The 63,971-nt window shown below is 33.3% G+C and overlaps 6 protein-coding genes and 1 long non-coding RNA gene across 9 annotated transcripts; 5 read left to right on the forward strand and 2 right to left on the reverse strand.

Moving 5' to 3' along the window:
- The first annotated feature begins 13,998 nt into the window (after positions 1–13,998).
- Positions 13,999–16,917, forward strand: LOC21389918 (expansin-A1). Its single transcript, XM_010095299.2, has 3 exons — positions 13,999–14,375; positions 15,150–15,462; positions 16,413–16,917. Exons 1-3 carry the CDS (start codon positions 14,225–14,227, stop codon positions 16,717–16,719), a joined length of 771 nt encoding a protein of 256 aa, XP_010093601.2. The 5' UTR covers positions 13,999–14,224; the 3' UTR covers positions 16,720–16,917.
- Positions 16,918–24,597: 7,680 nt separating this feature from the next.
- LOC21389919 (chlorophyll a-b binding protein P4, chloroplastic) lies at positions 24,598–26,091 on the forward strand. The gene is made up of 3 exons (XM_010095300.2): positions 24,598–24,890; positions 25,255–25,670; positions 25,767–26,091. The coding sequence occupies exons 1-3, from the start codon at positions 24,691–24,693 to the stop codon at positions 25,901–25,903; spliced, it is 753 nt and encodes a 250-aa protein (XP_010093602.1). The 5' UTR covers positions 24,598–24,690; the 3' UTR covers positions 25,904–26,091.
- Positions 26,092–26,216: 125 nt separating this feature from the next.
- LOC21389920 (agamous-like MADS-box protein AGL65) lies at positions 26,217–31,675 on the reverse strand. Of its 2 annotated transcripts, XM_024163806.1 has the most exons (13): positions 31,524–31,675; positions 31,358–31,362; positions 30,838–31,023; positions 29,344–29,403; positions 29,225–29,243; positions 29,042–29,106; positions 28,935–28,950; positions 28,652–28,713; positions 27,940–28,036; positions 27,608–27,655; positions 27,385–27,512; positions 26,706–27,096; positions 26,217–26,519 (listed from the first exon to the last, which is right to left on the reverse strand). In XM_024163806.1, the coding sequence occupies exons 3-13, from the start codon at positions 31,020–31,022 to the stop codon at positions 26,508–26,510; spliced, it is 1,083 nt and encodes a 360-aa protein (XP_024019574.1). In that variant the 5' UTR covers position 31,023; positions 31,358–31,362; positions 31,524–31,675; the 3' UTR covers positions 26,217–26,507. The 2 variants fall into 2 exon arrangements, with proteins under 2 accessions (XP_024019574.1, XP_024019573.1); XM_024163805.1 differs by lacking the exon at positions 31,358–31,362.
- Positions 31,676–43,495: 11,820 nt separating this feature from the next.
- On the forward strand, positions 43,496–45,109 carry LOC21389921 (NAC transcription factor 29). The gene is made up of 3 exons (XM_010095302.1): positions 43,496–43,667; positions 44,478–44,737; positions 44,852–45,109. The coding sequence occupies exons 1-3, from the start codon at positions 43,496–43,498 to the stop codon at positions 45,107–45,109; spliced, it is 690 nt and encodes a 229-aa protein (XP_010093604.1).
- Positions 45,110–46,299: 1,190 nt separating this feature from the next.
- On the reverse strand, positions 46,300–49,202 carry LOC21389922. Of its 2 annotated transcripts, none has more exons than XM_010095303.2 (4): positions 48,760–49,202; positions 48,172–48,410; positions 47,675–47,823; positions 46,300–46,833 (listed from the first exon to the last, which is right to left on the reverse strand). In XM_010095303.2, exons 1-4 carry the CDS (start codon positions 48,927–48,929, stop codon positions 46,603–46,605), a joined length of 789 nt encoding a protein of 262 aa, XP_010093605.1. In that variant the 5' UTR covers positions 48,930–49,202; the 3' UTR covers positions 46,300–46,602. The 2 variants fall into 2 exon arrangements, with proteins under 2 accessions (XP_010093605.1, XP_024019577.1); XM_024163809.1 differs by having other exon boundaries at positions 48,172–48,517; positions 48,760–48,790.
- Positions 49,203–56,441: 7,239 nt separating this feature from the next.
- Positions 56,442–58,121, forward strand: LOC112091062 (60S ribosomal protein L30-like). Its single transcript, XM_024163808.1, has 3 exons — positions 56,442–56,610; positions 57,280–57,528; positions 57,889–58,121. Exons 2-3 carry the CDS (start codon positions 57,330–57,332, stop codon positions 57,957–57,959), a joined length of 270 nt encoding a protein of 89 aa, XP_024019576.1. The 5' UTR covers positions 56,442–56,610; positions 57,280–57,329; the 3' UTR covers positions 57,960–58,121.
- Positions 58,122–62,605: 4,484 nt separating this feature from the next.
- Positions 62,606–63,952, forward strand: LOC112091063. The gene is made up of 4 exons (XR_002901981.1): positions 62,606–62,909; positions 63,009–63,031; positions 63,358–63,391; positions 63,665–63,952. It is a non-coding gene; the product is annotated as an uncharacterized LOC112091063 (long non-coding RNA).
- Positions 63,953–63,971: the final 19 nt, after the last annotated feature.

Raw genomic sequence — 63,971 nt, forward strand, 5'->3', positions numbered from 1 at the left:
ATGCAGCGGAATCTAATTACACGAGGTGATATTATTATTAGAGCCCAACTTTTACATTAGGCTCCCGCAATAATAAAATTTAAAATAATAGTAATAGTGAGAAAATTACTCAACTTACCTTTAAAAGTACATAGATCTAAATTTTTATCTCCACCTCTTGATTAATACCCTTTTAGTTAATATAGTATTGATTAAAATGATATTAATCCAGAGTAATAAAGGGTAGAAATCAATACTCATACAATTATTTATCTCATTTTTCTTAAAAAAATTTTAAATATAACAAAACGACTACATTAAAATAATGAATATATTATTATATAGTACAAAATGTGACATGAAAATGACTGTCATTTTTGTTATATGTTAATATTCTGAAAAAAACTGTTACATTTTAACTAGGTTATGAAATTTTGTCATCTACTCAAATCTCCCTATTAAAAACGATGACCTTAAAAGCCACTACATACAAAGCCCATGTGACAGAACTAGTATTATATGTTTCCCTCAAGGAAAGGCCGAAAGCAATATGATCTAATTCCTTTTAAAAACGGATGACAAGTCGATTTAAAATATGGTTTTGCATCAGAGGTAGGTAAAAATGCACCACTGGCAAATGGGAAAAGCATTCGACAAAATTAAATTGAAAGAAAATAATATTAATATAAAATTAATGAGATTTATCAACAAAGTAAAAAAAGTAGAAAATGATAGCATGCATTAGAGAGATTCAAATAATTTAACTATGCGCAGCGATATCCAACAAAATTCACGATTGAACTTTTGACAAGGATGAATTGATTCCATTTTAAGTACATGATGATGATGATGATGATGATGATCTTCATGGAGTTTCAATTGGTGAAGTACTTTTATTTCGACGGTCCAATATGTTTGGGCCATTTTTTGCGCATATGGGTCAGTTAAAGGCCCAATATGTGAGCCAGCAGTCAGCCTGACTTTGTGCAAATATTCTTCAAACTAAAATTGAGAGCCCATTAATATTGTGAAGAAGGGCTTCCTAGGACACTTGACTCGAGCTCATACCATGGGGCTTTAATAAAGGGAAATGCCACAAGTTTTAAGAAGCTTGGATTGAGTATACCAGGACATAAACTATTGTAGAGATTGTTACGGACACATCATCACAAAATATAGGAAAATAGTAAAAAATAGGTCAATATGAAAAATTTAAGAAAGTATATAGGTTAATTTTTAGTTATAAAAATTAATAGACCATAACTTGTCAAGTTATGGTTCATAACTAGATAAATTATAGACAAACTTGTCAAGTTATGGTTCATAGTCAGACAAGTTATGGACAATAACTTGACAAGTTATGGTTCATAATCAGACAAGTTATGGACGAAAATGGTAATTTAGCCTATTTATTAACTTATGTAAATTATTGACCTATTAATTTTAATTCATCTCAAGTCTTAGTCTATTTTTCTCTTTCTCCCCAAAATATATTTGGAATGCCAAATATGGTACCGACCACGATACTAGTATCCAGCCGAGATACCAATCAGTATCCAGCCATTATACTGGTATTTTGCCTGAGATGCAAACCAGTAACTACCAATATTGGCGGCAATCCAGCCATATAATCGCCGAAATACTTGCAATTCAGAGAAAAAGACAAAAATCCTTCTTCCATATGGATACTGACCAAAAACCTCCGTTTTAAGAAGCAGTACAGCCACTGTCGTCGCCAGAATATAGAAAAAAAAAAAAAAACACAAAAATCTCCGAATCACAAGAATTACAAAAAAGAACGTCACAGAACCAAAAACTCATAAAAAAAATCAGAGAAAGTGGGATGTCGATCAAGCGAGGAAATCTGTCGGTGTTCTGGAGAATTGCAGAGGACATCTCCGATGAACATCCAGCGTAGTAGACCTCCACATATGCAGTCCTCCCCGCGCGGAAGTGATCATATCTCCTCGGCACGATGGCTACAACGGGAGATCTCCTCCGTGCGACCATGACTGGGAGAGATCTTTACGTGCGGAGTTCCCAAGGGATCTCCTCGGTGCCACGACTGCCATCGAAGGTCGCTTCGCTAGTTTCGCGACGATCGTCTGTGTTCATCTCCTGCTGAAGTCTGTGAGGATCTTTTCTACGATTGGCGTTGGCGTCGGTGTCTTCAAGGATCTCTTCTCCGTTCACTTAAAATAAAATTATTGTGAACTCACCTCCTATAAATTTAAATTTTTGAGCAAAAGATCTTAAATTTAAACTCTTATAATTATATTTTTATTGACATTTAAATTATTATTATGTATTAAATTTTTAACATATTTTAAATTTAAATATTTACATATTAAGTTTTTTAATTAATTTATTCATACAATTATTCATTATTCAATTCACATATAAATAAAGTGTTAAATTATAAATTTATTGTTGATCTGCTTCGTAATAATTTAAATATTTAAGATGAATTAATAAACTAATAAAGATCTCTTCTCCATTCGCGGAGAATCTTCTCCGGCTACGAAGGAACTCGGTGGTCACAGAGGAGCAGAGAAGAACCTTGATGCCTTTGTTCTTTGTGCGACGACAGTGGCGGCAGCGGCAGATTCAGAGGACGCACAGGACAACGACATCGGGGGATGGCGGCAAGGCAAGAAAGAGAGAGACAGAAGAAAAGGATGTGTGGCTGAAAGAACAAGGGGGAGGAGAGGGAGAAAGAGAAAAGAAAGAAACTCTAGACGTCAAAGGGTTAAAAAGTCCACACAATAAAAGCACCCGGGTAATTTTTCAGATAATTTAAGCTGTTACAGGCAAAAGTCGATCTATCCATGTTTTTTCTGCTGTATTGCCTAAATATCTCCGCAGCGTTTAAAAAAAGTGGCACGCCATAAAAAAGTTATATCACCAGATTTATGTTATAACTTCTTTCTTATTCGGATTTATTGATGTTTTTATTGACTTTTGATTAGCTCATTTATGTAGTATAAATCTGAAACTCCAATATTTGTTGCATAAATCTGATAGTTTTTCTTATCGCATTCCTCATATTTTCTATAAAATTGAAGTTTCAATGCACTGTAGCATATAATAATCGTCACCTTTGCAAACAACATTTTTAAAATGGCATTATTTGCAGAGTTACTACTCACTACAAGAAAACTTGGATTTAGCTACAAAGCACATTTGCAGCTATATGTTTACATTTTGTAGTTAAATAAATTAGCTACAAAGATTTTGTTCGTAGTTACGTCATAGTTACATCGTCCAACCTAAAAGTGCCTAGCTACAAAAATTGTGATTTTATAGCTAAATATACTACCATTATTTTGTAGCTAAATGTGGTACTTTTAGCTACAAATCTTTTTGTCACTAGACTAAAAGCTCTGTAGCTAATTTGAGAAATGTAGCTAAAAGCTTGCCTTTTAGCTACAAATCAACATTTTGTCACTAACTTTAACTTGGACTTAGAATTAGTGACGAAATGTTAATTTTGTAGCTGAATAGTTAAAAAATAAAAATAAAAATAAAAAATGAATGAATTGCATTATTTATCATGCCAAATCTCAATATCCAATACGAATCACAATCAATCTAATACTAACATATTCCAAGTATATGTAATTAGGGTTTACATCAATAAATGTTCACACACGCTTCTACATATCATATCAATTATCACACGTCTCTTTGAATCTGTGCTTCAAGCTCTTCAACCTTTATTTGTTGTATCCAATACTGTCCCAAAAGCCAAAAATTTACTATTGTAGCTCCCACAACTAAGCTTGGATAATAAATAAAGACAACAAATAAGAAAATAGCCAAAAATACTAGTTTTATATTACTTGATTCAAAATCCTTAAACAAGTCACTAGCATTGAAGAAAGGGGTGTAACCAAAAGAACAAGAATATTCAACTTCTCAACAACTTCTCAAAGATGTCTTGAAACCAAAAATAAAGTTCTTGTGACTTCTAGATAAAGAAGTCTAACCGATCAATCTCTCCCCTGTCTGTGATCTCTTTTATTGGCTTGTAACTTGTCCCACCTCTCTGTTTAAGATAGCCATGGAAACTGTTTCTAAGAGAGATTGATTCCTTTAAATGTCTCTCTGACTGTGGTCTGTTTTAAAGAGTTGCACCGTATTCAAAAGGACAAATAGTAAATTGTACCATAAAAGCTAGTGTTCTAAAGCCATGACAAGTTATATAAGCTATTACTATATAGTTGATATTGCCAAAGCTAGCTTCCCAACATACGCACAAAATATGCAGAAATGGGTAAAACTTCTACCTCCACGCAAGCATGAGAATCATGGTTCCTGGATTTTTTTTTTTAAATATTCAAAACATTTTTTTTTTTTAAATTTTTGAAAAGAGAAGAAAAGAGAAGACCAAAGTCTACTAAGGAAGGAAATCATATGCTTTTTTTTCAATAAAACATGGTTAAAGGCCAAAAAGAGTAATGCTGCTTTAGAAATTCCCATATAGAAGTAATCAGAATAAAGATCAATCAGAATTCCAAAACTTATATCCTCTATAGTGTTACATACGATTAGCAGAAAATTATAAAGGGTTTGTTCATTTGTATTTTTTTGAGTTAGAATGATTTGAATTCAGATTTTAATTTGACTTAATGTGTATTTGAGTATGGTTTCTCAAATTTGAGTTTGTGTTTTGATGTGCACATTTTGAGTTATTGTTTGAATTGAAAATCTATTTAAGTTTGTGTTTGAGTGAGTCAAAACTTGAATTTGTATTTGAATAGTATTTTAATAAAAACTCAATAGTGACAGAAAATTTTAATAGGGTATATAAGTGAGATTTTATTCGTTTTTTCATTGTGAATGCATAAAAAAAAATATCTCAATTGGAATTAAAATAAAAAAATTTATGAGATTTTATAGTTTTAAAGTTTTGAAAGTTATAAAACGTACCTGATAACGTTCAATTCAACCAATAATCATTGAGCATTTCATCCATGCACTTTCATTTAATCTGATATCTGTCAATTCAGTTAGAAACTTGTATCAGCTTGTTTAAAGGTACAAAACAATACAAGGTGTAATACTGGTCAGTTTGACTACAGTTTGAGCACCAGAATGTAGATCTATTAATAGCATACTATTCCTAAATTGCTAACGATCACATCATACATAGTTGCGTGTATCAAAATTACCTCAGGAAAGTTGGCAAGTTTCGCTGGGTTTGGCCTGCCCATAACAAAAGTAAAAGCTTTTTTCCCCCACTGTTGTTATCAGCTTTTTCATCTGATTAATCATGTGAAGACAAAATCAATCATGCCTTTTCTCCCTCTACTGTTTCGGCAACATCACCACTTGCAATCCGCTGAGCAAGTCCCTCGGCTATTGCTGTTTTTCCAACACCAGCCTTATTTTATAGTAGAGAATATAAAAGGAATAAAAAAAAGGGAGATAAAAAAGAATATACACGGATTTGTGTGTGTTAAAAATGTTGTAATGAGTTGGAGACAAAATTAAGTGTTGATGTGAAAGTTTACACTACTTTGTTATAAATGTTTCACCATTTTAATATTATGGACTGGAGATGCTTTTACAACTCCTCGACTCTTTGTCATTACTTCTATAACGACCATGCTATCACTCATATGTATGTGAATTAATAATTAATGAAATCTAAGAAAAAATAAATAACATATAAAATTCATCATACTACGAAGTTTATGTACTTATTAACATTCTATATACAATGTACTTGCATTAATTTTTGAATTTTATGTACATGTGTATAATATTAATTATATACATGTTAACTTTTGAAATTCTACATGTAAACATATTAATTTGGACTACATCTACTATTTCTTTTTTTATTTATAACTCATACATCTTATCTTGGCTAAAAGAATAATACATATACTAAGATGGCACAATTTATTAAAATATAAAACTCTTCTCAAATTAATAAATATTTACTTATTGATAAATTAATAATCTATATAAAATAATATATTTTTTTAGTTTGAGTGATATTATTTTACAGAAATTTTACTGCATACTTATTAACCATTACACCAAAAGCAACAGATGGCATATATATTCTGGACATGGATCATCACACCAAAGCAATAGATGGGTTACTCAAAAAATCATCTGAGCGAAAATAACAAAAATTTCTAAAGAAAAATTTAATAGTGTACCTTTTCAAGGCTTTTCACGTTAGTCATTTCTATTCTTTTAAAAAAAAAAGTAGGGCATAAATTTTTAAAAAGTAATAATTTTTTTAAATGGAGTGCGCAATAAATATTTTTTAAAAATATCATTGTCCTTAATCAAGACTAATTTTATTAATAAGTAATTAAGTAATAGGCGTGTGAAGAGTATAATAGAAGTGTTAATAGACGCAATCTTTTAAGGTTTTGAGCCCATTTGGTTCATGGATTAAAATCATGTAATTAGAACCATTTTTTATTTACGTGTGTTTTTTATAAGAGAAAATATTGTAGCGAACTATGAATTATGATTCGAATCAGAGAACGAATCCTTCAACTAAACGAGCTCATGTTTAAAATAAAGAGTACATTTAAAGGAGAGAAACTATAGGAGAAAAATAGTAAAAGGGGGGAAAAAAAAAACTTCATCGGTAAAATTCGAATAGAGAGCCATTGGACTCCGCCCCGGATGGGGGAGGCATACCTAAATAATCCTAAGGAAGCAAGGCATCTTGCTTTCTAGGGCCGGCAATATGGGTCACGACATGACGACACGACTCGAAAACGACACGAATTTTGCGGGTTAGGGTTGAGAAAAAAGAGGTTCGGGTCAGAATTGGGTCGACCTGAAATTGACACGAAAAATACAGCTCAATTTCGGGTTGGACCCGCCTAACCCAAACACGACACGAAACTCGTAAAAAACTAAAAAATACATATATTTTTCATTTCATATTTTAAATTTTATTATGAACTTGTGATAATTATACTCAAAATCTTATACTATTATTTGCTTAATTTCAATGGATGTTATTGTAATTTAGTGTGTTATGAATTTTAAGTTATTTCTAATATGTAAAAAACTAAATAAAAGTATACAATTTTCGTGTCAATTTCGGGTTCACGGGACAATTTCGTGTCACGGGTCATTTTCGGATCGTGTCGTGTCAGCTCGTAAAGTGGTCGTGTCGTGTTCGTGTTGCGGTTTTTAAAAAATTTCGTGTCACGGGTCGTGTTCGGGTTGACTGAAAATTTTAAAAAAACGATCAAAACACGATACGTGACACGAATTGCCACCCCTATTGCTTTCGTAGTCTATCTCTCACGAAGTGAATTACATATATACCCTTTGGGTATGTAAGGTTGAAATTATCATTGGAAATCGAGTTCTTGCCTGAAAAGGCGAACAATCTTAGCACGTTAATGCTAAGAATGATGTTTAACACTGTTTATAATGCTAAGAGAATTGGACAATATAAAGGAAGGAGAAGACAGAAACTCAATTAAGGAACATAAAAAGGAAAGAGCCAGTTTTTCTTTCATTTTGGTATAAAATAAAGAAAAATGATAGAAATTGTCTATAAATTTATTTTACTATAGTACCCATATCCAAACTTGAGGTGTAATATTTAAAGGTAAAATAATCATTTCATACCCATATTGGTTGTGCTACATTTCCTTCTCAATTTTTCTTAAAAGTTGAAAAGATTAAAAAATAGTGGACTCCATAAATTTTCTATTTCTTTACTTTCTAATTTCTTCTCTAATAAATAGTTTAAAGTTAGGAAATATCTTTAGTTTAGAGGCCGTAAGTCTAACAAATATAACATTTTTTTAGCAGTTTATATAAACACTCATTTTATCTAAATATAATTTTTCTTAAATGTAAACATATAATTTACCATCTTGTTACATGTCACTTATCTAATACTACACAAAGAAGAAAATTACAATCTCATATAAAAAATTTTAAACATGTCGTATAATAAAACCGTTGAATTTAAAACCCTACTCTCAATTCTTACGTGGATATTTAGTTGATAGATTCAGAATCATTCTCAATTTATGTGTGTTTTTTGTAAGAGAAACACTGTAACAAACCACGAATTATGCTCCGAATTATGACACGAATCCATTAACCAAACGCACTCTTATTTCCTTCCACTTTTCCAACCTATCGAACCTAACATGTCATTGCTTTTCATGCTTTTTACAAAATCTACTTTTCGAAACACTTCAATTAGGCTAGTACATGTCCAGACAAGTTTGCAATCTTTTGCATATAAAGGTGTAGTACAAATTGAGCCACCAGTAATTAATAATAAAGTTTTCTTTAATATTTCATGTTCAAAAGCCATGTGGAGAAATCTTGATCATTGTATTGAAATTTAAAAAATTATCATTTAATATAAACCCTTGGATTAAAAGTTGAAGTACATAAATCATTCAGCCTCATTTTCCCTTCTTATAAATCTTATAGATTCTGGCCAAGCACCATTCAAAATAATAATAATAATATATAAATAAAAGAAAAATTCAACCAAGCAACGACAACTTTTTTCTTGAACTTATATGTGACAGACTTAAACTCTAAACTTTATGACGTAGTCAGATATAGAAATTACCGCAACGCTATAGCGAAATCACAACTCATGTAGAGTAGCATTTCAAGCATTTTAAGGCAAGTTATGAAAACAAATCATGTAGGAGAAGTAGAAACTATCCTGCGAGGGCCGTGTTAGATTGTCACATATGGTGTTAGAATACTGTTTGATTAATTGAGTTATGGATTAATTACATTTAGTTGCTCAGGTAGAATAAAATGCAAAAAGTAAAGAGGCACACAACATAGTATCGCAATTAAGTGCACACACCTATATCTGTAGGATCACGTCCAGACAGTAAACATTTCACTATGTTCTAAAGAATTACATACATCAACGGACTTATTCACTCCGGATTCTCTCCTAGATAATGACGCTGTTGTGACGAATCTCCACAATGATTGTTTAACGTGCACTACATATCTTTTATTTGCTCGGTGAACTCCCTTCAACTGACAGAGTGCTTCCTCCCAAAAGTAAGAAATCCTTCTCTCAAAAAAGGATGAACACTTCAATACTATGGATATTTTCTATTAAATCCGTGCCAAATAAGTGAGCAGTCTAAAGCTGTTTATTTAGAACTTGTACTCCACAACAACCTCAGGTAACTTCATCAATATCAAATAATTATCTCTTATTTAACCAACCAGTACACTATCCGGATATTTTCATCAATTATCCCTCGTTCAACTTTTAAATAAAATTAATTCATAATTTGCTGCACTTCATACTTATCCAAGATATAAACTCAAGTATTGCTTTGTACAGCAAGTAGACAAAATTATGGCAAAGAGATGTTCCAAATCTATTTCAAATTTTCAATTCCTTCCATCCGACTTTTGCAGCACTAACTTTAATCTTCATATATAATTAAAACTCGATATCAATCCAAACAAGTCACCACATCAAGATAACTTTGCAACTATAAATCGGATTATACTCCATATTTATCTAAATCCGAACAAGTCTCACATGCGCATCTCAATCAAATTCAAATGCCCAACAATATATATCCATCCGGATTTTGTATTTGGCTTGCACTCTACGATTATGTTCTTATCTCGATATTCTACTAATTATCCTTCACAGCTTGTAGATAAAGCCTCCAAGTATATATCGGAATCTTCACATATTCTTGAAATTCAAATAAAATCTTCGATTCAAATTCACCATAAAAACTGCACAAATGGCCGGGTCTCATAATTGAATCCCAATCCGGATTTCTTATCTTCTCAAAGGTTATTTCTCAAAATTCACATCTCTACAAGATTTGCACACAATCCGATTCAAAGTCTTGTTCAAATACTCCACGATATCTGTAGCAACTCACCACCTGCACAAGAGCCGAGTACACACTCTGGTCCAAATTTAAACTTGCTCCACGTAAGTTGCACTAAATCCGATCCAAACCAACATAAAATTTGCACAAAATCGGATCCATTGATGCCACCAAATAAGAATTTCCGGATCTGTATTGAATCTTTTATAAGCTGTTTTTGAATTTTTACAACAAAGACAGTTGCCAAAACTGCCAGCTAATAAAAATACTTAGCAGGTCCTATAAGGGGGGAGAGAGAGAGAGAGAGAGAGAGAGAGAGAGAGAGAGAGGGTCATCACTTCGTCCACTGATATATAGGTAGATGACAAAATGTGAAAGGTCGTGACATGATTTACAATGGTAAATTTAAATGGGCATATAATGGTTTAAAAACAATAGCTGTTATATACACGTATTCTCTGTAACGTTTTTTTTTTTTTTTTTTTTTTTTTTTTTTTTTTTTTTTTTTCTTTTCTTCCAAATGTCTTGAAGGTTTTGTTCGGGGTTTTCAGTTCTATTTGTTTCCGCAGAAAGAAAAAAAAAAAAAAAAAAAAAAAAAAAAAAAAAAAAAAAAACAACGATCCGTGATAGATAAGGAAATAATAAAAAGGAAAAAAAAGGGGGAAAAAACAACTGATGATCAGTTTCTCAAAAAGCGATAGCGAAGCTTATGAACAAGTGGAAAAGGTATGCAACTGAAAACACTTCCAAGTTGCTTTCCACGATAAGCTTTCATGCTACGTGGCATTACCTCCTACGCTTCCCTCATGCGTACTAAATTTGATGATCAGCTTTCTTTTATATATATATATATATTTAGAATTAGAAGCAGCAAAAGTTTGGAACCATCATGTGCTTGTTAAAGTTTGGTTAAATTATCATATTTTTTTATTTAATAGAGTTGTACTATTATTAGTGATGCGATCTAAAGATTCACAAATGTATGTTATTGATTGATATTTCTTTTTCATTTCTTACAATAGAATTCTCCCTCATAATAATAAAACAAAATCCTCACTACTTTTTTTCTCCACAAAAAGAACTTCTCTTTAATTATTTTTTTAATTTCTCTGTCTCTCTCTCTCTATATATATATATATATATATATATATTTGTATCCAATATTTTAAGTAATTGGTTCAATCGTGCAAGTGCATCATGATTAAAGAAAAAACATAAATTGATCGATCAAAAGAAAGGGCTCAAATTTATAAAGAATTCCTTCTGCTCTTATAACCTTATGAAGAGACATTATATAATATTATCGATGAGGTAATTATCTATTTAGATTAGATAATATTTGGATAAGCTACGGACTACATGTATAATTTAAGTAACAAATTATTCATATATACAAATATATGATGATGTTATATTTTTATAGTCTAATTAAATATAAAAATTTGTAATGTTATTATAACGTGATAAGAATTTAATTTTTTTTTATTATTAAAAAAATTTAGTGAATTATTTATTTATTATAATTATCGGATTAATGTTATCTTACCGTTAAAATAACAATATTATTATTTTGAGTCATAAAGTATCACAAAGAATTAGAAAGTGGAATTGAAATTGCAGGAGATAACAGGAAAAGCTGTAACTATACATTGTATAGATGTACAATGTATTGCCAATAATTTGGGAAATCAAGTGGATGAATTGGAGAGGAAAAAAAATCAAGCTGATGGGCTATCATGATAAAAAAAGATGATCAGGAAGCCCCTTGTTTTGTCAAATCATGGATTTCCAGGTACTAGCTAGTACCCAGCTTTGCCAATCTGAATGAGTTTTCATTTCATACTTTGAAGATACCAACCACAAATTATTAATTATTTGGCAGTAAATGAATGTGTATACGCAATAAATGTTGTTTTGAAGTCTTCTGGGTCTTTCTCACGTGGAATACTACTCGAAAGTCTTGAAGAGATAACCCTGCTAATTATATAACATGTATGTAAATAAAAACATACACACACACACATCATTCGCCACATCACCCATATGCTCTCTGCAGCCTATAACCGATATCATTGAATGGAACGTCGGCTGTTTATTTATGGGGAAAAATAAAATTTAAATTTTTAATAATTAAGGAAATTTTCACGTAAGATTTGACGAAATAAACTACCGATAGCTCGATAAATGTTACATAATTTATAATAATAATTATTTATTCTGCATATATGTTTTTTTTTAATTTTTTAATTTTTATTTAGACCTAATAATTAAAAACAGACGCTAATTATACAAGGTGTTGTAGAAGGACCAGCTTTTAATAAAAGATTGGTTCGAAATGGCAAACTAAAAAGTTGCGTTTTAAAACACGTGAAAAAAAGCATTTAAGTAGGAGTGTACAATCGGTCTATTGCCTCAGTTGGACTTGGAATTATGCATGCTTTCACACTACACAGATCTAGCTATGCTACGTGTACAATACGAAGCAATCCGGGGAACGATCTGATCAAACGTATTAATTGCTCCTTGCTATTGCGCGTCAAACTATGTGTCCAAAGATATGTATGCATTATATGGGTTGTATTTGTCACGTACTATATGTTAACCCACTAGTAAAATTTATCAAAGAATTAATTTGATGAGTGTTCCATATATATATATATATATATATATATGTGCATGATGACATCACCAACTCATAGGCATTTTGCTGAATTATCACTAAATGTGTATGTAGGTTGTAAGGAGAAAAAAGGTTATAGGAACAAATGTTCGATATATATACCCAAATAGTTTTGAAGAAACATTGAACTGTTGGGTAAACAGATTCAAAATATGATGGCTTAAACTTTTTGATTTGAAATAAAAAGTTCAAAAAAAAAATGTTTCAAATTTTGGTTCAAAGCACGCGAAAAGAAAGGAGGGTATAATCTCATATTTATAAGATTTTTTTGGTTCAAAATATCAAATCAATAGTTTGAATTGAAACTTAAAAATCTTTACCATACACTTATTTGAACTAGAGAGTGGTTAAAACCAGTTAAACTATTTTATAAATTAAAGGGTTTATTTCACAAATAGTCTTTCAGGTTCATTTTTAATTCTATTTTGATTCCTGACTTTTTTAAATGTCTCATAATTAGTCATTAAGGTTGTATTATGTTTCTGTTTTAGTCTTTTTATTAACTTTGTGTTAAATATTTAAAAAATCTGCAGAATTTAAGGATTAAAATTGAAAACATATAAAATTTAGAGACTAAAACAATATAAGAAAATAAAAGTTAGTTTCCACATATAGTCTCAAAATTTCAGTTGTTTTCAATTTAGTTTATAATTTGCAAAGATTCTATTAAGTATTAACAACTAATTAATGGAAAGATTGAACTGAAACAATCTTAAAGACCAACTGTGAGACGTTAAAAAAGTCAAAAATATAAAATGAAATTGAGTGTAAACCTCTAAGACTACGTGTGAGATTAACCCTAAATTAATTAAACACGTAAGTAATATTTGGATCTCTCGGGAACTGAGTTGTTCACATATTATTTAAGCTCTATATGACAACGAACAAAAACTAGTCAATTGTTTGGGGATAATTTGTTGATATAAAAGTCTGTTTAGTTCGTTAATTTGAGTTGATATGTGATTTTATGTGAGAATTTTTTATTATAATAAAAAAATTATATGTAATTATTTCTGAGATTTTTTTACTATAATAAAACTCAAATCGGTGAAATGAAAGAGATTTAAATTTTACAAGACTGAGAAGAAAGAAAAAAAAAAAAGAAGGAAAACCAGAAAGTTTAAGGTAATTAAAAGGGCCGTTGCCCACTTGTGGCAGCGACAGTTAATTTCAGACATTCAGAGAGGCAGAGCAAAACCACTTTTGGGGTGCCGAACCCTATATCCTACAAATTATACTACTACAGTTATACACGTACACAAGAAAGAAAGAACAAAGACACAAAACCACGTGGTTTAAGGAAAGTGCCTTTTGTTTTGTGAGTAACACAAAACCCCACTTGACTTGGCGGTTTCAGCTCCTCACACCTCAAAACAATGTCAGTTGCAGCTTATTACGTTTCCAAGCACTACTGTTTTCCCATTTTAGTAAAAAAAAAAAAAAAAAAAAAAAAAAAAAAAAAGGTTTTCCCCATTAAAAAAAAAAAAAAAAAAAAAAAAAAAAAAAAAGAACTAGTGTTTTCCCAATTTTGCCCACCCCCACCCCCTATTTATCCCTCACCTCACCCTTCTCCATTTCCACACAAAAAATTTTCCACCGTTTTTCACTCTCTCTCAAGAAAGGTTTCTTTTATTTCCTCTACAATATTTCAGTCTAAATTAAAGTACCCACTTAAGGATTTTTTAGATTTCTTGAGCAAATATACATTTATTCTATGTACGACGCAAAAATGGCGGCAAATCTTGTGGTATTCATCATGGCCATAGGATTTCCCTCCATGGGCTTGTTTGCTCATGGATATGGTGAGGGTTGGTCGGACGCTCATGCCACTTTCTATGGAGGAGGAGATGCCTCTGGCACAATGGGTAAGTACTTAGACCAATACAATTGAATATGTGAGAGATTTTTCCGTACATATCTAGTGTAAAATATATATTTTTACCTTATTAAGATTCATATAAGTTTTAAATTTTATATGATGCACATTTTAACACATACGTACTAACAGCACATGTTATCATAATACACAATGCGTGTGGCAATTATAAGTTCCGGTAGTCTTTTGTCTTTATTACTTTTAAAGTATAAAATAATTATTGGTTCATTTTTTTAAAATTTTTAGGATAGATTGATAAACTAACATGATATTAAATTAAAATTTTTAGGATAAATTGATAAACTAACATGATATCAGAATAAGAGGTTTTAAGTTTAAATTCTTGTAATTATACTTTTTATCATTATTTAAATTGTCATCATATGTTGAGTCTTTAATATATTTCGGGCTTATTATTAAATATTTTTCGTGGTGGGTTTTCCAATTAATTGACCCACACCATTATCCATCGTCCAATCTAATTAATTTACCTATACCATTACCTATTATCCAACCCACATGTGAAGAGAAATATTAAAATATAAAATTTTTGTTAACTGACCTCCTAACCGCTTAAGCTTTTTAAATAGATTGATAAACTAATAATTACATTAACCTTCGTGAGATAGTACTTATGGTCCCACACTTTGGTCGTGTTATAGTTCACGAAGATCTGATCAAAATCGTATCAAAATTAAACAGAACGTAAATAGTTAAAAAAAAAAAACAAAGAAATCTAATTGGTGTGATCGGAATTTTACAGGCGGGGCATGCGGGTACGGAAACTTGTACAGCCAAGGGTACGGGACGAACACGGCGGCGCTGAGCACGGCGCTGTTCAACAACGGGATGAGCTGCGGAGCGTGCTTTGAGATAAAGTGCGTGAGTGATCCAAAGTGGTGCCTGCCGGGGTCCGTTGTGGTGACGGCAACCAACTTTTGCCCCCCAAACAACGCCCTCCCCAACAACGCCGGCGGGTGGTGCAATCCTCCCCAGCAGCATTTTGATCTCTCTCAGCCAGTCTTCCAGCAGATTGCTCAGTACCGAGCTGGGATTGTCCCTATCTCTTACAGAAGGTATATATATGTGTTTATATATTTATATGTGTGTGTATATATTTTATATATATATATATATATATATATATTCACGCGCGCGTTAAACTGTTTGCATGTTTGCCTTTCTTAACGTGGAAGGCCTGGCGTCTTTTTTATTTTATTTTATTTTTATTTTAAGGGCCAAAATTCTTTTACTTTTGAGAAAAATACGGAGAAATAACAATGCTAAGAATATTAATTCTAATCTCAATATCTGTAGTAATTTTAGAGTTGTTATTCTCTTAATCGAAGGTGTTTAACTCAGAAATTCATATAAAAGTTGAGATTAGGAGACTACCTCGTCGATCTCTTTAGTTTAGTTTTTATTTTTTTTTATTTTTTTATGCTATATTATCTTGGTTTAAGTTAAAATCTAAATTGATGAAGTGAGGGTAAAGATAAAACGACGGTAGAAACCTTATAAGTAAGGCATAAATATTTATCCTAGTGATGTACTTCTTTAGATTTTCTTTAAGAATACTTGAGAATTCATCCCGTGAGATAATGTACGGGCGGTTCTACATACTCTTTTTACTTTTCAACCTCTCTTCTAACTATGCATCCCACGTAATTTTTAAATAATTATGTTCACAAACGTGCTAGTACTTTGGAAATAATTATATGCACAACTAATCACAATCACGTGATACGTATGGGTCCCGTAAGTATGTTTTTTTGAAAAGTATTATTAGGCAACTCATCATTAACAAAAGAGAAGAACATTACAAGCAAAACCCATCGTCGTCACCAACAACAACATTCTTTTATTAATTTGTATTTATCCATTTTACCAATTTGCTTTCTCGATAAGAAAGCGGCCAGATTCTTCTTCTCTTTTTTTATTTTTTATTTTTTATTATGTTGCATGTTTTGTTTTCTTATCCTTTTTTTTTCCGTCATAATAAAATATACTTTTTTTTGTTATGTAGGGTCCCATGCCGAAAAAGAGGTGGCATAAGATTCACAATCAACGGCCATTCATACTTCAATCTGGTGCTGATCACCAACGTTGGAGGAGCTGGTGATGTGCATACCGTTTCAATCAAAGGGTCCAGAACTGGCTGGCAACCAATGTCAAGAAACTGGGGGCAAAATTGGCAAAGCAACTCTTACCTAAATGGACAAAGCCTCTCATTTAAGGTCACCACTAGTGATGGAAGAACTATTGTCTCTAACAATGTTGTCCCTGCTGGGTGGTCCTTTGGCCAAACCTTTACTGGCCAACAATTCCCTTGAACAAAGTAATTAATTAATAAATAAACCCCACAAAAAATTCAACCAAAAAAACATAAAAAAAAAGAAAGAAAATTACCCAGTTAATAATTGAATTGGGATTTAGTTTTGGAGAGTATTGGGTGTTGTGTAAGAGTCACTTTGGTAGTTTTAGTTTTTATTAGGGTCAAAATTATAATGAGAAGGGCTTATTTTAATATTGCCCCAGCTAGCTAGTCATATATATATATATATATATATATATATATATATTATATACTCTTTTTTTTTTTTTTTTTCCTTTTTCTCTTTCCGGGTTATTTAATTTTGATATTAATTCTTAGGGGTTTCATTATTATTATGTATTCCTTTATGAGAAACAAGCTTCTTATATATGGAGAACTGTACTTGTCAGCTTTTGTCACATGGCTCTTTGTTATGTGGTTAATTTATTAGGGCATTGTAAGGCTGTAAGACTGTGTTGAATAAAACTTGTATCAGTGTTGTGTTTTATGAAAGTGGGACTCTTATATCTTTCTCATTCTCTCCCTTAAACAAGAAATTAAAACAACCTTTTTTTTTTTTTTTTTGTATGGGAATATTTTTCTTTTCTATAACTGTATGGTACAAAACTAAGTACTGTTCGACCTGGCTAGATCTAATTTTTACTTTGTAAACTAACGAGTACTTTTGGCTTTGAGAAGAAAATCAAATTTTGCTTACATGTTGCGCACAACAGAAATGATGAACACTTTTCTGGACTAATTACACGTCTACGTCTAGCTTGTGAAATGGAAATCTAGAAGAAATCCCTTTCTAGAGCATCAAGATTTATGTTATTGTTTAAATATTAAGATTTTGTCTTTATTTTTCTTTTGATATATAAATTTATGAGGATATAAAAATTGTAAAAGAATGGCACAAAACTGAATAGATGGGTTATGGGGCACACACACTAACTTTGCCAAGGGAAGAAGTATCTGTTTTAGCTGAGAGAAGCAAGTTTTGAATTAATCATTTCAGAGCTTTTTGAAAGGCAAATAGGGAGGAATGGTCCTCTGGTGGGATGAGCGTAAAGATTGAGGTTCTTTTTTAAACGTTAGAAAATTTTACCCACATTTTTTCTCCCTATATATATTAACTTGGCAAAATCTGAAGAGCGTGGCAAAATTGAAAAAGAAAGTTACGGCGGCATACTTCCCTTCTTTTTTTTTTTTTTTTTTTGCTTTTGGATGTTTGTTCGAGAAATTTAGTAATATGCCATCAAAATTAACAGTTTTACATTTGTGCAATCTTTATTGATTTTAAAATAAAAGGGAGATAGAAATACATATTTGATAAGGTGATTTGTAAATTATTTGAAGTATAATTTAATATTTTAGACTTTCAACAATATTAAAAACTCAAAAATACCTCTTAATTATCTCTCTCCTTCCACCCTCTAATTAGGTCCACCATAGCTGACGCCTGTGATTAGTCATATTACATTTAGATGTATGAAATATACTATTTGTTGTATTTTCTCTAAAAAAATATTCTAGAAGAATATCAAACATATTCTACCAGACTACTCTCTAACAATATCTGGTCATTTTTATTAAAAAAAAATCTGGTAGGGTATTTAGGATAATTTTTGTTTGAATTGAATGACATAAAGCCTAATATCTTTCGAATGATTTCCGAGTAACAGCATTTTTACCCATTATTCTTAATTTATAACCTTATAATTACACTAAAAAAAAGGTATTTATTAAAAGTAAATAATGAAAGTCAAGACTCATATTTTCATGATTTCCGTATTTCTCCCTATTTGTTCATAGGTGGAAGCCCAAGGACTTCTTCCATTTCTTTTGGGCCTATTAAATTCAAAACTTGACAATTACACCTTGGTAAATTTCATTGGCACCCGTTTATAAAAGGGAAATGAGATAAATACATCAAGATTTGAGATGAATTAAAATTAATAGATTAATAGTTTACATAAGTTAATAAATAGGTCAAATTATTATTTTTGTTCATAACTTGTCTGGTTAACTTGACAAGTTATTGTCTATAATTTACGGTTTTTGTCCATAACTTGTCTGGCTATGAATCTTAACTTGACAAGTTTGTCTATAATTTATTTGATTATGAACCATAATTTGACAAGTTATGGCCTATTAATTTCTATAACTAAAAATTGGCCTACATATTTTCTTAAGCTTCTCATATTGGCATATTTTTTACTATTTTCGTTTATAAAATAAGGCACCCCATAATTAACAAAATGACTAAAAGGGACAACTTAAGAAAAAAGAACAAAACAGCATCCCGCTTCTCCAACATCCACCTCTGATTGTTTATTTTCAGCGTCTTTTTTTTTTCTCCCCTCACTCTCTGTCACACATTCACACGTCAATTATCATTCTTATCGTTGTAAAGGTAGTATTTATTAATCTGTTGAAATGGGTTTCCAACAAAATTACTGAATACATCATTATATATAATATATTTATAAATCTTATATATATATATATTCATTTGATATTTGAATCTAATTTAAATCTTATATATACATCTATTCGTTTGATATTTGTTTATTGGTTTTCTAATACATCATTAAATCACAACAATTCTACCTTAACATGAATGAATGATAAAAAAATAAAAAATAAAAAATGATGGAAAGAGAAAAAAAAAAAAACAAAAACAAAAACTTCAAGAGAGATCTTGTGTTGTTTGAGTTTACAATTTTCCCTTTAAAACAAAAGAATTTTGATGTTGATGATTTGAAAAAGCATCCAAGTTATGTGGGTTGGATCCAAAATCAGTTATTACTAATTATTTTATTAAAAAATAAAAAAATAGCTTTGTGGGGTGTACTTGCAATAAGACAATGTAAAACTATTTAGTATGTGAGGGTATAAGTGTAATAAAATATTCTATTTTTAAAATGGGATGCCTTAATAAAAAAATTGGGTGTCAATATAATTTCTTTAATACCTAGTTTGGTATTCTCGACGGAATTGGCAGGTGATTTAGAGGAATACTTGCAGAATTCTGAATTCACAATTCCTGTAAAAATAAAAATAAAAATTAAACCCAGTTTCGCATAAAAATAACACATATGAAAGTTAGATTTCTGAAGTGGTAGAAATCATAATTTGCATTTGACTATTGCGACAAGGAAAATGTAATTCCAAATTACATCGCCTCTTTTTAAATAAAATAGAGTCTATAGAATTGACTCGATTACCAATTGTAGTCGGTTAGTTTCTCTCCAATCCATAAAGTTTATTATGTTAACAGGAGATGTCCTCGTGACTGTCTACTCTGAAAATTGAGGCAGATGGAACCACTATGGGGCGGAGAGGATGAGTCGAAGATTCGCAGCTTTAGCTTGTTATCCATCAAGAATGTAGTATTTTGCACTGCGTATCTAAAATTCTTAGGTTTTTAGACGATTGCTCTCCAAACTTGTTGTACTTTTGCAAAAAAACTCCCAAAGTTTTAATTTTGACAACCAACTTCTAAACTTGTAAAATTGTTACTATGTGCTCAATTTTACTAAATTTACTCAAATGTTTTTATTAGATTTAGGGGATTAAAAGTTGAAAAATTGAAAGATTTGTATTACATTAGAATTGAGATATTAAAATTTTTCGTCGAATGTGCTTTTTCGACACTAATTTTATACAATCATCGTCAAAATGTGACACATTACAATAATTTTACAAGTTAAGGGGGTAATTTGCTAAAATTAAAAGTTTATGGGGTAAATTACTAAAACCATACAAATTCAGGAGCAAATGTGTAAAATAGACTACATTTTTTGTTATTTGTAATCTGCCTTTTAAATTTTTAATTTTGACATTTAAAACCTTAAATTTGAAAATTCAATCAACAATGGATGCCATTTAATGGACGACTACAAAATAAGATTAAAAAGTTCATAGTCCTAGTTACCAACCCACGGAAAGTTTCAGATGAATTTGTGTAAAAATATAGGGTGATTTTCTTCCATCAATTAACCTCTGCTGGCTTTTAGACTAATTACAATAAATTTCTAAATTTATGATGTTATTTACTAAATTTAAAAAATCAGAGTTCAAATTAGTAAGTATTTATAAGTTTAGGATAGACCAATATAATTAAATTATTTTTGGTCGTATCACGTATTTGTTAGCGTTTATGCCCTTAGGAATAAATGTAACAATATTCTTTGAGATATTTTGACTATTAATAAAGATTTGTTTATTTTATATATCTATGAATTGTCCTCTTTATGTTCATAATAGTTGAATGTATGATAAGCAAACTGAAAGTCTGAGACTGTCATTCTAAATCTTTAGGTCATGCATGTAATGTGAAGAACATGCGGAAGACAAGAATCTAAAGATGATAGTCTAAATCTTATGATCCACAATCGAGGGAATAAAGTTGGGCGCTTTATTCATGTTAAGATTGTTATGTTGTCTACTTCCTAACGGAGACGGCTTGTCTTGGTCGTCGGAGGTGGGACTCCATGGGTGGAGACATTGATATAGTTTCTAATGGTGAAATCTATATTGGATCGGACCAAAGTTGAATTGTTTTAATTAATAATTCTGTTTGAATAAAACAATTCACTTTTGACGAATTATATGTTGTCATCTTAATCCTGAGATGGATGATGAACCTGTATACTGGACTTGTATCCTTTGATGTACTAAAGGGAGACATCCTGACATTATGTAAAGGTACGCTTGCCGGTACATTGGGGGTATGACTCGTGTATGCGTAGATTCGTTATTCATAGATAGTGGAATCCATAGCTCATATAAAGAGTCAATGATATCCTCTTATGCATTATCAGTGGATTGAAAAAAATGAGCGCTCAGCCATTGGACTACTCTGTGTTACTAATGGTTTACTGTTTGTAATTATACGAATAGTATTTTTCCGATGGTATGATAATGGAACATAAGATAAATGTAATCGGGAAGGTAAAACGGAACTTGACCTCAAGTCGATTACGGATATCCTATAGGGATGATACACTAATATATTGAGTCATGGAATGAGCTAATCAGAGTTTTGTAAATACGCTATATAAATCGAGAAAAAAAGTGAATTAATTGATAAATTAATTCTAGATAAATTGGTTGAATTATTATTTTAAGAGTTGTTTAATATGGGAGGACTATTATATGACTGTTTTGATCAGGTAATTTCTCTATTGGGTTGCTTGAATCAAAACTGAGGCTCTATGCAAGTTTCCCGTATTGAAAAACTAGGAAAAACAACTTTCGTCAGTGCAGACCGGTCGACCGGTTGGGTAGACCGGTCACAGGTCGACCGGTTAGTGAAGACAGGTCGACCGGTGAGTTATAACGTCTCTGTCACCAGTTGACCGGTTGTAACGTAAAATGCATGCTGACGTGGGAAAATCAACTCTGGATGCGATTAGAACTTTGGGAAACCTAATTGTTACGGAAGTATGACTTCCAAAACACTATAAATAGCCTATTAAGTCACATTACTCATTAGATCACTTGAGAGACTTTTTGGAGGCTATTGATAAAAGATTCCTGAGAGGAAAAATTGTTTAATTCTCAAGAACAATTTTTTCTTTGGCTCTCTTGTGATTGGAAGGAGATCAAGAATACCTAGAGGAGATTAAACGATGTGTGCCCACCCGCACACCGATTGTGGAAACGAGAATAGCAAAGAAGACCAGTTGGTTGAGGCTCTTCCGGTTGCTATTTGGAACGCTTAGATCTGTCAGACGTGTAGTTTTCTGAAATCTCAAAAGGTATGTTTTAGATCTTTAGTATTTATGTTATATAGCATCATGAACATGTTCTTGTTTTGGCTTTGACGTTGATTAAAATTTTTAAATTCCGCTGCGCACTCGATGCCATTAATTTTCCGAACAGTATTTTATATTGTACCACTTTTGCAAGAAGTTAGGTGACTTCTAATGTGGTATTTCTGTCAAGCACCCACCAAAGCTGAATGCTTCATGAACTTCACTTTTAGGGCATTTGCTGCTTTTTTTCAGTTTTTAATTGAACTAATATTATTTTATAATATCAACCAAGATTTGTTAAGAAATCAGCAACCATAAAATACCTTATACCTATAATTTTAAAACGGAGATTTCACTTGTATAAAGCTAAAGATTTTTTGTTTTGTTTTGGAAATCATAGAAAATAAACCTACTAAATAACAAATAACTATTGTATAAAAATTAATAGGCTTTTTTATGTTTAAGTTTACCTTTTTTCTTTCTCTTTTATTTTTTTTTCTTTTTCTAGATCTTCTTTTTTCTAGTCTCTCTCTATTTGTCGTTTATGGGTATCCTCTCTCTCCCTCCCTCCCTCTCTCTCTCTCTCCCTCCCTCCCTCTCCCTCCCTCTCTCTCTCCTCTCTCTCTCTCTCTCTCTCTCTCTCTCTCTCTCTCATTGTATGTAAACGAATTGTGTTTCTTCATAAATCTAGGGTTTACCATCAAAACATAATTTATATTCATTCATAAATCCTGGATTTACAAGGTAAATTTAGAACTTTACTAATATAAGGTAAACTTTTTTTAGTTCTGCTCGTAAATCTAGGAACTATTGTACGGTAAATTTAGGATTTACTATTATAACACAAATTGTGATATTCGTAAATGCTGAATTTACAGTAGAAATTTAAGATTTAACATTAAAACACAATTTATGTTCCTTCTTAAATCCTGAATTTACGTGATAAATCTAGGATTTACCATCAAATTAAGCACATATATTGTTATTCAAAAGTCATGAATTTACATAGTAAACTTAAGATTTACCATCAAAAACACATATTGCGTTATTCGTAAATCTTGAATTTATTGTCTTGAATTTACCATCAGAAAACATATGTTCATTTATAAATCCTAGATTTAAAGAGTAAATCAAAATTTACTGTTATTGAATTATATTATTTTTACTAATCAAAACATATTGCATTATTCGTAAATGCTGGATTTACAATGTAAATATTTAGAGTTTACCATCATAACACAATTTATGTTCTTTCTTAAATCTTAGATTTATTAATCCTGCAAGCATATTGATAAATTTTATAGCAATAAAATAAAAATAGAAAATTATTCAGTAGTATACACACACACCCTAGATGACATTCCATAGTTCATATATTTATCAAATTCCTTTAAATTGATATTTTTCATCAAAGGCAAAGCCGCATTGTCAAATTTTGACATTTTTATTGTTATCTATGAAATTTTCTAAAATTTTAGTTATGACCCCATTTTGACAAGGAAAATTATAGCTATGCCCCCATTAAATAATTGAAATACATCACTATACCTCCATTTAATAAAATACCATCTAGCTCATGTATTTTCATACCGTCCCAAGTTTTTGAAAAAAAAAAAAAATCTTGCTCCTCCATATATAGTCTTGATATGATTTTAGCAACCATAAAGATTGAAGCGCAACATTGGTACTGTCTTGTACAAGCCCAAATTAAGAGAAACATAACTTATAAAAAAAAATAAAAACAAAGATAAGAAATCACTTGCTAAGATGTAATTTGAATAAGCCACGTGTTACTCTCTGATAGGATGCCTATCAGAGAGTAAGCCACGTGGGAGGATATTCTACCTCATCATATCCAGCTAAAAAAAATCTTCTCACGTGGCTCAAAAACTTGACCCCACAACATCTTTTATCAGCCAACTGCCGCAAAGAAATAGATTTATGGATACACCATCAAAGATAACAAGATAAGGCACAATCACTCCCATTGGCTACTCCAGAACCCACAAACGCATCCCCACCGTCCGATCCCAAAAATCATTGAAATCGACCGTCAACTTTCAACAAACAACAAGAACCACAAAAATGACATGTTATGAAATTTACAAAAGCCATGCACAAACACAAAACTTTCTCATTTAGTACCTCTACCTCTAGTCTACCACCACCACCCTTACTTCAAAATCAAATTTTTTCCATCCCAATCTCCAGCCGGAAAAAAAGGGATGGCGACCATCACCATGCAAGCCACCGCCGCAGTTTTCCGGCCCTGCGCCGCAAAATCGAGGTTCCCTACTGGCTCCTCGGGTAAATTGAACAGAGAAGTGTCAGTTAGGACTGCTTCATCAAGTGGTGCTTTTAAAGTTGAAGCTAAGAAAGGCGAGTGGTTACCCGGTCTGCCTTCTCCAGCTTACCTCAATGGCAGGTATGTCATTAATCAAGTGAACTTCAAAAAAAGCCTAGACATTTATTTTGTTTGATTTCACTAATTAGCCATTTTTAAGTCCAAAATCTTCCATTTTGAGCTCCTTGTGAACTAAAAGTTACCATTTATGTCGTGGTTCTCTTGTGTGTAAAAAGCTATGAAAAACAGGTCATACTATGTGACAATTCTCTCACCACCACAAGTTATAAACTACATTTAACAGAAACAAGTTAAAAGTTGTCAATCACATCCTTATGTGTACAAAATTTAAGCTAAATTGTATTTAGATAGTATTTACTTGTAGACTTAAACTTGGGCTAATTCCAAGTAAAATTTCTGAGACATGTTTTGTGTGCATGCTCAGTCTTCCTGGTGACAATGGATTTGATCCTCTGGGACTAGCTGAGGACCCAGAGAACCTAAGATGGTTCGTCCAAGCCGAGCTCGTCAACGGGCGTTGGGCAATGTTGGGAGTTGCAGGCATGCTTTTGCCAGAAGTTTTCACCAAGATTGGTATCCTCAACGCCCCCAAATGGTATGATGCTGGGAAGGAAGAGTACTTTGCTTCTTCTTCGACCCTCTTCGTGATCGAGTTCATCTTGTTCCACTACGTCGAGATCAGAAGGTGGCAAGACATCAAGAACCCGGGAAGCGTCAACCAAGACCCCATCTTCAAGCAATACAGCTTGCCCCCCCACGAGTGTGGATACCCCGGCAGCATCTTCAACCCCCTCAACTTTGCCCCAACTCTCGAGTCCAAGGAGAAGGAGCTCGCCAACGGTAAACTCCTTTCTAGTCTGATCACATTTTGCGATGTTTAACTGTAAATTTTGTCGGATTTGAGATAATTTTCTTGTTTCGGTTGTATTTGTGCAGGGAGATTGGCTATGTTGGCATTCTTGGGATTCATTGTGCAACACAATGTGACCGGCCAAGGACCATTCGACAACCTTTTGCAGCACCTGTCCGACCCATGGCACAACACCATTGTCCAAACACTAGTGGGCAAGTAAGATCACAGCCAAGAAGGAAAGCTGAGGAAATTAAACCTGTTTCATCATTTGTTTTATAAGATTAAGAGTGAATGTTTTGCGATGAGACACTTTGGGGATCAATGTTAGACAAGGAATTTACCAATGTACAGGGGACCACGAATGGCGTTAATATTATCATTCTAATCACATCTACTACCTAGCTTTCATAGTTTTGTTTTTATTTTCAGTTAAAAGTTCTTCGAGGGTGAGTAAGTTCGGAGCTCAAACAGAAGTCGTCTTCAATTAAAATGCCTCGATTCTAATCACATTTCCGTCGCATACATGATACAACATGAATTATTTGACCTAAATTTACATCATACACTCTTCCTCTCATGACATTGAAGAGGAAACATAGTTAATATACAGAAAAATCTATGAATCTATATTTCTTATGCAGTATATACAGATAAAATATGCAGTAGAAAACCGATCAAATTGGTATACGAACCCATGGATTGATAATAACCACACAACAAATTTTGACAATACAGCAATTAACTCAGCGAGAAGCAATTGCCCCAAGAATAATCTTCAAATCCAGTCCACAGCCATGGTCTCTTTCAGCCATCATTGTATAGGATCACTTTAATTGCTGCAAGAGATAGAATAAAATAACTGCATCACATTCAGGTTTTCGATACACTAGAAGCCACACAAAAAAAAAAAAAAAAAAAGTGCAAATCCCTGGTTTCTTTTTATCCAAAATAGGCCACACAAAAAATTTGGACTTGGTCTAACGTAATAAGAAACAGAAATGCAGAATCACGGGAATACACACCTGCTGGCAGGCGTTGTCGCTGTGTAGAGCAAGGCCGCAAGGTCCAAAGGCAGATACCCAAGTTTGCTGCGTGTTGTCATATAGGGATGTAGGCATTTCACAACTTCTATTTACTTGATAATCCACAGAAGTTGCTTGTAGATTCATCTCTACATCGGGTTTCATTTTCTTATCTTCCATCGTACTAGTACCGAACGAAGGATATGCGTACTGTTCTCCAAATTCTAGACTTAAGCCGGCACCACTTCTACTTAGCTCATTCAAGGCACAACCCCCTTCTTCTATATTGTTGAGCTGTCCTGAATCACCAACCACCATTTGTTTGCCACAGCCACTGCTAAAGTAACTGGAGCATCCTGGAAGCAAGGCATCCGTGGCGCACTGGACATCCCTATGGGAGGGAAACAAGAAAACAGGAGTGGGGTATACAGAGAATGGTCAAAAGATTTCATTAAAAAGATTATACCATAAGTTTGTTCATGCACATGGGTATGAAAATGCAACACCAAAATTGGCTCTTAATAAAAAGTTTGACTCTTAATAAATGTCAGACTAACAATTAGCAAATATCCATTCAAATATATATAAATCAAGCAAAAAAGGATTATCTGAATGAAATAAAACACTCCATCATCTATAATGACATACTAAGGGGTATTTGGTGGAAGAAGTCACTCACCCATGCGGTAGAAAGTTTGGCTCGTGTGGTAATATCAGTGGTCGGTTTTCGTTGTTTGGAATCCATAGTACAGATTGAGCTTCTTGTACACCACCCACTACAAGAGGTAAAGTAATCTCATTCTGAAACTGCAAGGAAATTGAAATCAGATTTTCTCAACGAGTCTGAATCTCCAAAACAACCAGGGTGAATGGATAGATGAAAGAGAGAGAGAATTTTGCACCTGGCTCATGCAAGTTACTGGCATTAGATGCTGCTTTCCAAAATTTTCCTGCAAAAAGTAGTAAAAATAACAAATTCTTGAAAAAAAAAAATTCACGGACATCAGGATCGCTAGATAACTTAGCGATGTTCCCCTATTCCTAGAAACGTCTAGAAATTCAGTAGAGTCAGCACTCAACATGTGAGAAACACGATAAATGATAACCAAAAACGTACTTTGCTTATAAAGCTTATAATTGGACTCAATTTCATTTGAAACTTCGAAAAGAATTGAAGAATTATAGAGAAAACTCGTCCTATATAATCTCAGAAAGGAAAAATGAAAACAAATACCTTGTAAATTTGTATTCGGTTGATTGACTCCCTAAGCAAGTCTTCCATTTGTCTAAGAAGTTCTAAGTCGTTGATGTTATCTGGATTATTCCAGCAGCTGAAAATTTTGGGCAAACGGCAAGGTAGATTAAGATTTTACCTAATAATACCAGTGAAACGTGCATATTCCTCACTCAGCCATGCTTTATTAGCATGTTAGCGTATTTGAACTGAAACCACCACGAAGAATTAAATAAAATGTAAAAATAAAATACTAAGTTGATTACAACAGACCGCATCTACAAGCTAATTTAGTGATGTGGAGATTATGACAAATTGTGACCATGATCAATAGTCTTTTGAAACTTTGAACGGAGAAACACGACAAGGTAAACTTGATATACATTCATGAAAAGTATCAATGCAACTAAGGACGTATGTCATTCTCTTTTTTCCTAAAAAAATAAAAAATATGGACATATATCATGCTCATCGTATATGAGCATGCAAAAGAAAATATACCAAACACGAAAAAATGAGAGTAAAAAAACAGGCTCAAAAAACTCTTCATTTGTGTTGCCCTTGATTTGGGACATAGGCCGTGTGAAATTGTTAAAATCCCGGTTGGAAAAGGATTTTGTGGATTCAATAGTTCACATCTATAACCCCAACTCCAAAGAATAAAATCTAAGAAAAAGCAATACTTTAAGAACCAAAAGCTCCAAAGGTGCACCTCAGTCTCCTTTGCAGTCCTGTCAGTTGGGCTTGCAATACCCTAACTTGACTAGTCAAATCCTGCCAATAAATTAACCGCACAGCATTTTATTGTAACGAATTATAGCTAAACAATTTTAACAAAGAAAAACATATTCATCTGCATATTAGCCACTGTGACTGCACCAGTCAAGATGGCACAAATAATACTCAGTGTGAATGCCAGCTTGACCGATGCAGGTGCACGTTCCGGCAATATGGTCTCTTCGCCCATAATTAACGTGCTGGAAAACAATTTGTACCTCAACTGTCGGAGTGCTGCAAAGATACAAAAGTGGGCAAATTTAGGTCTTTCCAACAGCTGTATCCAAATAGGAACTAAAAACTTTTAACAGAGTAAAGAACAAACCTTGACCGCATAAAATCTTGTATATTCACGTCATGGTCCAATTTCTTAAAAGTTTTCTTCAGTGCCTATATGCTCAAAGAGAACAATAAAATATGTATAAACTTCTGGAGGTTCAAAAATTTACATATAAAAATGAAAGAGATCAACAATCAATTTGAAAGGATAGTTTGCTAGAATCTTTACTTCAAGACTCTCCAATTTCCTGTTCCATTCAGTAGAAAGACCAGTTAGTTAAGTATCCAAATTCATACATGCCTATGAAATGAAAGAGGCAAAAAAGTCATAGTAAGTTTCTTTAGCACCTTTTTGTCCTTTCTTGAGGAGTTAATTGTGCGAACTTCATGATAACCTCTTCGAAATTACTTTAAAAAAAAAAAAAAAACACAAACAAACAAAACAAAGCTATGTTAAAAAGTAGATTGCAATAAAACGTCAAAAATAGTTGGTCAGATAGTCATATGTTGCCGCCAAACTAGACTTCGCGGGCTTTCACTTACAAAACTAAGGATCTTCTGGATATGTTTGCTTAGAGGGAAAGAAATGTATATGACCTAGGTAAGGAAAATAGAGAGGAAGGGAAGAGCCTTTCTCTTGACTCTTATTATGTTTGCTATGGATTCCCTTCTCTAATCTCTCCATATTTGGAGAGGTGATTTGAAATCTCCCACCCGTTCTATTGCCTCCTTTTCCTTTCCTACCACACAACCGTGGGTCCCAAAATCCTTTCACTAATACCCTCCTCCCACTTTTCCCTCCTACCAAACTTTGTAACGCCTCAACCCTGATGGGGTCCATCTTGTAGGACCCCCGGCATAGTCAGGTCTTATACTCGTTACTCATACGTACTGTCCCCTTTGGGCACCTAGTGGCCCTCAAGGATTTCTTTAGAGTCCCCCAACACTTGAACCCAAGATCTCCCTTCTCATAAGGTTCTTAAGTCAAGTGTTGGTACCTTCAAGGTCAATCGGTACTGACACTTGACTTAAGAACCTTACAAGGAGTGAGGTCTTGGGTTCCAGTGTTGGTGGACGCGAAAGAAATCCCTAAGGGCCACTAGGTGCTCAGAGGGGACAGTGCGTATGAGTAACGAGTATAAGACCCGACTATGCCGGGGCTCCTGCAAGGTGGACCCCATAAGGGATTGAGGCGTTACACTCTTAATGTAGATTCATAACTATATCACATGATTATAAAAAAATGAGAAATGCTAGCGTCACACTTTCTGCATTCACTCTCTCTATAACTATATGCCTTCACTATTTGACATCTGGACTCCATTAACACGATATATTATTATTTAAATAGAAAATGAGATAGTGGGCTATATGTGTCAAACAGTGAATCCAAAAAGTGACAAAGAGATTGACAGAAAGAGTGACGCTAGCATTTCTCTTATAAAAATATATACATATATATATAGTAATAATAATATAATAACAAAGAAAGAAAGAAAGAAAGAGACGGTGAATTTCACATTATTGGAAAATTTCACTTGTGGGAAAATATAGCACTCTACGGCTCTACCCCAAAGACTATCCTTTTCCTAAGGAGCATACCATTAACCAATTATTTTCACCATAATTGTATTGACTTGAGAAAAAAAGAGTTCAGGGTTCATTTTTGTCTAAACATTGCCAGGAAAACAAATAAATGGACACATAGAATCATTTTCACTTCTAAATGTCCCCATTTTTCAATTTTGTCTCCCTAATCTCCCACCTACATTTTAGTTTAGCAACAATTATATATATGAAGTAAAATAAAGTATGATGGGACAACTTCTCTAGTTGCAGTACCTGCGTTCCCCTTGAAACAAAGTAGGCCTTCCAGTTGGGGAAAACATGAGAAGAACTATATCAATGTCACACAAAATAGACAATTCCTTAGCTTTCTTCACTATCCCATTTCTTCGCTTCGAGTAAGTAACTTGTCTATTGCTAGAGTTCTCTAATCTCTTTATCTTCAGTTTAAGCCTTCCCATCCTGCAATTCCCATAAAGCAAAAACTGCTTAAGACCCTCCAACAACTGGCTTAATTAATGTTAAAAAAAAAAAGAGTTTTAACCAAATAAATCACTCTTTCTGATATTTTCTCCTTGGTTTTACATCCACAGTAGTTCACTTCCATCAATATTATTGAATGATATAATTCTCCATATGAAGCTTTCATCCAAGGAAAGAAGACTAAATATAGCCAATGAAATACACAGAACAAAGCCCACTTTGTCACAATTGTCAATTTCATAAACAGAATTGAAATTCAAAAGACCAAACAGAATGAATGATGAAAAACATGTTTCCATAATGCTAAAATCACCTGAACTGCGTAGTTTTATAGCAAAATTCATGATAAGAAGCTTGATAAAAGTCCAAAGAGAAGCCGACCCAGATGAAAAAACAAGCAACAAATGAGAAAGAAAAACAGTGAACAATTAACAGAAGATGTTAAAAGAAAGAAAAGAAAAAAGGAGAGAGAAACGGACATGATATGAGCTCACGAATTTTGGAATTTGGACGACGGGCGAAGCTGGATTCTCGGTCTTTAAAATAAAGAGGAACCAACCACCCAGTAATGGTTTTGGTTTGCACCGAGAGACAACAACAACACACGAAGAGAGAGAGAGAGAGAGAGAGAGATAAGTGTGTGCGTGTGTATATATTTATATATGTATATATATATATATATATATATATATATATGTTGTTTCGTGTTTGCTTATGAATGAATGAGAGAGAGACAGAGAGATGGAGGTGGCGGAAATGGATGGTGCAATTTTCGAGTTTCCAATCATGGGCTGGGCTGGGCTCGCTCTGTACAGCGCATTAGGCCCAGAAAACTCCTTTTTAAGGGGGAACTTTACACAAATATATCCATAGTTTCTAAGAAATTACCAGACAAGCTACCAAAATATAATAGTTTTACATTTATGCCACTGAATTTCAATAGATTCACTGGGTGGCATAAACAAAAATGATATTATTTCAGTGATGTTTATGTATTTCTTTTGAAATTAGATCTTTACACAAATGTTACAGCCATGGTGTTAGATTGGTTTTTGTAAATAATAATAATGATAACAATGTTAATAATAAAACTCTCAAATTAATGTCACACTAATATATATAGAATTTCAAACTTAAGTATTATATCTTTAAAAGTGCATGAGTTTAGATTTTTACCTCATATTTTTAAATTATACTCTTTTAATTAATATAATATTTAATTAAAAGAGTGATAATCAAGAGTAAGGAGTAAAAATTAAGACTGATGCAATTTAAATGGGTATTTGTCTCATTTTTCTTATTTTAAGATACTTGAAAATGGCTTATTAGAAATTGTCAGTATCCTACAGTGACATTAAAAGTAGTCTGTTGTGCTACTGAAAACTCCAACGGGCACTTTACAGTTTTCAAGAACACTACAAGTTTTAGGTTTGGATTGACATATGTCAAGAGACATAAACTATTGAAGAGAATACCATAACTTAAGATACTTAAAAATCATAAAATCTATAAAAATCACAAATATATACATAAAAAATTACAAAAATCTTACAAAATTTAAAAATATTGAATCAAAGACACAAAAATACAAGCATAATTTTATTCAATACACAAAACTTAAATGATTTAGTGGGGTATATTTTATAATAGTATGAAAGTCAATCTAACTTTAAAAGCTATGACATATTGTCTAAATATCTCACTTACTGGTCTTTTTCCGGGATATTAACAAAATCACAAAAAAAAAAAAAAAAGAATTCAATTGGCCTCTTAGGGTGAGATCTAATTAAGGCTCACAGGTCTATAAATACTTTTTCTTTTTTAAATATTACTTAAATATATACTGTATCATAGTAATATATACATAATCCCACTAAAATTTAATCTTATAACCCCCAATAAATTTTTTTGTCTTAATAATTAGCCTCCACTAATAAAAATACTCGGCTTCGTTAATGAGGGTAACGGCACGATTGGAGATCTAGGGTAGTAGGCAGAATTAGTGGTGGAAGAGAGATGTTGGGAGGAGAAACAGAAGGAAATGGAAAAAAAAAAAAAAAAAAAAGAGAGATGATTCATAAAATCTCCAAGGCATATTTGTCTTCACAAATCAATTAGTGTGAGCAAATTGAAATTTATAGCAGGAGTTCTTTAAGTGTGGCAACAGTCAATCAAATAGATAGTAAGGTGGCATGTAGCCTAATTATCTTTTCCAGTTCACTTTTCGTATTTATATGGAGTGACTGTATTTTTTTTTTTTTTAAACTATTGATCAATGCAAGTCGATGAGAAATTTATATGCGATATTTTCTTATTATCTGTCAGGAGTGATAAGGACATGAATAATCGCACTATGAACAGTTCCATGAAGTACTGCAAATTTGATTCAACAATTTGTTTAATAGATTCTATGTTTTTTTCCCCTTTAGAAGGGATTGTGTTTGGTTTGATAATTTTCCTAGTTGTATTCACAGTTGTATTGCGGCTAATATAGCTGGTTTGGTTCATTAATAATATTTTATATTCCCTTTAAAAAAAAAAAAAAAAAAAAAAAAAAAAAAAAAAAAAAAAAAGGAATGCATGATTGTGTGATGTATGGTGAGAAGATTGTGTTATTATGTTAGTTATAACAAAAGAGTGATTGTAACATAGTATTATTTGCTTAATTATTAGGCTTTTCTGCCTGAGATCTCCTTTAGTTTTTCGTATTTGGTGGATACTAAAATTTTTTACACTTACTTTTTAAATTTTAAAATCTTGGCTAAGTCTAATTGAAAACGGTATTAAAAATCTAACATATTTTCTTCAGGTGACAGCCACGTGATGCTTTAAAATGGATATGATATGTCAATTTAACATATTTTATTGTCACTGTAACACCAAATTTTGAATTTTCTAGTTTATTGTTGTCTTGTCGTCTCATGTGAACAGGAAGGAGATTAGTTCATGATCCCATGTGAATGCGAAATATATGGTCTTCTTGATCGAATGGGACTAAAATCTGGGCTTGGTTTTGTTAAAAAACCCTCAAAATAATTTGGGTCTTTTTCTCTCAATGTTCTGCTTTAAATAACTTTTTTTTTTTTTTCCCTGATTATGCTTTGAAGAATTTGTCTCTGATATGGGATTTTTTTTTCGTTTTTGCTTCTTGTATTCTCAGTTTAGATAAAGGTAGATTAAGTCTAATAGGGTTGTTTCTTTTTTCTCTTTAGTTTTGTTGAAGTTGGTCCGTTCAATTTGTTATTCCAATCAGAGTGGAGGTTTGGAGGATGTCGTTTGATGAAGTGAGAAGTTGGAGAGTAAAGAAGAGATTTGTGATTGAAATTAAAGATCCAAATCGCCTTATTTACTACTGCTTAACTCCCTCTAAGTTCCCCTCCTTAATAAAATCTTCAATCACTAAGAAGATGTTTAGTTCATGAATTAAAATTATGATATTAGAACTATTTTTAATTTACGTGTATTTTTTATGTGATTAAAATTATATACTTAACTATATGGTTTTAAGTAACTCAATAGAAAAGAGCTAATAACCGGCGGAAGAGAAGTTGATCGTTGTGTTTGGTCCAACGTTATTTTAAATATGAGAAAAGGGTAATTTGATTATATTTACATTACGAGGGTTATTATAAAAGTTCTCCACGGACTTATGTGGAATAGATTTATGTTTTTAAGGTTCTAGTGTGATTATTGAGTTTTCTGAGGTACTTTTTATAAAGCTTAAACTTGATTTGCTGCTGTCTTTTTGTGGTGCTTACACCTGCCCCTAAGTTGTAAGAAATACAATAAAAATCAGATTTCACTCTTTTCCTCCTTTTTAATACGTTTCTCTCTCAAGTCCTCTTTTTAATTTAGCTAGTTACCTATCTTGATTTTGTATCTAAACTAGTAAGATATGAATTTTGAGGAAGAAACATGTCAAGTCATGATTTAAAATAGATATTAGGACAAGCACGATATATCAAGCCTGTTGAAATATTTATATGGACTAGCACAAATCATTGTTAATTCACCCAATATATCACAAATTAGAACATGGCTTTATGGACAATTATATATTGTAATATGGTTTATGCATGGTATTATAACAAGAGTCATAATAGGATGGATAATTTTATCACTAATGTGTGTGAGCCCTTGAACTCACTCTCTCTAAATATTTAGTCAACCTATTGGGCCAAATTTCCTCTCTCTATCTCAACCTTCTCGTTAAGGCCCAAAATGGGCCCATTTTGAGTAAGGGGCAGACAACAGAAATAAAACCAAAAGGAGATTTTGGTTTTAACCCCCGTGTGGGTGTGTGCATGTCAATGGCGTGGTCTGCGTGGGTGTGGAGAGAGGATGAGAAGAGAAGAGTTCAAAAACCCCTCCAAGCTTCCTTTGGTTTTCTCAGGTTGCTGATAGGATTCTGGCCAAAATGACTGATGTTGTTCCGTTGCCGGCAGCAGGAGCAGGAGGTAAATCAAAAAAAAAACCATCAATTTTTCTATATGCTTCAAGATTCGATAGTGTGTTTTTGGATTCAATTAGTTTTTAATCTCTTAAGAACCTATTATTTCTAGCGAATGGTATAAGAGCAAACTTATTGGATTTGAAGTTGTAGGTTTTTTTTTCCTTTTTTTGAGTTTGCTGCACGTCCATGTTCTTCATGGGGGTTATTTTATTTTATTTTTATGGCTCTTTGAGTGAAATTGATGGTTGAAAGCTAAAGAGAATGAAATTTGAAGCAAAACCCATCCAAAAACATAAAAAATGGACAACCGGAACTCACTTTTCCGGCGGGGCGGGGCACGGATCTGATCGGACCCAATCTGCAAAGTTTCAGAGGTTAGGGAAGAAGATCAAAACGACATGTCATTTTTCCATCCATGTGAAAAATGACATGTCGTTTGCGAGGTTCATTGGGTTGTCTTGATAGTGAAACGACATGTCGTTTCCCACATGTCCCAAAACGACATGTCATTTGCAAGGTTCACGGGCTGCTCGTTAGTGAAACGACGTGTCATTTCCATATGTCCCAAAACGACAGGACCAAAAAAAAAAGAAAAAAAGGTGCGCGTGAGATGTCTGATTTATGCCCTATTTTCACTGTTTTGCTTCAAATTTCATTTACTAATTATCCATACTATTTATTTGACATTTTAACCACACTAAGACCATACTTATGGATACTTTGTATTGTTTGAATATATTTTTGTGGTTAATTCTCACACTGATCAAATATTTTTTTCATAGGCTTCTCTAAGCCGGTTTGTTTTGATATTTGAATGCCATTAATTTGTCATCTTATTTGTTAAATTAAAATAGCATGTTAAATTGTGACAAAATGACGAGGTTGAATGTTCATGTACTTGTTTATCGTAAGTCGGAACATGTCAAATAGTTTTGCGTTTTTAAATTGTTCATTCTCCCACAACTAAACCTATAATACTAAGATCCATACGAGTGATAAAATTGTGTTGTCGATAATTTTATTACTTGGTAGGATGCTTAGATTGGTGAAGGGATTTTATTGAACATCATGAACCGTATGATCTGTACCATTCTATCGGTGGTTGGATTAATGCATTTGGTTATGGTGATTGGTAAATTATCCTTACATGCGAATGAGTCTTATTTTGCTCAAAAGGACTCTAGCATGTGATGATCATATTGTTTAAGATCATTGATGAGGCTAAGAAATGGGCAAATAGCATGATATTGTTTCACATGCCTAATGTTGGATGCCCCTTTTGTTTTCTCAGCCTTGAGCAGTCCTCAAATCTCTGCAATTCTGATACTAAACAGGACAAACTATAAACAATGGATTGACTCTCTAATGATGAACTTGACCATCATGAGGTTGGATATGGCTTTGAGGGAGACTAAACCTCCCCAACCCACCGATAAGAGCTCGGCAGATGAAAAGAAACTCTATGATGATTGGGTACATTCTGATAGGTGATGTATGATGAATATGAGGTATCACATGAAAGTGTCTATCGTGATAGCATTCCTAGGGTTACCATTGCCAAAGAGTTTCTAGATGCCATTAAAAGGAAGTATACCAAGTTCTCGAAGAACGAGAAAAATGAGTATTTAAACATTCTCCATTCCACTTTCTACGATGGTGTTAGTGGAATTAGAAACCACATTGATAAGATCATGTCATGCTATCAAAGGCTTAAGGAGATTGGCATGGATCTTGGTGAGGATTATATCGTGTGGCTTGTCATGAGGACTCTCCCATCCCAGTTTGATACGATCAGGTCGAGCTACAATGCGCAGAATGAGCAGTGGACCGTGGATGAAATGACCGCTATTCTTACTAAGGAGGAGGATAACATTAAGAATGGTAAAGCAAGAAGCGTCTCATTGGTAACGGACCAAGAGAAGGTCGGGCAAAAGAGGAAGTTCCCTTCGAAGAACCCTAGTAGCAACAAACACCCTAAGAAGAAGGGTGCTAATGCCAAGCCAGGTGGGTACAACAATAATCCATCTTCCTCTGGTTCTAAGAAAGATGGTTTCAATGGGAAATGCAACTTCTGTCCCTTTTTTAGACATAAGAAGGCATATTGTCGTAAGTTTAAAGCTTAGCTAGAGTAGAAGAAAGGTAATTTGGTACAAGTCTGTCTTGAATCAAATATTATTGATGTGCCTTCAAATTCTTGATGGTTAGACACAAGTGCTACAATTCATGTAACTAATTCATTGCAGGCAATGATAAGCAGAAGTAGTCCAACTAATGTAGAGCAGCATGTGTACATGGGAGATGGTACAAAAGTCAAAGTTAATTTTTTGGGGATAGTCAAACTACAGCTACCTACAGGATATTTTTTGGAGTTACATGATGTAGCATACATACCCTCGATTAGGAGGAATTTGATATCTGTATCTATTTTGGATAACTGTGGTTATAGTTTTCTTTTTGGAAATGGAAAAGTAGACTTGTACCATGAATCAATTTTGATTGGAAATGGAACTTTGTGTGATAATTTGTATAAGTTTGTGTTAGATGATGCCACTAGTATTGTTGCTTCCTCTCTTAATACTCTTGTCGGTTCCAAACGTCATAGATTTAATGATAAGTCTTCCATGTTGTGGCATAGGTGTTTGGGTCATATTTCTAGACAAAGGATGGAAAGAATGATAAGGGATGGCATTTTGCTTGATCTATATTTTTCTGACTTTTCTACATGTGTTGATTGCATCAAAAGAAAGTTGACTGCCAAGGTTAGAAAGAGTAAATCTGATAGATGTGATGATACATTACAGTTGATCCATACTGATATATGTGGACCATTCATTCCCCCAGCCATGGGTGGTTACAGGTATTTCATTACCTTCATTGATGACTTCTCCCGTTATGGTCATGTTGAGCTTATCCGGGAAAAGTCGGACTCATTAGATGCTTTTAAAGCTTTCAAAGCTAATGTTGAACTTCAAAAGTGAAAGAGAATCAAATCAGTTAACTCCGATAGAGGTGGTGAGTATTATGGCAGGTATGGTGAAACTGGAAGGAATCTCAGACCTTTTGCCAGATTCTTATAGGAATGTGGCATTAATGCTCGGTATACGATGCCAAGAACTCCTGAACAGAATGGGATTGCGGAGAGAAGTAATCGCACCCTTCTTGATATGGTGCGATGTATGTTGATTCATTCTACATTGCCAGAGTTTTTATGGGGTGAGGCCTTGAAGACAACAACTTATATTTTGAATCAAGTGCCAAGTAAGTCTGTTCTAAAGACACCTTATGAGTTATGGTCTGGTAAGAAGCCAAGCTTGCGACATTTCCATGTATGGGTTTGTAAAGCCGAAGTGAGACCCTCTAATCTGCAATCTAAGAAACTTGATCCGAAGGCCATTAGTGGTTTCTTTGTTGGTTATTGTGTCGGATCAAGAGGTTTGAGCTTTTACTACCCAAATCACACCACCAAAATGATTGAGTCTGACAGAGCAATCTATCTTGAGGATGATTTTTCTTCCAGTCAAGGACTAAGAGAGATCGTATTCAGGGAAGAACATGTTATTGTCACCATACCTATGCTTAATGTTCCAGTGGCTGGTCCAACGATTGATGCAAAACAAGATGTCACTCATGATGTACCCACAGATCAAACAATGCAGGAGATGCCAGATACAGATGGTGGTGATATTATTTTAAGGAGGTCACAGAAGGTTCGTAGACATGCAGTCTCAGATGACTATATTGTTTATTTGCAGGAACATAAGTATGACATTAGTGGTGCTTCTGACCCATCACTTATCAGGAAGCCACTAGTAGTTCTCAATCCTTATTCTGGATAGATGCCATGAAAGAATAGATGAGTTCTATGTCACAAAATGATGTGTGGGATTTAGTGGAATTGCCATAGGGTTGTAAACCTATTAGGTGTAAGTGGGTATTCAAGATCGAGTGTGACTATGAAGAACGAGTGGAAAGGTTTAAAGTTAGGCTTGTCGCTAAGGGATTTAGTCAGAGAGAAGGTGTTGATTATAAAGAAACCTTCTCGCCAATTTCCACTAAATACTCATTCAGGATTATCATGGCAATTGTGACTCATTTTGATTTAGAACTTCATCAAATGGATGTGAGAACTGCGTTCTTGAATGGAGACTTGAATGAGGATGTTTACATGTCTCAACTTGTTTGTTTTAAAGCTTCCGGTAGGGAACATTTAGTTTGCAAGCTCAAGAAATCCATTTATAGATTAAAGCATGCATCAAGGCAGTGGTATTTAAAGTTTGATCATATAGTCACCGTCAATGGTTTCAAGGAGAATGGTGTTGATCAATGCATATATATGAAGGTCAATAAGAGTAGTTACATACTTCTAGTCTTTGTATGTTGATGGTATTCTGCTCGCTTCTAATGACACCGACCTATTGTTTGAGACAAAGCAAATGCTATTTAGCCATTTTGATATGAAGGATCTTGGCGAAGCCTCTTATGTTTTGGGAATACAAATCCTTCAAGACATGGGTAATGTTATTCTCAAATTGTCTCAGAGAACCTACATTGAACGTGTTCTAAAGAGGTTCAACATGCACTCTTGTTCTTCTGGTAAGGCACCAATTGTTAAGGGTGACAAGTTTTCCAAGGCCCAATGTCCACAGAATGATAAAGAAAGAGATCAGATGAAAGTTGTCCCGTATGCATCAGTTGGTGGCAGCCTCATGTATGCTCAGTTATGCACGCGACCTGATATTGCATTTGCTGTGGGCGTGCTCGGTAGATACTTGAGTGATAAGCCATTGGAAAGCGGCTAAGAAAGTCATGAGGTACCTTCAGGGTACCAAGGATCATATGTTGACATATAGGTGTTCCGACACTATTGATATTGTTGGCTTTTGTGACGCTGATTATGCAAGTTGCGTGGATGACAAGAGATCCACTTCTGGATATATTTTTATGATGACAAGAGGAGCTGTCTCGTGGAAAAGTGTTAAACAGACACTTACAGCTTCCTCAACCATGGAGGCAGAGTATGTGGCGTGTTATGAGGCTACTTGTCATACAATATGGCTACGGAATTTTGTTTTAGCTTTGGGAGTTATTGACTCAATTCATAGACTGCTGAAACTCTTTTGTGATAATTTTATAGTTGTATCTTTCTATCACAATGCTAGGAGCACTTTTTGCTCCAAGCACATTGATGTCAAGTATTATTTTGTTAAAGAGAAAGTTGCAGAACACCTCATCGATGTTGTATACACGCCTACCAATAACATGTTGGCAGACTCACTAACCAAAGGCTTACCTATATGTGTGTTTCATGAGCACGTCTCTAATATGGGATTGTTAGGAGCCTAAAGTTGTATTGATTTAGTGGGAGTCCACCATGTGATGTATGAATGACATGTTATTTTGTGAGGACTACTTATGTGTTATACATAATACATGCATATTATGGATCATTGTCACTTTGTTGTATGTTATGCACATATGTTTATATGCAAAGTGACAAGTTGGTTGGAGACATTTGGTTTTAGTCTCGTTTTGTTAATGGATCCAGATAATTATCATTGTGATGCTCTACGAATCTTGAAAGAATGATTATGTATAATATTTGCATCTTGTCGATGCAATGTTATGCATAATTGTTTTGTGCATTTGGCTCATGTGTGAGATCTTTGTTCGTGGACATTTTGTATTGAGTGAATGTATGTTTGTCGTTTGATTTGTACTATCCAAGTGGGAGAATGTTGGAATATTTATATAGACTAGCACAAATCATTGTTAATTCACTCAAATATGTCACAAATTAGAGTATGGCTTTATGGACAATTATATATTGTAATATGGTTTATGCATGGTATTATAACAAGGGCCATAATGGGATGGACAATTTTATCACTAATGTGCTTAGAGCCCTTGGACTCACTCTCTCTAAATATTTAGTCAGCCTATTGGGCCAAATTTTCTCTCTTTATCTCAACCTTCTCGTTAAGGCCCAAAATGGACCCATTTTGATTAAAGGGCAGACAACAGAAATAAAACTAAAAGGAGATTTTGGTTTTAACCCCCGTGTGGGTGTGTTCATGTCGATGGTGTGGTCTGTGTGAGTGTGGAGAGAGGACGAGAAGAGAAGAGTTCAAAAATCCCTCCAAGCTTCCTTTGGTTTTCTCAGGTTGCTGATCGGATTCCAACTAAAATGATTGACGTCGTTCCGTTACCGGCAGCAGGAGCAGGAGGTGAATCAAAAAAAAAAAAAAACCCATCAATTTTTCTATATGCTTTAAGATTCGATAGTGTGCTTTTGGATTCAGGGGTTCAATTAGTTTTTAATCTCTTAAGAACCTATTATTTCTAGCAAAGCCTTCTCAACGGTGGACTCCACTCATCTGCAATAGATCGATTTAAAAAAAAAGTAAGAATTCTACTTATTATGTGATGAAAACTTAAAATTATATGATATAGTGTTTTGATTATTTTTTGTCATGTTTAAAACTTTCAATGAGATGTTATGAACTGTCACTTTCTTGGAAAGTTTATGAAGTATGAAAAGTAAAGGAAAAACACGATTTATCGAAAGATTTCAAATGTTTTTAATGTTTTATTATTATTATTATTATTATTATTATTATTATTTTCGTGAGGAAGTTTTTAATGTTTTAAAGGTTTGCAAAATGCTAGCTAGATATGGTTAAACCTGGAAAGTGTGTGCCAAAGGGGGCTTCCACGCAAAAAAGTAAATAAATAAATAATCACCGTTTAATATTTACAAAACTACCAACTAGCTTCAATTACTAGACTATAAAAAGTACAGCATTTGACACCATTAATCAAAAAAAAAAAAAAAAAAATTACTAAACCTTAGAAAGGTTAGCGTGATCAACCCATGTCAACCCCATGTACAAATTAGGGACTCGCCAAATTTCACAACAAAATTTTTCCAACGCGACACAAACTAAACTGATTTAACCCAAAAAACGAAATGCCCAAAGGAAAAAAGAAAAAATGAAACATTTAAGCTACGGTATAATGGTTGCCTAACCCCCTTCTCGCGAAAGATGGTCATGACGACATGAAATTGCAGTTGGCCACTCATTGACGAGAGAAGATTGAATAGCAAACCTTTTTTTTTTTGGGTCAGAGGGTTTTAGATTATAGAGTGTGTTTCTCTCATAGAGAAAAAAATAAAAAATAAAGATCCGTTCTTTTTAAAGGTGAAGAACTTGAATGTAAAAGTAAATTTATGTGAGAGAAAATAACTTAATAAAAAAATTAAATTTAAATGATTCAAATTGTGAAAAGAACATATATTAACTCACCACAAATTTTCCTCCACACCCATTAAAGTTAGTTTCGTCATTCCACCATTTTGCCCAATCATGTGTGTAGCACCTGATGAAAAAAACCACGAGTTTTTGACAACCACTTAACATAATTACTACATGCTCAATATTTATTAGTTTAGGGATATTTTAGCTCATTTATAAGTTTAGGAACCAATTTGTCACATTAAAAGTTTAGATACCTTAAGAGCTATTAATCTTAAAAAATTAATCTGATAGATTTTATGATAAATTGAATTATTGAGTGGCATAAATGTTAAGTTTATGTTCTTGAGTGACATGATATGTAAAGATAACATCTTTTGAGTTTTAGTTCTCCATGTATTTTTTCCTTTTTTGAACAAAAAGACTTAGAAATTAATTTGCATAGAAGAATTAGATGGAAAATATATTTTTAATAACTTAGATTATGTGAGCTAATATATATCTAAATACTAATTAATCATGAAGTTTCATTGCTTAAAAAGTAAGTTAGTATAGTTCTACTGGTAATAGAACTATTGAGTATTGCACATATATATAAGGAGGAAATTCTCTTCGTGTATATAATACTAAGAAACTCAACTAGTTTCATTCATCATAATTATTTTCTCTCTTCTGTAAGTGCTTTTTTGTCCTCACCTTCCTTCTAAAAAGTCTGACTCTTTGTAAACGTTGATCGTCTTCAACAATGGAGATCACACCTGTGAATCTTTTTCCAATAGGCATCAGATTTTCACCAACTGAAGTAGAATTGGTCGATTACTATTTAGCTAACAAAGTCATGAACAAGCCTTTTCAAGATCCCACTAACAGATTCCAAGAACTTGAGCTTTACAACTACACTCCTAAGAAACTCCAAGGTAATTTATACATTCCATCAATCTTTCATTATTATTATTATTATTATTCCTATTAGTATCGGTTCTTGTCATATGCATACTCGAACATTTTCTACGTCTTTTTGGTTGGCCTTTTCTCTTCAATCCACGATGTGCATGAAAAAATAGGTTTCTGCCTTTTTTTTTTTTTTTTTTTTTGGTTTTTACGTTCGTTTTTGATTTGATCTGTCTTTCAACGATATGAAAATGATTTCTTGAATATTGTACGTTTCGTTTTAACCTATATGTAGTTCTTGAATCTTGGTGATCAACAGTACGTACTAGTCAAGATGATAAATAATATTTTGTCTTTTATTGTTTTCAATTTCTATGCACTTCTGTTTTGATTTAAATTGTTATGTTAATGAATAATATTATATTATTCTTAACTGTTATATATATGACCGAACCGGAAACTGACTAGTTGATTATCATTGAACACCAATATTAACAAAAGACGTGTGGCTCTTCTAATTTGTATTCCATGTTCTTTTTGTTGATAATCGTTATTTTTTTTTTCTTTGATTTGTTGTATATATCTTTTCCTCTATTTTCTTTTTTCACCCCTGATCAGTTTGTAAAAGATAATATGGAAGCCGGTATTATATACAATGAAGGGTTTCTTAATTTTCACATATTAAAACGTACTACGGAGAAATATTATGGAGTACTACAGGGTTTCTTCAGTATTATACATATATGTCCAATGATTATCTAATTTCCCCACACCCTTCACGGAGTTCAGTTTTTATGTTTGACTAATACAAATATTATTCAACATTGTAAATACAGAAAAGTATGGAGTGCAAAAAGAGCATGAAATGTATATCTTTGTGAAAAGGATGCTGAAGCATCAAAAAGGAAAACGTCTTCAACGTAGAATAACAGATGGCAGTAATGGATTTTGGAAAGCTTCAACGGGAGAGGTAAAAATAGAACTCGCCGGAGTTTTAGTTGGACATAGGAGGACCTTAGTCTACTACAAAAGTGAAGGACAAAAAACCAACTGGCTCATGTACGAATACAGATTACCTGATCATTATTTTGTGCAGGTATGTATATATATGACCAATAGTAGACTAAACTTAATTTGATACGAACACTAAATTTTTTATGTTGTCTTTCGATTTGTATTGGTTAAAAGTTCTTATGATTTGGTATTGCAGTTGGATGATTGGCTCCTTTGCAAGGTGTATCTAAACGAAAAGGAGGAAACCAAGTCTAAGACTCGACTTAACTCAGCGTTGGAGTCTACAGTTATAATCAACACTAACATAGACATTCAACAAGCAAAATATTCCTCAGCTTCTCATGCGAACTCCAACAGTGACATCCAACAGCAGTTTCAAGAAGCGATTTTCACCGAGGCCCCTTGGACCATGGATGACCTATTTCAGATCGCAGAATATTCTAGTCATTTATAGAGTTTCATTCCAACAAACCTAAGATGGTTTAGTTTGTTTTAGTTTTATGTAACGGTCTTAGGTTTAGTAAGCGTTACTATAGGTTTAGTTGATTTGCGGGTATTATGTATACTTTTCAGGCATAGGCACCCTTTTAATAGGCCTATCATAAATTTTAATTATCAAATGCGTAGTTTAGGCTATGTCTTCTGTCGTCAGAATCTGCTTGATATTATTTCCCACTTGTCCTCCTTTCTTAGTTGTTTTGGTTTTGAGTTTTCTTAGATGGGTCATTAGATAGAACGATTGTAATTAGTTGGTCTTATTATGAACTATTTATCATTTTAATGATATGTTAAGGGTGGATAAATAATGAGGGTGCCAACCTAGTTGGGATTTCCTGGTGCACCTACTGATTCCTGTCACCCAACAATTTTATTTGAATTGATGTATAACAACCGAATTAATCATACCATCTATCCATCTCTTTCTTTTTTTTTTTTTCGCCTGTAAAATTTGTTTTTAGTTCTTGCGATAAAAAAGATTATATTGAGAGAAAATTGACAAATATTATTTGAAGTTAGTGAGACATAACATATATGTAAGTATATAATGAAGATCAGGACCTAATTGCCAGTATTTTTATCGGCAAAGTCTACAAAGAAAGTTATTCACGAAGTGTTCTGAGTTAGAATCCATTCTTTTCCTAGTTTATCGAATATTCATAAGTTGCTTTATTAAGAAGCTTTATTAGACGATGGCAAAACTTTATCTACAAATCAACTAACAAATCTCATTAAGCCACTAAGAACTTTTTGCCTCATCGTCAAAATCCTGCAAAAGAAAAAGGCATAAAAATATTACAGATAAGTCCTAAAATGGGGAATTAACACCGATGATAGATTAAATAGAGCTATAAGAAAGGGTGATAACGAAAGGCAAGCCAAGATCCAGATTTTTGTCAGGAAAAGAAAAGCGAAAACACCAAGACAGTAAACAATAATAATTTAAACAATTCATCACTTATAACTAATTCAAACAAGATGAACAACAAGAAGATAATATCTTGGAAAAAAAAAAAAAAAAAAAAAAAACCAAACTCAGGTTAAAACTTGAGTTTGAGTTTGAGTTTTAACTTTAGTTCATGTTTTTTTTTTTTTTTTTTAGAAATTGAGTTTGAACTCGAATTTGAGCTAAAATTTGAATTTGGAGCGATTGTTTCTTTTTTCTCTTTAGTTTTGTTGAAGTTGGTCCATTCAATTTGTTATTCCAATCAGAGTGGAGTTTTGGAGGATGTCGTTTGATGAAGTGAGAAGTTGGAGAGTAAAGGAGAGATTTGTGATTGAAATTAAAGATCCAAACCGCCTTGCTTACTGCTGCTTAGCTCCCTCCAAGTTCCCCTCCTTAATAAAACCTTCAATCACCAAATTTAGGAGTTGCTTTGCTTGATTAAAGCACCTCCTTAATCATGAATAATAATCAACTGAGAGAAATTATTTCAGAGCTGATGATGATCATGAGAGGGCGATCTCAACCGGCGAAGCAAAAGCTGCAGCCTCCAACTCCTGCCTGGTCAGGAGCCTAGTAGAGGGACTGAACTTTGTGTTCAAGAAAGAAGCCAAGCCATCCGACTTGACAGATCTAACGGAGAATTCGGTTCCTAGCGCTTCGACAGTTTTGTCAATGAACACTGATCTTGGCATATAGTCCTTCATGCGGCATATAAATTCCAAATGGTCCCTTGCCTGCCACCAGAGTAAATAGCTCAAACATTATATAAAGGTTTTAAAAGGTTAGACAACATAACATAAGAGTTGAACGGGTCATTTGGAGGAAAAACAGAAAAGAGTTGCAAATTCAAATCAAGCAAACTGGAAGAAAAAAACCATGAAATGAGAGCAATCTCAAACTAGACCATTGTGTACATATTGATTGCTTTATGATTGTTCAAATAAATATTTTCCCCTGTTTCTTTGCCAATCTGAATCTATCTCGTAGAAATGTAATCACCAAGTGGTGCCCAAACTTCGGTATTTTTCAAATCAAATTCACTACAAGATTCAACCATATTTTTGGTATGCAAGACTAGCAGACTGCAAGACGAGGCTACTATTTTTTTAGATACCCACTATAACATTCACTTTGATTTTGGATTTCAGCTCAAAGTTTTCGATACCTATCCATCTAACATCAAAGTTCAAGCAATTGTAGATCTCATACGCCTTGTACTAAAACCTAATTCACAAATGAAACCCAATCTATTGCTAGCCCCGGCTAGTAAATATCCGTGAAACTATACCATATAGATCCCAGCTTCAAACAGAAATTTAAAGAGAAAGAAACTCTATTTGACATAAATACTTCAATTTGATTAGTCATTATAGAGGATTAGCATGCAATGATACGGTATTAATGCTGACAGCCAATTTTAGCAGCTGCAAACAATAAGAGTTGAAGAGAACAAAGTCCATAAGAGCAGGAATAAAAATATCAAAGGAAGAAAAAAAAATTTTACAAGGTACTGATATGTATGTAATAGTAATAAGAAAGTGTTTAAAACCAAAGAATAAATCGAATTCACCATACCAGTCGATATTCTGGCGCCCGTTTCGGGAGTTTTAAGTAGGCCATGTTTCTGACATCATAGTCCCACAAAAATGATGTGTGGTGGATCCACCGGTTCTTAGTTATGGATTGCGCGTTCCCACCAAACTTGCGATTACCAAATACATAATCTAAAATCAGATGGTACCAAGTAAACTTTCTGAGAGCATGTTCCATTAAAATCTAACTCATGTAAAACAAATATGTATCACTAGCACCATTCAAGATTCAACAAGATGGATATTGGATGTCAATTTATAACCTACAAAAATCATAAGGATCTAAATTTCAACAAAGAACTTAAGAAAGAAATATATGACCAACGAAAAGATTAAACTTCCCCTCATTTACGTAAAATAACACAAGAAACATTAATTGTTGCAGACAAGCCAAGGATGCTCACTAAGTGATTATGTACGAATTACATATGCTTGTGCAATAATAAAAGCAAAATCAACTTCTGGGGTCTATTTAAATACCATTTTCACGAAGATGGAAATCACCAATTCCTTGGAATACTCTATCATAGAAAAGGCCGGTCCAGGACATAATAGGCCTTGGATACATTTGCAAGTCAGCAACAGCCTCCTTGTTGCATATCAAAGTAACAAAAACTGTGCCACTGCCAACAACAACAGTACCACCTCCGGTGAACCTCCTGATCACAGGAATCCCATCTCGCAGCACTGGTTCGATTTCAAGAAGCTCAGAAGCTGCCCTGCACATAGAATTCACAACACGATTCTTCAAGTTTCTCTCTCTTTTCTGGTTTGAGATAAGTACCTTCTTGTTTTCACTTGCCCTTTCCAGAACTATGGAACTTATCTGAAAGTATTTTTTTATATAGATCAAAACTCTGAAAATCAACAAAATTCTCCATTTAACCACCATCTTCAAATGGCTCCAATTTCAAATTCAAAGACATTTCTCATAACTTTTCTAACCAAAAAAGTTGAACCAAGTGAAAATTGCACTAAAAATATTCTCTATTCCTAAAACAATCCTAGTTTCGAAATATCCAATTGGATGAAAAAATTAAGGAAGAAACTTTCAGGAACTGGAATTACCCGGAAATGCCCATGACGACAGTTGGGTGGTGGGTCCCATCGTTGATGATACACCAATTGTGTGAGGAAGTTCGAAGCAGATTTTCTTCAACATGAAGTTGCTGCAAAATGGGAAGGCCTTTGAATCTGACCAGATTCATCACAATGCTTCTGCTAAGAAGGCCATTCATTGTCGGCTATTTTCCGAGAAATTTTTTTTTTTCTAGGGCTTATTCTTATCAGTCTTCAAAAGCCCCAACCAACCAGCAAAGCAACCATTTATTGAACCAATCTGAATGAGGACGAGCTTGTCGGAGCCGTACATCGGTTGGTGGGATCCGATGAGGCTGCAAAGCTATTGGAGAGCGAAGGCCATGGCGACGAGGCGGTCAAAGAGTTTGGTCGGACCGTCGGAGTGGGCGTGGCGGTGGTGGTTCAGAGGCGGCGGCGGCGGAGTTGTTTTGAGAAAGAAGACGATAGAAAGAAAGTGATAAAATTTTAATCGACCTGGTTTTTTAGGTGATGTGTTATGATTTTATTGGGTCGTGACTTGTGAGACAGCAAAAGGGCCATGAATTTGGGATCTAGATTTTTTATTACAGTATTTTTTTTTTATAAAATATAAATTTAATTTTTTTATAGTATTTTTTATATAATAAGTTGTGTAAATGAATATATTAATTTTTTCTTTTTTAATTGGTGTCTAATATTTTTCTCAAAAAAAAAAAAATTTAGTGTTTAACGAATTAAATCACACTATATTATTCATGCTAAGTACAAAAAAAATTCATGATATAATTAATTAGATCCTAATTGAGATATTAAAATTAAATACGAGATCTCATGCCATGAATTAGACCGGAGATCGAGGACCCTAGTCTTGAATAGGGGTGTAAGAAATGAGTCCGAACTCGACAAACCCGCCTGAGCCGATCCTACCCTACCCGAATATAGTGTTAAAAAAAATTTTTTTAATTTTTTCCGGTTATACATATGCTAAATCCGCACTGTGCGGGTCGGGTGGCGGGACGGATTCGCTTGAACCCGTAGAAGGCCGACCCGGCCGAATTAAGTACGGTAAAAGTAATCCCTAATTTCCTTTCCTTCTCTCACATCTCCCTCGAGGCCTCAACATTATTTTCAGACTTCACTTCAGTTTCTCACACCGCGCCGCTCAATTCTCTCTTTCTTTCTTCTTATTTCTCAGATCTCACTCAGCACCACTCTCTCATTCTTCTCTGCTCTCTATTTCTTCCCTGTTATCTTTCTTCTCTGTTCTCAGATTCACCTTTCGGAGGTTCTCAGTTCTCAGCCGCCGGTGATCTCGTCCGCAAAGAGCTCACCTGCTCCTGTGCTCTCTCTCAACAAGTTGGCCTTTTGTTCTTATTTTCAATTTTGATTCAATCAATTTGGACTCAGATCTGTCACCATTCGTTTTGTCGTTTTGATTATGGATTTAGGGTTTAATTATAGTCGATGTTTTTAGCTTTTGTTGGTTACTCGTGTTCTGTTTCCAGATAGTCTTTACTCTCTTTTTTGTTAGTTTATAGTTTTTTGTTTCTAGTCGAATTGTTTCAAGAAGGTCGAGGAAGAAGAGTGAAGACGCACTAAGAAAAAGGCATTTTTAGGCTAATTTACTTATTGAATGGAAGAGTTAAAGGAATTGTTTGATTGGAAATTGGTAGTAGTCCATGAAATGAAATCATCACATTTTTCTTTCCCAATAAGAGTATTAAAACTGAAATTTTTGACCTCTTGTAACCGAGCGGGAGACCAGCGAAGTAACACACAGGCCTGCCCAATCAACTTCAGGCCCAAACCGACCAACCCACAAAATCAAGCCTACTTGAGGTAACCTGAAGGGTTACGGGTTTGTGGGCCAATATGTGTATTGTGGCATAAATTTCTCTCACTCCGACTAGTGCGGCTCGGCCCAAAAGACAGGCTCAACCCGAGCCTATCCGGCCGAGTTACACCCCTAGCCTTGAAGAAGTACGGGCATGTTAGGCCAAAATAAGAGGCAAGAGGGCGGGCGGGTAAAGTTGACCTGTTTTAAAAAAAAAAAAAAAAAAATGTTTGGGGGCACAACGGGAATTAAAAAACACGGCTATAGCAATTAGTTCGTACGTTCTAGACTTGCATTATGTTAATGTGTTATGCCATCAGTACCTTTTAATATGAGAATCTAGAATATTACGCGGTATGCTATCTAAATCCATTAGCTTTACATTTACGTCATCATCGTTAACTAACATGAAAATGTTACGGTGGAATATAAGGAAAAAAGGAAAACATTATCAAAACATTCCCTTAAAGATTAGAGGCAGGAGTCTAGCCAACCTTGTCAGAAAGAAAAAATAATATAGTAAAATAAACTTTTTTTAAAGTAAATAACATGATCTAAAATAATTGAAGTAAATGATATATTTATTAGTAAATGATATATTTATTAGTAAATAATTTATTACTCGGCGTCAGTGACGGAGCCAGCTTTTGATCTCACTAGGAGTATAAAGGTACACTAACTTTTTTTAAAAATAAAAATAAAAAAATATTGTAGTATAGTATTTTTTAAGAATTACCAAATACGATTAGAGAATTTGACAATATGAAAAAAAATTGCTAATAGGGCATTGTCTTGAAATGTCATGTTTATATAGATCTATAAAAAAAACAATTGCATGTGTTTTACTTTAATGTTGGTTTGATTAGATTAATAAAAATACCCTATTATAGAGTTTTTTTTATTTCTTTTCGAGGTTATAAAAAATCATACCCGATGTTTTAGAGTTTATGGCCTCGTTCGTTTCGCTTATTCGAGTTTAGAATTCGAGTTGAGATGTGATTTTATGTGAGAGCTTTTTACTGTAGCAAAAAAGTTAGATGTGACTGTTTGTGAGAGCTTTTTACTGTAACAAAACTCGAATTCTAAACTCAAATCAGCGAAACGAACGAGGCCTATATGTATATATGTCTTTAGATTTTAAACTTATGCTCAATTCTTATTTTTTAGTGACCAAAAATTGACCTAAATACCCTCACAAAATAGAAATAATAAGAAAAAAAATTGTAAAAATATGAGTATCTTGGGGTATTGTTCCTAACCAAAATAAATTTTTGACCGATAATGGGTAAGTAATTAACACGATTTGAAATGTAAAATTATAAAAGAGATACAATTCAAAATATGAAGCATATGATTTTTTATCTCAAAATGTAGGGTATGAAGATGGAAAAAAAAAAAGCTCTCATGCATATAAATAAGCAAAGTTGTTCGTAAAATACATAGAGAAATAAAATAAAAAAAATAAAAATTTAGTGAGGACATGTATAAAAATATAAAATTTTAGTGGGGACGAAATTGAAATATTGAGATTTGTAGGGGGTCAAATTTTAGTTTCAAAAATGTCAGTGGGGGTGGCTGCCCCTGTTCGTCCCCACATAGCTTCGCCAATGCTCGACGTAAATAATTATTTACAGGTAAATATGCCATTCATTTTAATTATTTAAAATATGTTATACTTGAAAGGGATAAAATCATTTTGGTTCCTTGTAGCATAACGAAACATATTCTTGGTGTTTTGTGTTTTTGATAGCATTAAAATGGTACCTTGACGTTTTTAAAAATATCTTCTCGGTACCCTAAAGCTAATTTTTAGGACATGTGATGTCCAAACTACATTTCTTATCAATTAAATAGATATCAGTATTTTTTTTTTAAAAAATCTAAAATATTAAAAACAAAACAACATAATAAAAAAGCTCATTATTTTTTTCTAGATCTAGTAGTTTTTGATTAATTAAATAGAAGGGTATTAAGGTCATTTATATCTCAAAAATCAACTTCAGAATACAAAAAAGATGTTTTTAAAAACGTCAAAATACCACTTTAATATTATAAAAAAGATAAGATACTAAAAGCATGTTTTACTATAACACATGATACTAAATTAATTTTATCCATACTTGAAAACATTTAAAAAATATGTTATTCACTACAAAAATTATTCCTTTTCACCTCTCTTCTTCTTTACTTCTGTACTTATTCTTCCTACAAAAACTAATGTTATTCACTACAAAAATTGTTCATTTTCACCTCTCTTCTTACACATTATGATCGATAACTCTGTTCCATAAGCATGTTTCACTATAATACATGGTACTGAATTGATTTTATCCGTACTTGAAAACATTTAAAAAATATGTTATTCACTACAAAAACTGATGTTATTCACTACAAAAATTGTTCCTTTTCACCTCTCTTCTTCTTTACTTATGTACTTCTCCTTCCTACAAAAACTGATGTTATTCACTACAAAAATTGTTCCTTTTCACCTCTCTTCTGTTCCTTTTCACCTCTTCTTCTTCTTCTAATGTGGGTTCAAATTTGAAGCAAAATTCAGATTTTGTGAGACTATAATAGAAACTCTTAAATTCATATTTTTGTGAGGAAAAACATTATTTGAACTAAAATTAGGGTGTGTAGGATCTGCTTGGTATATGTATTCAAATTAAGATTTAAACCGGTAATTATCATTCCAAACATACCCTTATACCCTCCGAGGTAGGGCCGGCAATATGGGTCACGACACGACGACACGACTCGAAAACGACACGAATTTTGCGGGTTAGGGTTGAGAAAAAAGAGGTTCGGGTCAGAATTGGGTCGACCTGAAATTGACACGAAAATACGGGTCAATTTCGGATTGGACCCGCCTAACCCGAACACGACACGAAACTCGTAAAAAACTAAAAAATACATATATTTTTCATTTCATATTTTAAATTTTATTATGAACTTGTGATATCATGATAGTTATACTCAAAATCTTATACTATTATTTGCTTAATTTCAATGGATGTTATTGTAATTTAGTGTGTTATGAATTTTAAGTTATCTCTAATATGTAAAAAACTAAATAAAAGTATACAATTTTCGTGTCAATTTCGGGTTCACGGGTCAATTTCGTGTCACGGGTCATTTTCGGGTCGTGTCGTGTCAGCTCGTAAAGTGGTCGAGTCGTGTTCGTGTTGCGGTTTTTAAAAAATTTCGTGTCACAGGTCGTGTTCGGATTGACTGAAAATTTTAAAAAAACGATCAAAACACGATACGTGACACGAATTGCCACCCCTACTCCGAGGCTCCAACCAAACAATGTTCTATTCTTGGTTGTCGGTGCCGTTTGAAACAATGTTCTTTTCCAACGGTAAAGAAGGGGTTTCGCTTCTTTACCCGCACTTGAAACTCCCCAGCCGCCACTTTCAAAAAAAGAAAAAAAGAAACTCCCCAGCCGCCTCACTCTTTTTCCATCTCTCCTCACCCCTCTCTCTCTCTTCCTTCCCCGAGTTTCTCTCTCTCTCTCTCTCTCTCTCTCTCTCCCCCTATTGATCTCTTTTTCTCGGTCTTCGTCTGGAGATATCAAGCTGCGACGGAGATGTTGAGCCGCCGTCGTTCTTCGTTGGAGATTTCTGCCGCGAATCGCCGGAGAAGAATAGAGGGAGAAGACTGGTTTTGTCGCGATTCCGGATGCGATTTCTCCATTTCCCCTTTCTAGTTTTGTGTTGACTTTTTGCCGCGATTTAATTGATTTTGCTTATTTGGTTTTGTTGAGTTTTGATGCCGCGATTTCGGCTTCGATTTCTCGATTTTGCTTCTCTGATCTTTTTGAGTTTTGATGCAGCTTTCGCCGGAGATGTTCCGATGTGGCCGGCTGGGAAAGCCTTTTCCTCTCTCTATCATCGCTGCGGTGAATCCAACGTTCAGAATCGCCGACAACATTCCGGCTTCGCGACGATCTCTTCAATTCCGATTTGCATCTTTGTCGTTTATCGTACCTTAACTTCACTCCAAGTGTTCGACTAAATGCCGCCATAGAACTCCTCTTCTTTCGAATCTGAGTTTGTAATTTTGATCTAAGTTTTGTGAATTTTGATCTGTTGAATATATATACATGTACATGACTAACTTTCATATATTATTTTCTTTTCTCTCTCTGCCATAGCTTCTCATCAACATTTCTTGGGCCTCTGCATCAAATCACGATGTTATTAAGGTAAATTCTCCAAATGGGTTCCCATCAAAATTTCTTTTTTCTTGTTTGGTTGCTGAGAAAATGGTGCAATTCAGCAACAAGAATTAGAGTGAGATATAAAAAATGAATGAGACTTCTCTTCTGATATACGGAGAGTTTCCTGATCAATTAAAATTGTCGGTTGAGAACAATTTTTAACTTATCTTTTGTTTTTTGTTTTGACAGCATTACGTTGTTTATATGGGAGCTTCAGATCCATCGCTGAATGGAAACCGAGATGATGCTAAAGTTGCAGATCTACTTATCTGCAATTATTGTCTTCTATTATTAAACCAAGGTTTAATAATATATAGTGGATATATATACAATAACACAAATGAAACTCTTATTATTTTCGTTTTGTTTGTCATAAATATTGTTGTTATGTTACTATATGTATTTTCTGTATATTATTTTTGCAGCGAAGAAAATTATGAGAGAATGTCTATAATACACAATAACAATCATACTTTTATAGAGGATTCTCTGCCATGCTTACAGAGCTTGAAGCTTCTGTTCTATCTGGTACTTTTTGTTTCTCTCGTCTTTCTCTCTGTCTGCTTGTGTTTTTTCTTTTTCTTTTCTTTTTTTCCCTCTTTTTGTCAATTCAATTATTTATTTATTTTATATATTTTTAACTCTTCTTCAAAATATGTTTTTTTTAACGGAAAAATATGTTTTTCAACAGGTTCCAATTCTTCTTTTGGCATTTCATTCCATTCAATTTAAAAATACTTCAAGGATAAATATTGTGAACGATTAATTTATTTATGTTTTTTCATGGACGATTATTGGTTTTCTTTTCTTTTAACTTTTCCCTTGGATTCTGAGCTTGGGGATTTTGTGATTGTTAATACGCTGTGTCATATCGACGGATGGAACAGTTAACGTTTTGGTTTCTATTTCAATTGGTATGGAATATGTTTGTCTGTTGACTATCTGAAATTGTGCTAGGCAATCTAAAGGACTAACAATGATGGAAATGCAATCATTAAAAAATCTACAGATTACCTGTTGGCGCATTTAAGGATTTTTGGTAGAAACTAGCTTGCAGATTACACTTAATTTTAATCATTCTACACTTGACCATGTTTTGAAAGGAGATGGTATAGTTTTTGAGCTAACAATTCATTAACCTTTGGATGATTGCTTGTGTGATATTTTGTGAGATAACTGGCCAGAAAATTTTACTCAAAATTAGATCTCTACTGAGCTTCTTAAAGGGTAAGATTTGTATATCTTATTATTATTATTATTATTATTTTTATGTTGAAACATCTGTTTTTCAATAGTACTGATATTTTTAGCTCCAGCATTACCATTGGCGTTTGACTACTGTTACCACTGGTTCGAGCTCTAATGTTGCGGTTGATCTTAACTTCAATTTTATTTTAAGTTGTAAATCCCAGGTTGATCTTAACTTCAATTTTATTTAAAGTTGTAACTCCCATATTACAATTGGGTTTTAGTCCAACATTGGCATTGGTTGTAGCTTGAATGTTGCCACCACTTTTATCTCTGATTTTGACTATCTTCGTAACTTTGTGAGTGGTATTAGATCAATTAAATTATTGCAAGTGTTGGTGTTGCAGATAGGGGCATTTTAAAAGCAAAGATATGATCCCTTGGATTCACCCAATTTTTGTTGAAATTCTTACTGGTTTTATATACAAGTAAGATAATATTTTAATTAACATTTGCTATTAAAATCTTCTTAGATACTCCTTACGGCGAGGACTCTTGTGATCGTACTAGAAATGTTGATTTTAAGGAAATTATGGCGTTGGCAGGCTAAAAAAAGGTAGTTAATTATTCCTTGCTTTTGCTTGCTTACTATAACTACTGCAAGACCATCAATATTATTAAATATTTTTTATGCTCCATATTGATTTATTGCAAGTACAATCTTATTGCAGTCTTACGGTGTTATTCACAAAGGATATCAATATAAATAACGAACCTCCTTAGCTATGGTATCTAAATGATTTAATTTCTACTTTTTTCCGTATTCATTATGTCTTTAAATTAAAATTTTTAAATTGTGAATTGTGCTTTTTTGTTGAATGTGAACTGTTTACATGAAAGTATGGGGAATTAGATTTAAAATTGAATTTGTTTTGATAGAGCAGTGATTATGTGGTTTTGCCATTTGTTGTGTCTCTCTATTTTGCTTACTTTTTTAAAATCTTCTGTTCATTCCTTTATTTAGGAGACAATAAAATTTCATGCTTGGCACTATACACCTATGACTTTCTGTTAGCTGTTCTTTTTTTTCCCTTTTTCTTTTCTTCTGTTCTTTTTTATTTTTTATTTTTTTTGCTTAGCGTTTTTTTAGTAAGTTGCGTGTGATTTTTCTTGACCTTCTTGGTGCAGTACTACATATTAAACTTTTTGCCTGGCATTATTTGAGTTCAGAGTGGGAATGAAATAATTATAACAAATTGTGATACATAGCATTTTTTTGATGAAGTTGATTCGGTTTAGTAGTGGAGGTTCTGAAAGTTGTTGAAATTTGGGGAAATGAAGACTTTTAGCATGTTAAAATTGTTTTTGGGAGTTCATCACTACAATGGCAACAATGTAGACTTGGGAACAGCAGGTGGAAAATACTACAGAGTATGCTGCCTAGGCATTATTGATCCAGGTGACTCTGATATCATTAAGAACATGCCTAGTGAACATGGAGGATCCCATGATCTGCATCAGGTCTTAGATTTTGGTGAGTCCTTGCCTTTTTTTCTTTTTTTTTTCTTGTTGGGAAGTGAGAAATAGCTAGTGAAGTAAGCTTCCAATGTTTGAAAGGTTCAAGATTATGATATTGGAAGCTCCTTTTATGGTACTTCTTGATTGTTCTATGGTGACTTTAAATTTTAACTTTTAGGATGTACCGTATCCCATTTTATGGACGACTTGAATTTTAATTTTACTATTGTTCTCTAGTAAAAAAAAAGAATATGTGGGAAATTCAGATGTAAAGGGAAAAAATAATAGTAGGATGGTCATAGTTAGAAAACATCACAGATGCGCATTAACAGAAGTTCACTACTGTGCGGTCTTTGTTTGTTTCACTGTTTTGAAGGTGACACAGCGGTGGTGTTCAAGGAATTTGTTACTGGTTATGATGATGATTTGACATGCAGATGCCCTTAAGCTTCTATGGTCGAGAGGCCCACTGTTTTCCTAGTAGTTGCAATTTTCTGTTCAACCTTGCAAAGTGGCGGTGTAACCTTCTTTTCCCCTATGTTGCTTTCTTGTTTCTTTTTTTCAAGGGATGATGTACCTTAGGACTTTATTAGGCTCAGGTTTTTCCTTTTTTTTTTTTTTGGGTGTGTTTTGATGTGCTGCTAATTGGTTTTAGTTCTGTTGTTGTTTAGCGACATTTGTGAGTTTTGAATGAGATTGTTTTTAAAGAAAAAAGACCACTATTTTTGAAGAAAACTAAACAAAGCTATATTTCTATAAATTTGATAAAAAAAATCCGCATTAATTTTAGAAGCAGAACATGCTCATCCCTCAACTAGTAACTTTAGAATATTAGAATGCAGAGTGTGTTTATTGTAGCTGCTCTCACGTTCTTACTAGTCAAAAGGTTTTGTTTATCTATTTTGTTGTCTTCTGTGCTCTTTTTTCCCCTCCCCTGAAGCATTAGTTTTTCATTCTCTATATTTTCTTCATCTTTTTTCTCTTCTTTCGTGTTATTCTCTCTCTCTCCTTTTCGCTATTTAGAATCGCCATCAACTTGAATGATGAGGTCGACATCTACGCTTTGGTGGCGAACTCTACTCTATTTCTTGATTCCATTTTTTTGGTGCATGTTTTGTTCTTGAGAAAGTGTGGGAAAATCGAATGAAAGATTGGGTTGGATGATTCTCCATACATTTTCCTACTTTGAAGCTTTTTTCTGAAGTGTTAATTTCTCCATTGGACCAAAATTACTGTTGTACTTTTTCCGTATAAGTTCCTTCAACATGTTCATTATTTGCTTATGGTGCCTTTTTTCTTCATAAATTTGGCGTTTGACTACATTTCGTGATTTCGCCATCAGACATCTTTTATATTGATTCTTGAGTTTATGATTCTTCAAGTTGCGTTCCCTTTTTCCGATTTTTAGTGTTGTATTAGATTTTTTTGGTATATTAGATTTTTAGATGCTTCAATTTCAAAGTTAGAACTGGTCTGCCATTGATTTTGGGCACACTATGTGGTGCCATTAAGACGACAACACTCGTTTTACGCCATAAGGCGCACATGTTTTATTTGCGTGTTTGTGTTCGATATATGTATTTTTGCTGTGCGTGTAATTTTTACTATGCATTGGGATGTGATTGAGGTGGTTTGAGAAGAATAGGAAGAAAACAAAGATGGATGTGTTTGGGAAAGGAGAGATATGATGGGAAAATTGGCTGGAGAAAACTTTCTGCTTTCCTTTGACTTTTTGTAATGTCGTTCTCAATTTGGCTCTACAAAGCTGTAATGATTCACTGCCTCTCTAGTTTTTTGGAGGTTGGGCTTCAAAACCATCTCATCGTTTGCTTAATTGGTCTTTCAATTTCACGTTCAAAATATACACCACCATGGGGCATGCCATTGCCTGCTTCCTATTTCCATATGATTATCGAGGGTCATGCCTGATTTGGATCATTGTCTCTCTCATTTTTTTTTTTGTTTTTCCTTCGTTTCTTGTGAAATTGGTTTCTGTATAACAGAGTTAGGAGTGGTATTTAACTAGTGAAAGTATTATGAAGTGAATCCCTTTTCGGTATTCTGGTTTAATAAGAAACAAAAAGGCTCACTTTTCTTTTATTTCTCCCTTTTTCTTGTTCTTATCACTCAGTTTCAATCTAGGATGTATTTTTCTTTCATAACAGTTAAGGCATTTTAATTGCAAGAAAACATGGTTACAAAATTTCTTTTCTAAAAGCTACATCATTTATATATTGTGTGAAAGATTGCCTGCATTCGTTTCTACTGTAAAAACTCTAAAACCAAGTCTACAAACCTAAACTCCTCCATAAAAGCTGCTACTTTGTAATTGTCTCACAGGTTCACAAAGTTTGGTGCATTAGTTTCTCATAGACCAATTGAAGGCATGGCATTAGCTGATGCAAGGTTTATACAGAAAAGCGGTGCTTTCTTTAACTATTACAGGACAAGTCAATTGACATTCTTTATTCTATTTTACGATAAAATTCTCTTTAACTTTTGTCTTTTGTCACTTGCAATATATTTTTTATACGTTTTTCTCTTGAGATGTTTAATTCTTAGTTGTCATTGTGGGAAATAAAATGCAGATGTTGGTACAGGGAACTATCTTCAATTAATTATGCGAAGACTTTCTTTCTTGGTAGGAAGAGTCTTCAGCCATCTGGGAATATATGATGCATCAATTACAGAGAGTTTCAAAGGTCGTGAAAGACACTTGTTTTCAGTATGTTAAGTTGTTTGACTGTGATTACATTTTAAAGATTATATTGTTTGTCCTCGTTCTAGCTCTTTTGTTGTTTTTCGCATTACAAATTCCTAATGACAGTATTTATAATCAGTTTAAAAAAATGAATTCGAGAAAGTCAAAATTAATCTTTAAATAAACATTTTTAACAACTAAAAAAAAATGTCAAAACACTGCATTCAACTTTAGCATTGAGGGTCACACGTGGGATGCACGTGGATTTCAACAGGTTTTTCATTAACTGTTTACTACCATTTCTTGTTTTCATTACGTATATTTGTTGATTATTGTCATTGGTTTTTGGTTTACCTGAATTTTGATTGTTCAATAAGATAAGATGATTTTTGTTGCAAATTTTTAACATTTTCTCTCTCTCCCCCTCTCTCCAACTGCTATTTTTAATATAGTTCCGAACTTTTATAAGCTGTTAATTGAAAGTTTTGTGGATATGATATGAGTTAGACAAGATTGTACCTTACTAAGCCCATCTTATTAGTTCTTCTGAGAGAGAGTGGATAATTTTGTTGCTCTTCGTATTTTAATTAAAAAATATGCCCGCAAATGTTTTGTTCTTGACGTGAAATTTCCTTTGTTTGTAGTAATATTTTTTAATCCAATGTATGCCATGTGTGCTTTAGGTGGGGTTGCGCATGATTAGTGTTGCAAGAATTTAAGAAATAGTTTAACTTTTTTATTGATAAAACTTCTCAGAATGGCACTAGTTTTTTGTTCGAGGAGAAACTTGAGCAATTTTTGAATAGGTTAGGACCACAATTGCTTACTGCTGTAATATCTTGTAAAATCCTAACTTTTGAGCCTTTTGCACAGATGATTTGATTGTTTTTTTTAAAGGTATATGTCTTAGATATTACGTTATTTAGTTACTTGCTTGTTATGAACATTATATCTTAACGGTTGTTCTTGTTTTAAAATAGATGATTTTCTAGTAGTTCTTTCCGTAACCTTATATCATTAAAATCTATTATCCATATTCTATTACTCTTACATAGATTTGAGTTCCCTGTAGTTCCTATCTATAATTCTCAGTCACTGCATATTAGTTTTACAATGTTCTTTTATATTCATGTTGTGTAGTTGTTTACTATATGTGATAGTGATAAATTAAATTTTGTTGCCTTTGGAAGCAAGGTTTCCCTTTCTTTTATTAACTTTTTCATCCTAAAATGAAAGACAATTCTAATTTGCATGAGTCGTAGTTTTTGCCTTCAAGGCTAGTTTTTTTTCTCTATAATTGCTGTGTAGCTGATCTCATAATAATATCTTGAGAGGACGCATAGGTACTTCTTTTTATTTAATTTCTTAATGATCAAATTGGACGTGGAAATGGAGAAAGAAACATGAAAATTGCAAATGCCTTCCTTTTGTGGAGTTTCTTTGGCTACCGAGCAAGCAGGTTGAGAAAGTTTTGGCTTGCATAGTTAGAATCATGTGGCTGCCATTCTTTAAGCAAATTAGGCAACCTTACTTCCAAGGTATAATCAATCCCTTGTCTTCAATCCTCATAACTTATGTGAACAATCACTAAAAAAATAATAAATTATGTTATCAGGGAAGAAGTTCTTATTCAGCTTGTGTTAACAGTTATTGTTTCTGTTCTTCGGTTTATTACACACCGCTTGAATTGATTTGTTTTACTTAGTCAACTTCCCTATAATATGCTAGTAAGTTTTTGGTCATGCCTCTATTGTAATTACTTGGAAGATTGTCTAATTCTTTTTATTACCAGTACTTGCATCCATTTTTTCTTCTTAAGGTATGCAGGTTGCTCAGTATGCTCCTCTAATTTCATATTATTTTTTCAATCTCATCCGTCTTGGTGAAAAAGAGAAACTGTATTTGACTAAAAGATACTTGATGTTGAATTTTGGTGTAAATGTTTCTTTTTTTGAGATATAAGGTAGATCACGCTCCCAGTTTTTTTTGCTAATGAGCACACTGTCTATGAAAATGGAACCTTTTGTTAAATTTTCTCATAGCCTGACCGGGAATTGGTTTTCTTTCTTGCTTTTATTTTTTAGCATGACCGTAGCTTATGGTGCTTCTTTTTTAAATATATCAATTCTACTAATTATATTATTTATTTTCAACATCATAGCCATATCATGTTTAAAAATAAATTCATGTTTTTCCTTATAATTTGTTATAAATGAAAATAAAAATAACTAAAATCTATTTTTAAAAGTGAAATTCAAAAACTCAAATTATTCTTTCAATAAAAACTATTCAATAATCAAAAAACCCGAAACACTATATTTAACTCTCACAGCAAGACCCACAGGTGCGAAGCACGTGGCTGCAACTAGTCTCCATATATAAGTATATTAGAAATCACGGTTGGTTTATTGTAGCTCCCCTCACATTCTTACCGATGAAAGCTTTCGTCTTTGTTATTTGCCGTTTCTTTTTTTCCCTCACAACTGCTCTTTTTTCCCCTCCCCTGAAGCGTCAGTGTTCTGTTCTTTGCATTTTCATCAGCGTTTCTCTCTCTACTTTTGTGTTATTCTCTTCCTTGCCTTTTCTTTCTTCTTCTCTGTCCGCTTCTTGATTGTCCACTTGTCTCTCTATATTTTGATGGACAAGGAGCCTGTTATTTAGGGCTTTTGACGCTGTCTAGAAATTATTACATGAAGGTGAGATCTTTGCCATATATATATATATATATGTAGACATAACTCTCTCTCTCTTTCTAGTGTTTTTGATCAGATATGATATTTTTCTCTTGTATGCAGGTTGCTTCTCGTCCTTCAATTGGGTACGCTTCTTTTTTCTTCTTCTTTTCTTTTTCTTTTTTTTTTCCCTTGGTTTTTTTTCCCTTTTTCAACGTTAATGATGAGGTTTTTTTTTTTTTTTTTATGTGTTGGTGTTGATTGTTTTTTTTTTTTTGGGCACTTTTTCATCCCGTTTTCAACGATCTTTCGAAATTTTCATTCATCCGTTAAAAGTTAATTGCAATGACTGGTTGAAAGTAATGATGGCACAATAATGTATAGTTGTTATGACTAAGGCCATCTGTACTTATAAAGACTCTTTTTTTGTTTTTTTTTGCTCGACTCCTTCGAATTTGATCGTGACTGGAAGATGATTGAAGCATTGGTTCTACAAAAACAGTTAGGTACTTTTTTTATCCTATATGTGTAGAGAAAAGTGCACCTCTATGATTAAATTTTGAAAGTTTCTTTTTAACTTCTCTCGATGAAGTCATGGTCCCTTATTGGACACTGACTATTATAGTATAACGTGTATTTAACTTGGAAATCTTGCGCTCCTATTAAAATCAAGGTCTTTGCCTAGTTATTTTATCAAAGAAAACTCAGCACTTGTGACTTAGTGCAGAGGGAAAGTCCCCATTGTTCTTTGTCTCCCAACTGGTGTGTGTCATGTGCAGAGAAAATTCAGAACGAGCAGATCATTTATTCATGCATTGCAAGATGGCTCAGAGTCTTTAGCAAAAAGTTTTTGGAGCAGTTAAACTGAAGTGGTGCTTTCTAGCCCAAAGTTGTGCTATTCTGGTGGAGGTTTTTGGGGTTTCAGAAGAGGGAAGAAGGCTCAAACCATAAGGAGAGCAATGCTTTTAGCTGCTCTTTGGTAACGTGGAATGAGAGAAATCATCGAATTTTTGAGGAGAGTGAGATGGTTGTTGAAGACTTATTTGAAGACTTATTTGCTTCTCTACGGGCTGCAACTGATGCCAT

The sequence above is a fragment of the Morus notabilis genome, unplaced genomic scaffold (genome assembly GCF_000414095.1).
Source record: "Morus notabilis unplaced genomic scaffold, ASM41409v2 Scaffold1147, whole genome shotgun sequence".
Taxonomy (NCBI): domain Eukaryota; kingdom Viridiplantae; phylum Streptophyta; class Magnoliopsida; order Rosales; family Moraceae; genus Morus; species Morus notabilis.

Excerpts from the sequence above, each read along its gene's own strand:
- LOC21389918 (XM_010095299.2), top strand. The coding sequence starts at position 14,225 with ATGTACGACGCAAAAATGGCGGCAAATCTTGTGGTATTCATCATGGCC. Across the intron at positions 14,376-15,149 it reads AGATGCCTCTGGCACAATGG|GCGGGGCATGCGGGTACGGA; the intron begins GTAAGTACTTAG and ends GGAATTTTACAG. Across the intron at positions 15,463-16,412 it reads GTCCCTATCTCTTACAGAAG|GGTCCCATGCCGAAAAAGAG; the intron begins GTATATATATGT and ends TTTGTTATGTAG.
- LOC21389919 (XM_010095300.2), top strand. The coding sequence starts at position 24,691 with ATGGCGACCATCACCATGCAAGCCACCGCCGCAGTTTTCCGGCCCTGC. Across the intron at positions 24,891-25,254 it reads CCAGCTTACCTCAATGGCAG|TCTTCCTGGTGACAATGGAT; the intron begins GTATGTCATTAA and ends GTGCATGCTCAG. Across the intron at positions 25,671-25,766 it reads GGAGAAGGAGCTCGCCAACG|GGAGATTGGCTATGTTGGCA; the intron begins GTAAACTCCTTT and ends GTATTTGTGCAG.
- LOC21389920 (XM_024163805.1), bottom strand. Across the intron at positions 28,037-28,651 it reads GGACTGCAAAGGAGACTGAG|CTGCTGGAATAATCCAGATA; the intron begins GTGCACCTTTGG and ends CAAAATTTTCAG. Across the intron at positions 27,656-27,939 it reads ACCGAATACAAATTTACAAG|GAAAATTTTGGAAAGCAGCA; the intron begins GTATTTGTTTTC and ends TACTTTTTGCAG.
- LOC21389921 (XM_010095302.1), top strand. The coding sequence starts at position 43,496 with ATGGAGATCACACCTGTGAATCTTTTTCCAATAGGCATCAGATTTTCA. Across the intron at positions 43,668-44,477 it reads CACTCCTAAGAAACTCCAAG|AAAAGTATGGAGTGCAAAAA; the intron begins GTAATTTATACA and ends TTGTAAATACAG. Across the intron at positions 44,738-44,851 it reads CTGATCATTATTTTGTGCAG|TTGGATGATTGGCTCCTTTG; the intron begins GTATGTATATAT and ends TTGGTATTGCAG.
- LOC21389922 (XM_010095303.2), bottom strand. The coding sequence starts at position 48,929 with ATGAATGGCCTTCTTAGCAGAAGCATTGTGATGAATCTGGTCAGATTC. Across the intron at positions 48,411-48,759 it reads GTCGTCATGGGCATTTCCGG|GGCAGCTTCTGAGCTTCTTG; the intron begins GTAATTCCAGTT and ends TTCTATGTGCAG. Across the intron at positions 46,834-47,674 it reads GGGCGCCAGAATATCGACTG|GCAAGGGACCATTTGGAATT; the intron begins GTATGGTGAATT and ends CTCTGGTGGCAG.
- LOC112091062 (XM_024163808.1), top strand. The coding sequence starts at position 57,330 with ATGAAGACTTTTAGCATGTTAAAATTGTTTTTGGGAGTTCATCACTAC. Across the intron at positions 57,529-57,888 it reads GCATCAGGTCTTAGATTTTG|GTGACACAGCGGTGGTGTTC; the intron begins GTGAGTCCTTGC and ends ACTGTTTTGAAG.